Source organism: Anomaloglossus baeobatrachus, chromosome 4, assembly GCF_048569485.1.
Source record: "Anomaloglossus baeobatrachus isolate aAnoBae1 chromosome 4, aAnoBae1.hap1, whole genome shotgun sequence".
Classification (NCBI taxonomy): domain Eukaryota; kingdom Metazoa; phylum Chordata; class Amphibia; order Anura; family Aromobatidae; genus Anomaloglossus; species Anomaloglossus baeobatrachus.
In genome coordinates this window covers 693,355,712-693,427,800 of record NC_134356.1, presented here as the reverse complement: position 1 = coordinate 693,427,800, position 72,089 = coordinate 693,355,712, and the positions used below count along the sequence as shown (strand labels likewise).

Sequence of the window (72,089 nt, the reverse complement as noted above, 5' to 3'; positions counted from 1 at the left end):
GAGTGGATGTGGTTGCTAATAGTATTTGCAAATGTACAAAGACAGTATCAATGTGGGAAGCATCCGCACCTCTGTTATCGACAGGGAATTAGCCAGAATGTACTGTAGCACAGGGGAGGAGGCAATGGGGTCACCAAAGACAATAACTTTGATCCAGATATTCGGCCCACCTATTTCACCAGGAGACATGGCGCTACAGCCAGCAACAGATGAACAGAAGACATTCTGATTACAGATTTGGATCGATTTTGAAAAATCTTAATTCTTGACTCTGAAACAGGCAAAGGAGATGCAAACACTGCAAGGCCTAGTTAAAATGGGAAGGATGAATTGTAAAACAGGCAGCAACAGACTTTGACACGCATTTTCCAGTTTTGGATCAATTCTGGAAACACTGTTAATATCTGAGTCAAAAACTGGGCAAGGATATGCATTCACTAGCAAGGATAGCATTCTGACCATATAGATATAGTGGCAATATTACAGAAGAAAAAGGGTTAATTCCATGCTGCCTCAAAGAATCCAGTTATTTAATTTAAAAATGCATTGCTTATTCAGGCAACACTTTTCAGAAATCATGTCTCCTTCATCAGGACAAAAAAAATAAACAGGTTGCAACTGATAGGGATGACAATTTGGTGATGAAGGTGGAGAAAGAAGGGAATACAGGAACTAGCATAGGAGGTGGAGGAAACTCTGATGGAACTGTGGCCCAAAATTCTAGGTGTCAATAGCACATTTGCCAGCCCTGGATACAACTCATTTCTCACTTCCATGAGGTTCACCCAAGGTGCCCACAGATAAATGTTGCTGCCTGTTGTGATGCAGTGGATCTCTCCACCTCTGAGTTGCTGTCCTTGCTCTGCATGCTACCTTGCCATGTTGGTTCAGTGACTTCATCATCCACCACCTCATCTTCCACTTCTGTACTCTGTTTCATCTCATAATTTCTAGACTCATCTGACTTGGTGACAACTGTGTCTCATCCTCATCCACCTCTTGAAACAGTAATTGCCATCTCCTACCATTACTTTTTTCTGACCATGGCTGTTCAAATATTGGGCATCAATGCAGATTGCCTCTTGAAATGTGCACATTGAGAGGCCAGAAGAAGCCACGAATGGAAAGGTAAAGAGCTCCTCGGACTGTCCAATTGTGGTGTCACTTGTTTCCTTATATCCACCATGGTGTGAGAGGAAGGAGGTTCAATGTGAGGATTATGTAAGACACAATTCCTACTCCACCAGCTTGCTCTACAATAAATACAGCAAAAAAAAATGGTATTATTAGAGAATAAATGACATTTTTAGCAATAAGCAGCATGGTGTATAAGGCTAAAAATCCCTCTCTAAATGTCTGTAAGACACAATTCCTACTCCACTAGCTTGCCCTACAGTAAATGCAGCTAAGAGCAGCATTATTAGAGGATACATTCATTTTTTTACTGGTGAATTGATTAGTCAGTTATATCCATAGCCTGGACGTAGCAAAGGAGTGTGTAGATGAGGAAAAAGAGGAAAAGTCAATGGAAGTAACAGAAAGAAACATAAAAATATACAAAATGTTTTGATATCATTTAACGTGGCACAAGGCAGAAGCTGTGGGCCAGGTAGTCATCTGTCATGCCCCGACAAGTTACATGATGATGAAGTCTTGGCTGAGTGCATGAACTTGTACTGCAACGGTGCTATACCCTTGCAGGCCTCATGATGCCGATGACTTCAGCTAGCCAGGATCAAATGTTGTACAGCTTAGTGAGGAAGACCACCAATTTTTTAACCTGTTAACAGCCTTAGACATACTGCTGTGTCCTATTTGGTGAAGACTTCTCAACCTTGAAAGTACCGGTATATCCTGTCAATCACAAGTGAACAGGTTCTTAAATGATAGATAAACCCCTGCTTGCACAGACATGAGCTGTTTAACCCCCTAAATGTCAAATTCAGCATTTAGGAAGCTGGAAGAGGGAATGCGCTCCTTCTGCCATCCAATCGGTGAACCCCTTGACATCATTGTGAGCTCCTAATCTTTGCTATGGCAACCTGAGGTCGTCATGATGACCTCCGGGTAAGACAGCTATAGGAAGCCTTTTAGACCATGCTAGAAGCAGGGTCTAAAACGCTTCTGTCAGTGCAGCATAGACAGATGTAATGCTGGTAATACATTATATCAGCGATTACAGCAGTAAGAGTATACAGAAACTAAGTAAAAAAATAAAAACAAGTAAACAGAAATTGTATAAATATTATAATAATTAAATTATAAAAAAAAAACCACAAAAAATAAACAACGAAAAAAGGAAAAAAAAATAAATGTTCATTTATGTAAAAATTTAGAAATAAAATACACATATTTGATATTGCCTCATCTGGACCAAAACTATCTATTAAACTGACACAATAGTTAACCCCTTCAATGAACACTGAAAAAATAGCCAAAAAACATACCAAAAACTGGTTTTTCATGATACAACAGATAAAAACTGGAATAAAATGCAATAAAAAAAAGCACATATAAATAAAAATGGCATAGCTAAAAATGTCATCACTCAAAAAAGAAGCCACTACACTGTTCCATCAGCAAAAAAAAGCTACAGCTCTCATAATACAGCACTGCAAAGACTATTTTTTGTACAAGTGAGAAAACATAAAAAAAATATATGTTTGGTACTGCTGTAATCATACTGACCTTGAGAAAAACTCCAATTCATTCCAGTAAAAACAAGCCCTCACATGGCTCTGTAGGTTGAAAAATAAAGAAACTATAGTCTTTAAAACATGGTGATGTAAAAAACCTTTAGTTTAAAAAATATGTTTAAGTGTGATAGTAGCCAAACCTAAAAAAAACTATATAAATTGGGTATCGTTGTAATCGTACTGATCTGAGCAATAAAGCCGCCTAATCAATTATACTGCAAAGTGAACAACATAAAACATAGTAATAAAGCCAATTCTTCAACTGCTTTTGATTTGTTCATTCTGCCTCCCAAAGGTCGCAGTACAGCGGGGCTCACATTTATCTTGCTCTCTACGCTGATCGCTTACACCTTGGATTACATGTAGATCTCTGAAAAATGTGATTTAGACAAAATTCCCAATGGAATATTCACTGTAGTGAGGCAGAGGAAGTGACTTTGAACTCCCTTCTGGCCTGTGGTCTGGCCATGTCTATAATTTTAATTCTCGTTTTAGGAGCTCACAAAAGTGCGGTCAACAACAGTTTTGTGCACCTTTGAAAAAATAGACACCACTGAACAAAGGCCTCTTAATAGTGAATGTATTTGTCTGGGGTTTCACCAGTATCATTTATTTCAGAGATGTAGATGGAAACCTTAATATGATTGCGCTGCATGGAGTCCAAGATAAATCTGAACTGATCCAAAATGTTCTGTACCGTAAATTGCCACCAAATGGCATTCAAATCATCCCAAAAAAAACAAGAACCCATTCAGATTTGTCATCTGTTAGCAAATAGGGGGTTTGCATGTTAAGGGTGCTTTACACGAGACGATCTTTCGTGCAATGCATCGTCGGGGTCACAGTTTTCGTGACGCACATCCGCCATCGTTTACAATGTCGTCATGTGTGACACCTCCGAGCGAATCATGAGTCGTGTACTCGTTGTTCAGTTTTAAAAAATTGTTTAATTAAAATTGCGCTGGTTATTCATCGTACCCGGGTAGCACACATTGCTCCGTGTGACCCCCCCGGGAATGATGAACACAGCTTACCTGCATCCCACGGCTCCCGGCAGGTATGCGGAAGGAAGGAGGTGGGTGGGATGTTTACGTCCCGCTCATCTCCGACCCTCTGCTTCTATTGGCCGGCGGCTGTTTGACGTCGCTGTAATGCCGAACGTCCCTCCCCCTTTAGGAAGAGGATGTTCGCCACACACAGCGAAGTCGCTCAGCAGGTAAGTACGTGTGATGGGGGTTTCACGACTTTGTGCGACATGGGCAGCAATTTGCCAGTGACGCACAAACGACGGGGGCGGGTACGATCAATCGTGAAATCGCACATTCGGTTGTCTCGTGTAAAGCAGGCATTAGTGTCAGCACAAAGGCTTTGGAAAAATGCTATGGCTTCCCCCAAAATGAAATTCAGCAAAATATACACTCCCATATCAAAATTAACCCCTCCCTTCTAAGCTCCACAATGTATCGAAACCACATCTAACGTCATCATGTTTGATATTGTTGTAGCAAGGAAGGCCTTCTTAACTTACGAGATTTGTGTCTCCAGGAGCACAAGATGGGCACAATGCATAGGCACTACACTGTACTTGGCATTATAAGGGCTAAATTTTAGTGATGTGTGAACCTGAACTATAAAGTTCTGGGTCCATACTGGACTTGTAGTTTCTGTGCATGGACCCTGACACGGACTTCTCAGGGACGTTCTATCATCTCTGGGGTGGGTTCTTTATCTAGTCGACTATCTCATTACATAGATCTGCATCACCAGGAATCATTAAAAAAAATTACCATCATATCTGAGGGATTCCACGCAACTCCTTGAGGAACTCAGGGATATACGAGGGAAAGACACCTTTTTTATTACATTAGATGTATCTGCATTATATTCCAATATCGATCACATGTTAGTGATTAAATCTGTTGTCTATTATTTGTCTCTATTGCAAACATGGCAAAATCTCTTTTTCTAGAGGGTTTGCAGTTTATTCTTAAATGTAACCTCTTCACGTTTCATAATAAAATATACAAACAAGGACTTGGTACAGCGATGGGGACTCAGGTCACCCCAAGTTTAGCAAATCTCTTCATGAGGCGATTTGAGACCTCATAACCCCTTTTATTCATCCGTATATACTAACAATATAGTTTATCATTTTCTTTATATAAACGACTTGTTATATGGGATGGTACAGAGTCCGAAGCACTTTCATTCATTAAAGAGGGACTTTGCTATAGCACTGAGGTGCACATTATTCATTTTTTATGTTTTAATCTGAAGAAGGCTCTATAAATAGAGCCGAAACACATTTATATACCGAATGTAGATTTTATTATTAAAATAATCTATCAAGATCAATCCCATCAAGGCTGGATATGTTGGAAGCGCTGCATGCGATCTATTGTATCTTTCTAGACTCTATCTATGGTGTCTCCGATGGAGGGAATTATTCTCAGTCCATTGATCAGGCAGCAGAACAGAACTCCAGCAATAAGGATATATTTTACATGAGCCTTATGTGCTCATTATAGGCGAGAGCAATAATTACATACATTTCCAACATAGGTTTAACCCTGCTGTTCTGTTCGGCTCTATACACTTATAATGTTCTAGTCATTTTTGACCAGACCTCTTGATTTTTAGCTAATTTAAGTATTTTATTTGAATACCTGTTGCATTATTATAATTTATGGGAACATGGTTGTTCATAAACAAATGAATAATGAAATAAAAAACTTATTTTTTATTTTTTTGTTTCAAAAAATGTTTCATGGCCTTATTGCAATATTCATGCATATTGCACATTTGCACATAAAAAATATTCTTTATATAACTGTAAACTATAACTAATAAAATCAAACTATATGTAAATATATTTTTTTCCAAAAAAAGAACAAAAAAAATGAAAAGTTCATTTTTTTCTATATAAAATGGCAAATAAGATTCATGGTGCTAAATTTACTGTTTACATTCATCACAAGTATAATTTACATTGCATCTTTTGCATAAGTACTGTGCACAACTGCAACATATCCCATTTGTTTTGTGATTACTTGATTTTAGACAGAAGGCACATTGTTTCCGTTTTAGGCTGGTTGTGTTGCTGGTGAAGGTCTGTGGGCATCGTAGCAGTGCTAGTAGAGGCCGTGGGTATTGTAGCAATGCTGGTGGAGGATATGGGCATCGTAGCAGTGCTGGTGGAGGCCGTGGGTATCGTAGCAGTGATAGTGGAGGCCGTGGGTATCGTAGCAGAGATGGTGGAGGCCATGGGTATAGTAGCAATGCTGATATAGTAGCAATGCTGGTGGAAGCCGTGTGTATAGTAGCTGTGCTGGTGGAGGATGTGGGTATGGCAACAGTGCTGGTGGAGGATGTGGGTATGGCAACAGTGCTGGTGGAGGCTCCTGTGAGCTCCACGCAGCAACTGAAGTGAGTCACACTGTCAGCGGGGATGTCACTCAGGTTACTCATGGCCACAGCGCTCAAGTGGAGGGCTGTGGGTAACCTGAGTGACGGCACCACTGATTGAGTGGCTCACTTCAGTCACTCAGGGGATGAGTCCGATAAGTCCTTTACGTGTGATCACAAATCAGGCCGCAGCACACAGACAGAGCCGCGAGATGACAATGAAGTCGGGGGATGTTCATCCGAGTTTATTCTGATTCCGCAGCTCTGTCTCCCAGCCAGACATATTCTATGGGGATATAGCAGAGCTGAGTGGGATCGCAATTTCAAAAATGCATTTTGGATGCATTATGAATGCATTTGGATGCATTTTTGATGGTGCGGTCCCACTTGACTCTGCTACATCCCCATAGAACAGTCCCACTCGGACTGACCCGATGACGTCACTCAGGTTACCCACAGCCAGCTGCAGTCCTCCACCTGAGAGCTGTTGCCGTGGGTAACCTGAGTGACGTCATCGCTGATAGCGTGACTCACTTCAGTTGCTGCGTGGAGCTGACAGAGAGCGGCGGTGTTCTATGGCTGCTCCTGTCAACTTTATCTAGCAGAGCTGGATGCATCGTGGGACCTCGTGTGGATTACGCCGGACCTGGAGGGGTATTTGGGGATTTTAATAAAGTGGTGAAAGAGGGTGGGTTTTTTTCGTCTTTTATTCCAAATAAAGGATTATTTCGGGTGTATGTGTTTATTTACTTTCCCTTACAGGTTAATCACAAGGGGTGTCTCATTGACACCTGCCATGATTACCCTAGGACTTAGTGGCAGCTATAGGCTGCCATTAAGTCCTTATTTCTCCAATTGCCACCGCACCAGGGCAATTCTGAATGAGCCGGGTGGAGCCCTGGGACTGTCGCATCTAATGGACGCGGCAATTCTGTGCAGCTTCTGGCTGATATTTTTAGACTGGGGGGCTCCCCATAACCTGGGGCTCCCCATCCTAAGAATACCAGCCTGGAGCCGTGTGTCTTTACTTTGGCTGGTATCAAAATTGGGGGAGACCGCACGCTGTTTTTTTTAAGTATTTATTTATTTATTTTACTGCACTACATAGACCCTCCCACTAGCGGCTGTGAGACAACTGTCATTTAGTGTGGAGAGACAGCTGTCACTCAGCATCTGAATGCAACCAATCATAAGCACTGGTGGGCGGGGGAAGCAGGGAATACGAGATGGAATAATGAGCGGCCGGCATTTTCAAAAGCTGGGGAAGCCGCCGGAGCAGTGTGACAGCCGCGCAGCGCCGTGCCGGTTATCGGTCAGTGATCGGTGAGTATGAGAGACGAAGAGAAAGGGAAACATCAACAGACAGAGAGAGACCGACAGAGAGAGAGACCGACGGACGTACATAGAGAGACCGAAAGACCTGCGTTCTCAAAAAAGCGATTTATGGAGCTGCTATCAGCTACTGGACACTGTGTTCAGCCATTACAAGGACTATTTATGAGTTGGGTCTAAGAACGTTGTCCCGCACACAATACAGTCTATCATCATCACCGCCAGCTCCTTATCACTGCGTGTTCACAAAATGGTCTCCGGCTTATATAGCCCCTATGACGCTGTGCGGCCAAGCCAATCACAGTAACACCACAGCAAAGATGGCTGCGGCATTACTGTGAGGGCAAGCAACATCAGATGTGTTCTTTGGCTGGAAAACAGGCGCCAGGAAGCCAGAAATGAAAATGAAAGTATCGGAGCGGATGTTGTTTTATCCGTTGGATAGCGAATGGTGCGAATACCCCATTATCCGTCGGATACCGAATAGTGGTGAATACATTCTCTCATCCCTATTAATCATCTTATTGAATTTGGTTTGGAGCAGTTTGAGTGGTAAAGTGTTTAGGATACTGGCACTTTTTGGTATTTTCTGTCATATAAGTCCCTCAAAGTCACTTCAAGTATGATATGGTTCCCAAAAAATGGTTTTGTAAATTGTGGTTGAAAAATTAAGAAATTTCTGATAACATTTTAACCATTCTATCTTCCTAACAAATCAAAGGATGTTTAAAAATGTTTTGCTGATCTAAAGTAAACATATGTTAAATGTTATTTATTAACTGCTTTGTGTGACAAATCTATGGTTTAAATGAATAAAAATGCAAAGTTTGAAAATTGCTAAATTTCTTGGCAAATTTCACAAACAAAGCCTCAAAAGAATTGTCCTAAATTTACCACTTCCATGAAGTAGAATATGTCATGAAAAATCTTTCTCAGAATCACTGGGATCCGCTGAAGATGATCAAATCTAAAAATAATAACTGGGCCAGGAAGGTGAAAACAGGCTGGGGGTTAAAAACAATGTTTTACAACTGTGATGACAACTATCTGCAACTATGATAGTTGGCAAATAACTTTTCATATGTTTTTTCTTACAAACATGGCATTTCTATACACAGCTTCTTTGCTTCTTTAAATTCACTTAGTCCTGCCTCTACCAGCCTCACTTCTTTCACCACAACCAAGCTTAACACAAGAATCCAGTTAGTCAAAGTCATATCCTCAACCCAGGGTCAATCTGTCAATAATGCAATGATGCTTAGGAAACTCCTGCAAGGGACACTCACTTTGCTTATATTCTCTGGTCCATCTTGGCCCTTCACCTCTCTGACTTGTAAAATCAGGGCCATACCGCTAGGTGTTCTGTCCCAGGACCCGTCTCAAGTCACTCACTCTGTACCTCGATCAACTCTTTCTCTCGGTGCTCTGGATCATGCTATCTTCTCTTTGGTCTCTTCCTGCATCAGTGACACCCACGTCATGCAGCTCTGCTCACTACTCAGATCTTAGGGCCATCACTTCTTCACGCTGGGCCCTAACTGCTATCCTTACGAGAAACCATCACTGTCCTTTTAATCTAGTCCTGCCCACTCTGGACTAAATCCAATTATTAAGGCTATGTATGCACCTTGAATCTTTGTGGTGACCACAAAGATGCATGTTTTTGGTCCCAAAAAAAATGCACCCTCGGCATGCATTTTTACTGCGTTTTTTACCTTGTTTTTGCCGAGTGCATTTTTTAACTCAAATCTATTTACCCTAATGGCTCAAAAATGCTGGCAAAAATGCAGAAAGAATTGACATGCTGCATCTTTATGGTCACCACAAAGATGCAGGCAAAGAAAAGTTGCACTGTGCGGACAGAAAAAGGGAAATCTCATAGACTTTGCTGGTGAAGGAAATGCATGCAGTTTTAGGAACAAAACTGCACCAAAAAAACGTGCAAAAATGAGGCAAAAAACGCAGCGTGTACAGAAAGCCCAAGGGGCACTTTACACGCTGCAATATCGCTAGAGAGGGTACCTGCCCCCGTTGGTTGTGTGTCACGGGCAAATTGCTGCCAGTGGCGCACAACATCGCTTACACGCATCACACGAACTTACCTTCCCTGCGACGTCGCTGTGGCCGGAAAACCGCCTCCTTTCTAAGGGGGTGGTTCATGCGGCGTCACAGCAACGTCCCACGGCAGCAATCCAATAGAAGCGGAGGGGGCGAGATGAGCGGGTGGAATATCCCACCCACCTCCTTCCTTCCTCATTGCCGGTGGATGCAGGTAAGGAGATGTTCATCGTTCCTACGGTGTCACACATAGCGATGTGTCATGCCGCAGGAACGACGAACAACCAGCGGCATGCACCACCAATAATATTATGAAAAGGAGCACCGTGTCAACGATCAATAATTTTTGCCGTTTTTGTGATCGTTGATTGTCGCTCCTAGCTGTCACACACTGCGATGTCGCTAACGACGCCGGATGTGTGTCACAAACACCGTGACCCCCACGATATTTTGTTAGCGATGTCGCAGCGGGTAAAGCACCCTTTACTCCATCTTTCCTTGTTGTCGAGCAATACACACTTTAACATTATTAACACATTTCACATTCCAAATTACAATAAACCTGGTGTCTTCAAGTGGGAACCTGAGCAGTATGTCCGTCTTCTTACAATGACTTTCTCTGGTAGTTACCTTAATGATGATGTGTTACTAATCTCATCCTCTCCATTTATTACCAGATTTCTGCTTACACTGTGAATGGACAAAAACCCACCAATCAGTGTTGGGGATAGTAAGAGCATAGCATGAACTCATCATTGAGAGAACTAGACAAGCTGAAGAGGATTAAACAGTGTTTGATGAAAACTACAGCAAGATGCCTTGTAAGAGAAAAAGTGATGGAATCAGGGTCTCTGCTACTAATTTATTTTGCTCTCTAGTTTAAGATTCAGTTTAATTGTACATCAATACCAGGGACACTGCTTTCACATTCACAGTTTTTTTAAGATTTATGGTGTGCACTCAGACAAAAAATAGATTGTTTAGAGGTGCGAGTGAGGGGACCGTGGTCCTGTCCGTATATAACAATAATAGACACTGCACTCTCTTAGAATAGATGAAAAAAAATTTCTAAGAAGAAAAAAGAAGACGAAGTTGAAAGTTTCTTAGGCAAACACACTTGTATTTTTATTGATATGGTGACTAAGAAGACATGGGACGTTTCGGCCTTACTCGGCCTTTATCACGCCAAGTCACTGCACCAAGGAATTATAAAGTGAAACCTTGCATTGGTGGAGTGGAGTTTCTCCTTAAAGCCGCCTTCCCAGGGTTTGGCAGTGTGTGTTTCACTTTATAACTACTATACAGATGGAGGTTGGCATAACCATTATATAAATGAATTCATATACTTGTGTGATCACTCCCCCAAGTTATTTTCAGGTATAGCCCACCATAAAGACCCTCTGGCTCTCAAAATTAATGACACAGCCTACCATCCATACAAAGGACGGAACCTCGAAAAAATTAAAAAAGAAAAACTTGTGGATAACACTATCCAGAACTTACCTCCAGTGATACTTACTACTAAAAAGACCCTATGAGCGGATTCCTCCCACATCCTCTTTTCTTCTTTTGAAAAAATTCTCCTTTGAAAAATTATCCTGCGAAAAAATTCCTTGGTGCAGTGACTTGGCATGATAAAGGCCGAGTAAGGCCGAAACGTCCCATGTCTTCTTAGTCACCATATCAATTAAAAATACAAGTGTGTTTGCATAAGAAACTTTCAACTTCGTCTTCTTTTTTCTTCTTAGAAAATTTTTTTCTTCTATTCTAAGAGACTGCAGTGTCTATTATTGTTATTCACATTCACAGTGGCATATAAACATTTGGGTACAATTGGTCAAAATTATTGTTACTATGAACAGTTCAGCAAGTTGAAGATGAAATGATCTCTAAAAGGCATAAAGTAAAGACGACACATTTCCTTTATTTTTTAAGCCAAAAAAATTTTCATCTTTTATATTTGAATAATTACAAAAAGGAAAATGGGCTGCTACAAATATTTGGTCACCCTTGAACATTTGTGCTCAGATAAGTAACCAAGGCTTCAGACCTTAATTAGCCTTTTAGGGTTATGGCTTGTTCACGATCATCGTTAGGAAAGGCCAGGTGACTCAAATTTACAGCATTATAAAAACCCACCCTCCTCTAACTATGCAAAAAAACATCAGCCAGGGGTTGTTTTAAGTAGCTGCCTAGCACTCTGAAAATGAAAATGATGGTGCCCACAAAGAAGGAGAAAGAAATAAGAAGACAGTAAAGTGTTTTCAAGTTGTCTTTCCCTCAATTTCAAATGTAATTAAGAAATAGCAATTAATAGGAACTGTGGAGGTCAAGATAAGGTCTGGCAGACCAAGCAATCTGTGAGAGCTGCTCATAGGATTGCTAGATAGGCAAATCAGAACCTTTGCTTGACTGCCAAAAACCTCCAGGAAGATTTAACAGACTGTGGAGTTGTTATACATTGTTCTACTGCTCAGACACCTGCACAAATATGGCATTCATTGAAGAGTCATCAGAAAGAAAACTCTTATGCATCCTCCCCAAAAAGTTCAATTTCAGAAGTATGCAAAAAAAATTATCTACAAGGGTGATACACTTTGGAAACAAGTCCTGTGGACCAATGAAGTTAAAATAGAACTCTGTGGCCAAAATGATCAAATGTACGTGTGCAGAAAAAAGGGCACAGAATTTAAGGAAAATAATACCTCCCTAACCATTAAGCATGGGGGTGGATCAATCATGCTTTGGGGTTGTGTTGTAGTCAAATGCAGAGGGAATATTTCATGTGTAGATGGAAATATGAATTCCATGAAATTTCATGCAAACATAACACCATCTATAAAAAAGCTGAAGTTGTAAGACACATGGCTTGTTCAAATGGATAATGATCATAAACAAGTGTGAAAGTCCACAATAAACTACCTTAAAAGGTGCAAGTTTAAGGTTTTACAATGACCCTCAGAGTTCACTGATCTGATCATCATTGATTATCATTGGCATGCAAGATGAGCCAGGAATCTCACAGAAATTGAAGACTTTTCCAAGGAAGAATGTATAAGAAATACCCAAAACAAGAATTGAAAGACTCTTGGCTAGCTGCAAAAAATATTTACAAGCTGTGATACCTGCCAAAGAGGGTGCTACTAGGTACTAAATATAGATGGAGCCCAAACTTTTGCATTGGCACATTTTAATTTTTTGGGGTTATTTTAAAATGTAAACATTGAAAATATAGATATCTTTGCCTATAATTCAAAAGACATGTCTCTTCTTGAAATGTATGTCTTTTAAAGATCATTTAAGCTTCAACTTGCATAACTGTTCACAATAACACTAATTTAAGTTTTATATGCTACTGTAAAGGCCACGTCTTACTAAGCGACATCGCTGCTGAGTCACGTTTTGTATGACGCAAAAGCGATCTTGCTAGCGATGTCGCTGTGTGTGACATCTAACAACGACCTGGCCCCTGCTGTGAGGTCGCCGGTCGTTGCTGAATGTCCTGGACCATTTTTTGGTTGTTGCTCTCCTGCTGTGAAGCACACATCGCTGTGTTTGACAGCGAGTAAGCAAGGATCTGAATGCACAGGGAGAAGGGAGCCGGCTTCTGTGGACGCTGGTAACCAAGGTACACTTTGGTTACCAGCGTCCGCAGCTTCTAGAAGTCGGCTCCCTGCTCCCTACACACGTAGCCAAGGTACATATCGGGTAATTATAAGCAAAGCGCTTTGCTTAGTAACCCAATGTGTACTATGGTTACGAAGCACAGCACCATTACACAGGTCGCTGATGGCTGGTGGCTGATCTCTGATCACTGTGGAGATCTGCCTGATTGACAGCTCACCAGCGACCATGTAGCAACGCTCCAGCGATCCCTGCCAGGTGGGATCGCTGGAGCGTCGCTAAGTGTGACGGTATCTTAAGTCAGTGGCCGACAAGCTTTCAGCTATGCCTGTGGCTTTGGTTGATCCAGACACTTACAGAGTTAAATGCATACAAATCCCTACCTCATTCTTGTATTTTAGACACATTTTAGTTTGTGAAGAGCTTCTTTAAAGTCTTTGTTCCTCAGAGTGTATATAATGGGATTAAGCAGTGGAGTCAGCACAGTATAAATCAGAGATAAGACTTTGCTCATGGTCAGGGATTGTCCTCTTGATGGAAACATATAAACATTAATTAGTGTCCCATAAAGCATGGAAACCACAATGAGGTGGGAGCTGCAGGTGGAGAAGGCTTTATGTCTACCGGTGGTGGATGGGATCTTCAGAATGGTGATGACAATGTACACATAGGATATCACAATTATCATGAAGGGACAAAATCCATTTAAAACACCAATGATAAGAAACTGTATATGGAATATAGATATATCAGAGCAGGAGAGCTGCAGAATAGGTTCCAAGTCGCAGTAGAAATGGTCAATAACGTGTGGTCCACAGAAATACAAATAAAACATAGGAATTACATCAATTAAGGCTATAATAAAAACAATGAACCAAATTATAGTGACAGACAACACACAAAACATGGGATTCATGATGGTGTTATAACGAAGGGGGTTACAGATGGCCAGATATCGGTCATAGGACATCACCGACAGTAGAAGACATTCTGAGGTCTCTGACATAATAAAGAAAGACAGTTGGAGGATGCAACCGATGAGAGTCACCGAGCTTCCCTCATACAGTACAGTAAGGAGAAGGGTGGGGACAATGTCTGTAGTCAGCAGGATGTCACACAAGGACAGATGGGTAATGAAGAAGTACATGGGGGACTGGAGGGATTTACTCAGTAGATATAAAGCAATGATTAAAAAATTCCCGGAAATAGTTGCCCAGTAAATGAGGACCAGGAGACAGAAGAACGGGATTTTGAAATTTTGAAGATTTGAAAATCCTAGAAGAATGACCAAGGTGACATTATTTGCAAATGTCGTCTAGAAAAAATGGAAAGAAAAGTTAACAATGATGTAAAACAGTTACAATAGAAATCCAATTAAAAAAACAGAAAAAAATGTAAAAATAAAAATTAATTTCAGCACAATTAACTTAAATATCTTACAAGAAAGGCAAAATCTGCTAAATTCCTTTAATATTTTATCAAGATTGTGGTTTAAGTCTTTACAGTATATTTTATTTGTTATTTACATATAATGTCAGCAAAATTGTAATCGAGTACATGAAAATGAGGATAGGAAAACATCAAAGTAAAAAAATAAATACATAAAAGATTCATCTTAACAAACAAATGAAAAAAATAAATTTAGATTTTAAACAAATCGAAAAAAGTTTTCTTACCTGAGGTTTTTCTATTGTGTCCATGTGTGAAACTGTTTAATATAGTATTTAGAAAGTCTTATAATATTAGAATTAGGAAGTGAAAACACGAGAACATTTATATAACTGTAAACAGGTTCCGGAAGTGTAATTTTCATGTTTCATGTATCCAGTAACCTAGTCATTTACTTATCGCATTTATAGAGAGTCAGAAAGGAGCTCCTCACCTCTCCCCGGAGCTGCTGCACAATAATTGTCCACTGAGACTTAATCTCTCTGGATTCTGTTTATTTTTGTATCATATTTGGTAAATATTACAAAATAATATTAATATAATAAAATAGAGACACAGACATAAACATATTTTACACAAAAGGATCCTATTTTGAATTAAACTGAAAACTTATTTCTTATAAAAGTATTACAGAATGTCAATTGTAATCTTGAAAGAAAAAGAAATCTACAGTACATTCTAACTATCATATATATATATATACATATATATATATATATATATATATATATATATATATATATATATATATATATATATATATATATATATGTATATACCACATTTTGCGGACTATAAGAGGAATAGGACAATAAGACGCACCCTGGTTTTAGAGGAAGAAAGTAAAAAAATAACATTTTTAAGCAAACCCCCAGCTGCCTATTTGTACCCGGCTGGGAACAAAAAATATAGGGAAGCCCTTTTTTTTTATTATTTCACGAATTTCAGGAAATAATTAAAAAAAAAAATTACGTAGGCTTCGCCCAATTTTTGTGTCCAGCCAGGTACAACTAGGCAGCTGGGGATTGGAATCTGCAGCGCAGGGTGCTCAAGCTTTCTGGGCATCCATGCTGAGACTTGCAGTCCGCAGCTGCCCCAGAAAATGGCGCTTTAATAGAAGCGCCATCTTCTGGCGCTGTATCCAACTCTTCTAGCTGCCCTGGTAACGGGTGACTTGCTGGGTAATAATGGGGTTAAAGTTAACTGTATATTATCTACTGGCCCTAAGCCCAAAATTCAAGGTGTCACGCCAATATTAGACATGGCCACCATGAATTTCTAGTACAGATAAAACAAAAACACAACACACAGAAAAATATTTTTATTAGAAAGAAAAAACAATACAATTAGTGACTCCATCTTTATTGAAATAAAGAACCCCCCTCCACAGTAATCCTGGGTCAAGGGTGCCGCGCCGTCCAGTCCGGATCCAATTTCCTCTGATCGGTTTGCTGGAAGGCAAAGCGATCAGATGATGTGTCAGGTTCAAGGGCCTGAATCACATGACATAGCAGCTGATTGTATAAACGGCTTTTATACAATCAGCTGATACATCAGTGCAAAAAAACCAAACAAACTACACACTTCTGTACAGACTGCTGTCCGAAAGCATCAGCTGATAGTTTAACCGGCCGGGCGGTAAAAAGCCGGCCACACCGCTCGACTTATAGTGTTAGCTGATTCCGTCAGGTGACCGCATCAGCTGCTCATCGCCAGGTCTGAGAGAGAAGAGAGAGATAAGAGAGAAAAAGAAAGAGAGAAAAAAAGAGAGAAAAAGAGAAATAGAGAGAAAAAGAGAGAAAGAGAGAAAAAGAGAGTGAGAAAGAAAGAGAGAAAGAGAGGGAAAGAGAGAGAGAGAAAGAGAGAGGAAGAGAGAGAAAGAGAGAGAAATATAGAAAGAGGGAAAAAGAGAGAAAAAGAGAGAAAGAGAGAGAAAAAGAGAGAAAGATAAAAAGAAAAAGAGAGAAAAAGAGAGAAAAGAGAGAAAAGAGAGAAAGAGAGAGAAAAAGAGAGAGAAAGAGAGAGAAAAAGAAAGAAAAAGAGAGAAAAAGAGAGAGAAAGGAGCCTCATTCTGTTAACTGCTCGATTTTAAAGGTGTGTTCCGTGGCTCACAGCTGATGTCCGGCTCCTCCCCTCAGTGCATAATTAAATTATAATTATAAATAAATAATAATTATAATTTAAAATTATAAATAAATTAAATTAAATTCTTTATCAGGAGTGGACATCCGGGACTCAAACTCATGAACTAATTCTCCTTAGGTGGCACCTCTACCCATTGAGCCACTGCCTGCAATGAAAAGCATAGAAAGATTTTGTAATCCTGACCTCTGTATTACAGTAGAGAATCCAGAAGTGGATTATTCATCTACAAAGAGGAAAGAGAGAGGGAGAAAAAGAGAGAGAAAGAAAAAGAGAGAGAGAAAAAGAGAGTGAGAGAAAGAGAGAAAAAGAGAGAAAGAGAAAGAGAGAAAGAGAAAAAGAAGGAAAATGAGAGAAAGAGAGAGAAAAAGAGAGAAAGAGAGAAAAAGAAAGAGAAAGCAGCCTCATTCCGTTAACTGCTCCGATTTTAGAGGTGTGTCCCGCGGCTCATAGCTGATGTCCGACTTCTCCCCTCAGTGCATAATTAAATTAAATTATAATGATAAATAAATAATAATTATAATTTAAAATTATAAATAAATTAAATTCTTTACCGGGACGGCCGGAACTTGAACTCATGAACTAATTCTTCTTAGGCGGCAGCTCTACCCATTGAGCCACTGCCTGTAATGAAAAGCATGGGAAGATTTGGTAATCTTGACCTCTGTATTGCAGTAGAGAATTCAGACGTGGATTATTCATCTACACAGAGGAGAGAGAGACAGAGAAAGAGAGAAAGAGAGAGAGAAAGAGAGAGAAAAAGAGAGAGAGAGAAAAAGAGAGAGAGAGAAAACGAGAGCGAGAAAGAGAAAAAAAGAAAGAGAGAGGGAGAGAGAAAAAGAGAAAAAGAGAGAGAGATATCACACGCAGACAATGCCTGAGTGAAGTCTCCGGTGACAGCGCGGCTCACTTCAGTTTTTGCGTGGAGCTGATGCTCCTGTTCTATGGCACTCCCTGTCAGCTTTATGTAGCAGAGCTGAAAGCGTTGTGTGGATTACTTCGGACCTGGATGGTTGTTTGGGGATTAATAAAGAGGTAAATGAGGTTTTTTTTTGTCTTTTATTCCAAATAAAGGATTTTTCTGGTGTATGTGTTTATTTACTTTCACTTACAGGTTAATCAAGGAAGGTATCTTGGGGAGACGCCTGTTATGATTAACCTAACCTTATTACCCTGATTGCCACCGCACCAGGGCAATTCGGGATGAGCCAGGTAGACTCCCGGGACTGTCGCATCGAATGGATGCGGCAATTCCGGGTGGCTGCTGGCTGATATTGTTAGGGTGATGGGCTCCCCATAACGTGGCGCTCCCCATTCTGGCAATACCAGCCTCCGGCCGTGTGGCTTTATCTTGGCTGGTATCAAAATTGGGGAAACCGCAGGGTTTTTTTTTTTAATTATTGATTTATTTATTTTACTGCACGACATACACCCTCCCGCCAGTGGCTGTGATTGGTTGCAGTGAGACAGCTGTCACTCAGCGTGGAGGCGTTTCTTACTTCAACCAATCATGGGTGCCAGTGGGAGGGGAAAGCAGGGAATACCAGATTGACATACTCAACATCACTAGCTGTCAGTAATAAAATAATAAAGACGATAAAAACATTCTGAGGGAAAAAACACTCCCCAACACATTCCATCTTTCACCAATTTATTGAAAAAAAAAATCTGATCTGACTAAATTCATTTTGATGGTCCCATGATGACTCTGCCCCTTCCAGAATATGTGGGGCACAGTCAGGGAACACTTCTCCCATTTTCTAGAAGTGCAGTAACTCTAAATCAGGAGTGTGGCTTTAGTGAGCTGATAGTACTGCACTCACACTGTCCCGGTAAAGCCAAGGGAAGAGTGACCTGCAGTGGTGCACGCTCAGAGAACGTATCCCCCATTTTCTGGTAGTCCAGAAACTCCATGTGAGGAGTGTGGCTGCAGTGACACGGAGCTTATTGCACTCACACTCTCACACTCCCTAGGTCCACGGTACGGCAGTGTGATAGCAGTAAGCTCCGTTTCAATGAGTGCAAAGCCGGCTGAGAGCCGCTGTCTGAGCATGCAGCCAGCATTTCTTCCGATGAGGAGGGGTGGCCGGAGATTGATGCTGCTTGAGAGGTACTGATGGGACCGATGGGACCGGGGATGACCTGGCTGGACCTGGCATTGACTTTTCTGCCTCAAATGACATGTCAGATGAAGCAGAAATCAGAGGAGGAGGACGCGAGCAGCATGCGCGCCATACACATTGGGGCCATTTAAGGAGATCGGAAGGGGAGGAGGAGGTGGACCGGGGGTGGTGACACTTTGCCACACTGGGGGACTGATGGAGGAGATTTATCTCCCGTCTGACAAGTTTGATCATGCCAGATGGAAGAGAAATCATTTTTTACCGGCGCTTCCATTTTCTGCATCGTGATCACAATTCTCTGGTGTGTATCAGTGATCGTCTGTACGGGGACCAGAAAAAACAGCCTGATTGGTGATCTCCAGGGTCCCAGCTACCCCCAGTAGCTTAAACACCAGAGATTTTCTGACGCTGGGGGGCGCTATTTACTTTTTTATGTCTACCGTTTATAATTGGCGGATCAAAATACGCATCATTTTCTGCGGCAGTTTATTTCTGTAAGGCAATCGTAATGGGGTTAATAGTACAAAAAGTTAATAGCTGTTCCACAACAGTGTGGCTCCATTGTAAAAGGATTTCAACTGTTTTTGCAGCTTTTGGTCCCCTATACAGGTGTTGTCTATGCCTTTTTTTTTTGCCTCCCATTGAATTCAATGTGTTCGGAACATTTGTCCAACCATTTGGCAAACATAGGAGAAGTTGGCGAACACGAACCGAACCTCTGAAGATACGCTCATCTCTATTGAAGATGATTCCATGCAATCCACAGAATGGGTGAGATTGTTCCTTAGTTTACTTCTTAAAGCATATGTAAAAACTAATGTTACATCAGGTCCTTCAAGACACTGTAGAGTTTAGAATCTCTATTAAATTGACCACTGTCAATATTATATATTAATATCTACCCATTTTGTCTTGGATTTGAGAAACAGACCATTGTCAGCTCATCTTACCCAGACTGCGTAGGTTATTGTTGTTTGTATATATAGTGTGTTTACCTATATCCTGTCCACCGCCATTAACTTGAGAACGGTGGCAGCTATAGGCATAGAAGTGGTGTCTAGGTATAGTAAAGTAGCCATGCGCTACGCAATGAAACCACCTATAGTGCCACCTGGTGGAAAACAAAGTTATAATTTTTATTTCGAAAACGGAACGAGATAGAGAAAAAAAGTGAATTACAAAGTTGCAGGGCATTATCAATTCAATACAAATCGACACGTTTCATACAGAAATGCTATGATTAGACCGTGTAAAACTTACAAGGCTGCGGACGTGAAGCGATACCTCATGGAAACCTTCTTACAAGTCATTGGGTATGGTGGCTGTGTGGAGTGGCCTCCACGCTCACCTGACCTGACCCCATTGGACTTCTTTTTGTGAGGTCACATCAAAAAGCAGGTGTATGCGACCCCTCCACCAACATTGCAGGACCTAAAACGACGTATCACAGATGCTTGTGCAAACGTGTCACCTACCATATTGCACAACGTGCAGCAAGACACAGTATGCTGTGCAGAGGCCAGATGTGCATTGCAGCTGATGGTGGCCACTTTGAGCATCAAAGTTAAATGAGTGCCATATGTGTGACCAGCATTCAATGTTTTGGGGGGTCATGGGTTTAATATCACAGCATTTCTGTATGCAAGGTGTCGATTCGTATTGAATTGATGATGCCCTACAACTTTGTAATTCACTTTTTTTCTCTATCTCGTTTTGTTTTCGAGATAAAAATGCTAACTCCGTTATTTTTCACCAGGTGGCGCTATAAGTGGTTTCATTGTGTAGCACATCGCTACTTTACTATACCTAGACACCACTTCTATGCCTATAGCTGCCGCCATTCTCAAATTAATGGCGGTGGACAGGATATGGGTGGACACACTGTATATGTATGTTTGACCACTGACCACTGACCAATGACCACTGTAGGTGGCTCTTTTAGATAGCACATCCTTTTATCATATTATGAAAAGTTATGTTTTAATTGGAGATACTCAACTATTTTTTCCCATAATCTTACTAACTTCCTAAAAAAAAGTTTGTTTAAAAAATGATGCTGTTATAAAGTAAACATATAGTAATAATATTTATCATCGATTTTGTGTGGTATAACTATCTAGTTTAGGAGCATAGAAAAATTCAAAATTTAAAAATTGTTCAAACTTTTTGCCAAATTGTTTACAGTTTTAAAAGTAAACACAAATCGTTTTGACCAAATATTACCACTAACATAAAATACAATGTGCCTCAAAAAACTGCATCAGAATCACTTGGATATGTAGAAGTATTTTAAATAAAGGTCAGTATGAGCTTGTAGATACCAAATATATATAGTTTTACTTTTAGCTAAGTGGTGAAAAAAAATTCAGTAGTTAGCGAAAAAAAAAAAAAAGAATTGTGCTGTGGTTGCTATTTTCTATTATATTTAATGCAATGTTGCGGAGACCAAAAAAACACAATTTTGTCATTTTGAATTTTTTCTGAGTACACCCTTTACTGATTAGATTAATTGGTTTTATATTTTGACTAGCTGTAGTACCCGGCATTGTCCAAGATAGCAACTAAGTAATTTTCTCTCTCTCCCATTCTCCCTCACTCTCTGTCTCTCGCTTTCAAAGTAGGGAGGTAGAGAGGTGATGAGTAAGAAATGTGTTAATACTATTTAATGTCAGTTAGCAAATGCAAGAAATCTTGTAAACAAAATTAATAAGTTGGAGACTCTTATGTCAACAATGGATTATGATCTGGTGGCCATTATGCGAACTGATCTGGATGAGAGCATGACTGGGTGACAAATACAGAGGGTTATTCAGAATGGACCAGAAAGACAAAAAAGGTGGAGGGGTGTGTAAATTTATCAAATCTAACTTAAGACTTGTGCTCAGTGACAATATTGAGGGGAGCTGCAACAATGTAAAGACAGTATGAGCAACTTTACACAGAGACGACAATAATTAACAGCTGCTAATCGGAGTTTGCTATAAGCCTCCTAATATAGCTGAACAGGTAGAGGGTGAAATGCTGCAACAAGTTCAAAGAACATCAAATAATAATCAGGTCCTTATTATGGGGGATTTCAACTATCCAGACATTCAGTGGGACATAGAATCCTCAAGTTGTGCTAAAAGCTGTAAGTTCTTATCTATAATTCAAGATAATTACTGCTCTTAAGGTACCGTCACTCTAAGCAACATCGCTGCTGAGGCCCAACTTGCTAGCGATGTTGCTGTGTGTGACATCCAGCAACAACCTGGCCCCTGCTGTGAGGTCGCTGGTTGTTGCTGAATGTCCTGGACCATTTTTTAGTTGTTGCTCTCCCGCTGTGAAGTGCATATCGCTCTGTGTGGCAGCGAGAGAGCAACAACTGAATGTGCAGTGAGCAGGGAGCCGGCTTCTGCGGATGCTGGTAACCAATGTAAATATTGGGTAACCAAGAAGCCCTTTCCTTGGTTACCCGATATTTACCTTCGTTACCAGCGTCCACCGCTCTCAGCTGTCAGTGCCGGCTCCCTGCTCCCTGCACACGTAGCTGGAGTACACATCGGGTAATTAACCCGATGTGTACTGTGGCTAAGAGTGCAGGGAACATGGAGGCGGCACTGACAGTGTGAGAGCGGCGGACGCTGGTAACGAAGGTAAATATTGGCTAACCAAGGAAAGGGCTTCTTGGTTACCCGATGTTTACCGTGGTTACCAGCGTGCGAAGAAGCCGGCTCCCTGCTCCCTGCACACGTAGCAGAGTACACATCGGGTAATTAACCCGATGTATACTATGGCTAGGTGTGCAGGGAGCCAGCGCTAAGCGGTGTGCACTGGTAACCAAGGTAAATATCGGGTTGGTTACCCGATATTTACCTTAGTTACCAAGTGCAGCATGCTTCCACGTGTAGCGACGCTCCAGCGATCCCTGCCAGGTCAGGTTGCTGGTGGGATCGCTGGAGCGTCGCTTAGTGTGACATCTCACCAGCAACCTCCTAGCAACTTACCAGCGATCCCTATAAGGTTGTATTGTTTTTGGGATCGCTGGTAAGATGTTTAGTGTGACTGGGCCTTTAGGTGATCATGCAACCAACCAAGTTAGATAATTTGCTGGATTTGATCCTGTCAAATAGACCGGATACAATTTCAGATCTACAGGTCCGGGAGCACTTGGGCACCAGCGATCATAATATGGTAAGCTTCAACGTAATATTCAATAGAACATTTGAAAGAGGAAATGCTAAGACCTGGAATTTTAGGAAAGTTGATTTAAATAATTAAGGGAAGAGCTTAATTGCTTAAATTAGAACAATGTTATGGTAACTGGGGGCAAGTTTAAGGCTATACTCCTTGAGTCGTGTAAAAATTGTATACCCTCTGATAAAAAAAAGTTCAGGAGTAAAAAGAAACCACTATAGATAAATAAGACTGTACAAAGTATAATAAAACAAAAACAAAGGGCGTTTAAAATCTTGAAGGCTGAGAATACAGAAATAGCATTTCAGGAGTATAAATATATCAATAGGAAATGCAAAAAAGAAATCAAACAAGCAAAATTAGCTACTGAAACAAAAATCGCCAATGACATTAAAATAAATCCCAAATTGTTTATAAATACATTTCAATGCTCAAAGATAAAAAAAAGATGGTATCTGCCCGTTAAAAGATCAGAACAGAATAATTAGAGAGGATAAAGGAAAGGCTGAGATATTAGCCTCTAAATGATCGTGAGCTGTAAAATTATGTCCTAGCGGCCATAGTGTTATTCCCACATGGCTACCGTGGGTAGCCGGGAGATACGCGCACATACTAGCTGATTTGTACAGCTGCCATGTGTTCCTAGGAGGCACAAGCAGATCCACAATCTACAAGTTCCTATTAACCCCTTAAATGGCTCTGTCAAAATGTGACAGCGCCATTAGAATAGCAGTTTCGGTAGAAGTTTACTCATCGCCCGACACCGAAAGTCACATAACATGATCACGTGAATCCGATGGTTGTCATGGTAGCACAGGGTCATGGGATGATTCTTATAGCCCACATGACTCAGGTCCTGTAACCAGAAGCTAAGTACTGCAGGTTACAAAAAATGAGCTTTTCTCCCAATCTGAGCGGTAGAGTTGAGCGCGGTTCGTGGTTCTCCAGTTCGCAGTTCGAGTGATTTTGGGGGGTGTTCTAGATTGAACTAGAACTCGAGCTTTTTGCTCAAAGTTCGGCAGCTCGACTTACGTTCGAGAACGGTTCTATCAGCAAAAGTGTGGCTTTTTACAGCTACAGTGTGCAGGGAGCTATCGCTGGCAGCCTGCGGTAAGCTGGTAACCAAGATAAATATCGGGTATCCAAGCAAAGTGCTTGGGTTAGTAACCCGATATTTACCCTAGTTACGTGTGCAGGGAGCCGACACTTCCCCGCTCGGCTCCGCCCCCTCTTGCACTCGGCATGTACACACACACACACCCTCACACTCATCTGTCCCCAGCCATGCAGTCCCTGGCACTGACGTCCTCAGCGCCACATGGCCCCGCTAGGCTCCACCCACTTTGCACTCCGCCGCCCGCACACATGGCCCCGCTAGGCTCCACCCAGCTCGCACTCCGAACACATTAACCCGCTTAGCTCCACCCACCTGACACTCCGCAAACCTTACCCCGCTTAGCTCCACCCACCTCGCACTCCGCACACATTACCCCACTTGGCTCCACCCATCTGGCACTCTGCACACATTACCCGCTTGGCTCCACCCACCTGGCACTCTGCACACATTACACCGCTTGGCTCCACCCACCTGGCACTCCGCACACATTTTCCCGCTTAGCTCCACTCACCTGGCACTCTGCACACATTATCCTGCTTAGCTCCACCCACCGTGCACTCCGCACACATTACCCCGCTTGGCTCCACCCACCTGGCACTCTGCAAACATTACCCCGCTTAGCTCCACCCACTTTACACTCTGCATACATTGCCCCACTTCGCTCCACCCACCTCGCACTTCGCACACATTACCCCACTTGGCTCCACCCACCTGGCACTCAGCACACATTACCCCGCTTAGCTCCACCCACCTCGCACTCTGCACAAATTACCCTGCTCAGCTGACCTGCGGTGATGAAGTCCCGCCCTCCCGACCTCAGTGCTGTCACTGTCCTCCATGGCCGCCGCTTGTCACATTTCCTCCTCTCGCTGACAACCCTAGACTGTGACTAGTGGTGACGTCACAGGCTCCCGCGATACTTGGCTGTGAAGGCAGTGGTCATTGAAGTCAGTGACAGGTCTGCTGTCAGCACTGCAGGAGATTGTCACCGCAGGTAATGTACCTCGCTCCTGACAGCAGCGATCGTCATGCCCTTCAGTGACCTGGGCTGACCTATTGATGTTAGTTCAGGTCACTGCATTGCTCTCCCAGCCAATGGGGAACATTCTGTTCTTCATTGACTGGGACATTGACTATGGTATGGATTGTCATGGGAACCCCTTGGATTACAGCAGACCTGGATTTGGTTTTTTTTCTAAATAATTGGTGAAAGAGGAAATGCTTTGGAGAGTGTTTTTTCAAATAAAAATGTGTTTGTCGTCTATTTTTTTTTATTACTGACTGGGTTGGTGATGTCGGGTATCTGATAGACGCCTGACCTCACGAACCCCAGGGCTTGATGCCAGGTGACATTACACATCTGGATCTGGTATTAACCCCATATATTACCCCATTTGCCACCGCACCAAGGCACGGGATCAGCTGGGGCAAAGCACCAGGATTGGCGCATCTAATGGATGCGCCACTTCTGGGGCAGCTGCGGCCTGCTATTTTTAGGCTGGGGAGAGTCCAATAACCATGGACCTCCCTAGCCTGAGAATATCAGACCCCAGCTGTCCGCTTTACCTTGGCTGGTGATCCAATTTTGGGGGAATCCCCACGTGTTTTTTTTTTTTTAATTATTTATTTAATTTAAAATAACAGCATGGGGTGCCCTCAGTTTTGGATTACCAGCCAAGGTGAAGCTGCCAGCTGTGGTCTGCAGGCTGCAGCCGTCTGCTTTACCCTAGCTGGCTACAAAAATAGAGGAAACCCCACATCATTTTTTTTAAATTTATTTTTTTTTTTGGTAACTACAAGGCTAAGCACCTGTTAGTGCCACATGAAAGGCACCTAAGGGTGCAAAAGTACAAAATGCAGGAGAGTGGGACATTATGTGCCTTTCTGCCATTATAATGACAGAAAAGACTGATATGAAGTGTACAAGCACAGGAGAATCACCAGAGCGCTCTACGCTGTAAAAAGCAGTAGAAAATGGCACTGGAGTGAACATGTGACCGCCTCATGTAGGTTGAAGCTATGGATCCTGGGTAAATTTATGTATTTTCCCTCCTTCAGTTTTTTTGCAGTACGCAAAAAAAACGGAAGGCGCACGGATGACAAACGGATGACATGCGAACCGTACATGGAACGGAAGCGGATGCCACATGGATGCACCCGTGAAAAGAAGGACTGTTTTTTGCGGACAGCAAAAACGGATCGGTCGTGTGAATGTAGCCTTATTCTGATCTGCCGTTTATAAATAGCAGGCAGAAATAAGTAAATAGCGCCCCCCAGGGTCCGAAAATCTCAGGGGATTTCAGGGGGTAGCTGAGACCCTGGAGATCATGATTCAGGCCGGTTTTTCTGGTCCCCGCTCTTGTGATCACCAGTATACACCGTATACCGATGATCAGGTTACAGTAAATGACAGCACCAGTAAAAAATTATTTATCTCACATCTGGCAAGAAGAAACATGTCAGATGGGAGATAAATCTCCTCCCAGGTCCCCTCCGTTCCCCTGGTGTCGCCAAAGTGCCCCCCCGACCCCCTCCCGGAAATCCAAGATGGCCACGTGCACAGCAGCGCGCCGGCCGCAGTCACCCTACTCCTCTGATTTCTGTCGCATGTACAATGACACATGCGACAGAAAACTCCTACCCAGGCCCTGCCAGGTTACCCCCTATAACTCCACCGGTGTTCCCCGGTGTCCCACGATACCTGTGCAGCGTTGATCCCCTGCGGCCCCCTCCTTCACAATAGACGCTGCCGCATGCACAGAGTGGCTGTCAGCTCAGCTTCCTGTGTTCAGACACAGTGAGTGGCAGTAACCATGCATCTGTAAGCAACTACAATGCCCTGCTCATGAGGTAAGGAACATAGTTAATCAGGAGAGCTATACTACATTTCCAAACGGAGGTATTTGATTTTATAGTTGCCCTGCTAAACGACTACCAAACATGAGAGTCCGTTATACGCCACAAGTAAACAAGTCTAAATAGCAAGCTCTGTTGTTTAGTATTCATTCAGCTGGATAACTGGACTTAAAGGGGCATTCCATCTCCAAGATCCTATCCCCAATATATAGTAGGTGGAATAGCAATAATATCAGCTAATACCAATATTTGGAAATGTAGAATAGTTCTCCTGATTAGGCATGCCCTTACCTCATAAGCAGGGCATTGCAGCTTTGGTAGCAACACTTACAACATGGACTCTGCTGCTGTGGACCCGGGGAGAGTGGGTGCAGATTCATTGCACCCACACTCCTCACATGGAGGGTCTGCACTCCTAGAAAATGGGGGATACGTTCCCTGAGCGTGTCCCCCCATATTCTAGACAGTCCAGAGTCATCATGTGACCCCCTTAATTTTTTTCCCTACAATAAATTGGTGAAAGAGGGAATGTTTTGGGGACTTTTTTTAAAATACATTTTTTTTGTCTATTTTTTTTGTTAGTACTGACAGTTTGTGATGTCGGGTATCTGATAGACGCCATGACATCACAAACTGCTGGGCTTGATGTCAGGTGACCTTACAGCTAGTATCAACCCCATTTATTACCCCGTTTGCCACTACACCAGGGCACGGGATGAGCTGGGGTGTAGCACCAGGATTGGGGTCCAATAACTATGGACCTTCCAACCCTGAGAATACCAGACCACAGCTGTCCGCTTTACCTTGGCTAGTAATCTAATTTGGGGGGGACCCTACTATTTTTTAATTATTATTAGTTCTAAAATAATTATAAAAAAGAGCCTGGGGTGACCTCCACATTGGATCCCCAGCCACAGTAAAGCTGCCAGCTGTGGTTTTCAGGCTACAGCAGTCTGCTTTACTCTAGCTGGCTATCAAAAATGGGGGGACCCCACGTCATTTTTTTTTAACTATTTTTTAAATAAAAAAAATGAATGGGCTTCCCTGTATTTTGATTGCCAGCCACAGTAACGCCAGGCAGATAGGGGTGGCAACCCATAGCTGTCTGCTTTATCTCTGCTAAGAATCAAAAATACCGTGGAGTGCTACGTCTTTTTTTTAATGATTTCTTTTTACAGCACTGTCATGTTAGGCAATCAAAATACAGGGAAGCCCATTTTGTTAGTTATTTAAATAAATAATAAAATATATATTATATATATATGGGCTCCCGCTGCATTTTTTGTATTGCTAGATAAGGGTAATCCAAGCAGCTACTGGCTGCTAACCCCCACTGCTTGGTGTTACCTTCACTGGCAATGGAAAATCCAGGGAAGCATTTTTTATTGTTTTTTCCCAACAAACTAAAAAAAAAAAATGACGGGAGCTTCGCCATATTTTTGTATGCTAGCCAGGTACAGCAGGCAGCTACGGGCTTCCCCCAACCCCCAGCTGCCTATTTGTACCCGGCTGGGAACTAAAAATATAGGGAAGCCCTTTTTTTAATTATTTCATGAATTTCATGAAATATTTAAAAAATAAAAAATATTTAAAAAAAAAAAAACAAACACGTGAGCTTCGCCCCATTTTTGTGTCCAGCTGGGTACAACTAGGCAGCTGGGGATTGGAATTCGCAGCATAGGTTAGCCCGAGGTTTCTGGGCCCTTCTGCTGCAAATTGCAGTCCGCAGCCGCCCCAGAAAATGGCGCTCTCATAGATGCGCTAGCATCTGGCGCTGTATCCAACTCTTCCAGCTGCACTGAAGACGGGTGGCTTGCTGGGTAATAATGGGTTAATACTAGCTTTGTTTTATTAGCTAGTATTAAGCCAGAGATTCTTAATGTCATGCACGTTTGACCCAGCCATTAAGAATCTCCAATAAAGGGTTAAAAAAAGACACCACACAGAGAAAAAATACTTTAATAGAAATAAATACATAGACACACTTAGAGACTCCATGTGTATTACTCCCTCTCACCCCTCCACGATTCATGGTCTTCTGTTTTTTTCTCTCCTTCAGCCCATGGAGCTCTGCTACATCAGGCTTCACTGCATGGGAGAAAGACGCTGCTGCCCCGTGCAGAAATCACTCAGTGAGAGTGACCACAGGCTGCCGGCTGTTAGCGGTCACTTCACAGCCGGGTTGCCATAGCAACGGTGCTCCGATCACGTGATTCCCGGTGCCGCTATTCACCGGCTGTGACAGCCAGTCCTTGCATGTGGGCTGACTCTGTAAAGAGAGCCCCATGCAGGAACGGGGAGTCGTCCGTGTGCCAGAGCATCTCGCCAGTACACAGAGATGCACAAACGATCAGGACAGGACAGGACATGACGTCTAGCCATGTGACCAGTCTGTAGCCAATGAGATAATAGACACGTGACTGGTCACTTAGCTATTTTAACGTCTCGATAGGCCCTGCATCACTGCTGGTTACCGGGAAGACGCAGCGATTTCCGATGGAAAAGCGGCGGGAGACAGAGTGCAGGACGGATCGCGGGCACCGGTAAGTGTTATGGCAATGTTTATTAACTGTATGTGTACATTTATAATGTTTTTTTATGTGTTTGTGATTGCCTCCTATTGTTTCCTATGGGGTTCGAGTGGTTCGCCGAACCGAACTCGAACGGGGCCTCCGTTCAGCGAACGAAGCACGAGCCGAACTGCGACCGGTTCGCTCATCTCTACTGAGCGGTGCTCCTGTTATCGGGAGAAAACAATGAGCGATCAGACTGCTGATCCTTATATTGCCCTAGGAGGAGTAGTAAAATAAAAAAAGTAAAAAACAAGTTTTGAAAAATTAAAAAAAAGAAAACCTAAAAGTTAAAATCACGACCCTTTCGCCCCATTAAAAATCAAAGGGTTAAAAAAAAATGAAAATATACACATATTTTGTATAAAAAAAACTGAAAAGAGCAAGTTCGGCCAGTCGTGAAGGGGTTAAACAGGCACTTTTCATTGGTGGTCACCAAGGAACTGGCTGTTTCAGGGATCATTCAAGAAGGCAAAAATCAATTTCCCCCAATATAACTAATTTACTACAAGAAGAAGTATGCCTGTGTCTGCGTAAATTAAACATTGATAAATCCTTTGGGCCAAATGGCATTCATCCACGAACATTGAGGGAATTTAGCTCAGTACTTGATATAACGCTGTATCTCATCTTGTATTAGGGTTGGTGCCTCAGGATTGGAGAATGGCTAGCATGGTACTGATTTTTAAGAAAGGTAAGAGGGTGAATTCAGGCAACTACCTTGGACTTTGCAAAAGCATTTGATACTTTGATACTGTACCACATAATAGCCTTATACTGAAGCTCCAGAAGCAAGGACTAGGGGAAACTATAAGCAGATGGGTAAGAAATTGGCTAAAAGATAGGAAACAAAGAATAGTCATAAATGGTACATTCTCTAAATTGGCTATAGTCAGCAGTGGGGGTCGCAGGGATCTGTGCTAGGACCGATTTCTTTTAATCTCTTTATTAATGACCTTGTGGATGGGATTAATAGTAAAGTGTCAGTCTTTGCTGATGACACCAAATTATGTAGGATATTAAAAACTGACGTTGATAGTATAATATTACAAAAAGATCTGGATAAAGCCTGCTTTACACTTTATGATCCAGCATACGATATCGTATGAGATCGTAACCGCCCCCATCGTAAGTGTGGCACGTTGAATTTGTTGAATGTGCCGCACAAATGATTAACCCCCGTCACACGTACTTACCATCCATACGACCTCGCTGTGGGCAGCGAAGTCCACTTCCTGGAGTGGGAGGGACATTCGGCGTCACAGCGACGTCACGCGACAGCCGACCAATAGAAGCGGAGGGGCGGAGCTGAGCGGGACGTAAACATCCCGCCCACCTCCTTCCTTCCGCATTGCTGGCTGGGAGCCGCAGGACGCAGGTAAGATCTGTTCATCGTTCCCGGGGTGTCGCACACTGCGATGTGTGCTACCCCGGGTACAATGAATAATCTGACGTTCAATTCTAGAGAAAGGAATGATGTGCGTGCGATGAACGTTTCACCGTTCAATCGCAATCACACGTACCTGTCACACACTGCAATGTACCTTACGATGCCGGATGTGCGTCACTTACAACATGACCCCGCCGACACATTGTAAGATACATTGCAGCGTGTAAAGCGGGCTTAAGATGTCAGAATGGGCAGATACTTGGCAAATGAGATTTAATGTTGATAAATGTAAAGTAATGCACCTAGGACGGAGTAATCCTATAACTGTGTATACATTAAATGGAAGTAAACTTGGGACTACAGAACAGGAGAAGGACTTGGGTATTCTTTTTATAAATAAGCTGAGCAGCAGCACTCAATGTCAAGCAGCAGCTGCTAAAGCAAACAAGATTTTAGGGTGAATAAAAAGATATTAGATTCTGTGATCCCAACGTATTGTTACCCCTCTATAAATCACTTGTAAGGCCACATCTGGAATATGGGATCCAGTTTTGAGCTCAACTTTTTAAAAAGGACATTCAGAAGTTAAAGTCAGTTCAAAGGCAGGCAACTAGACTACTACAAGGAATGGAGGCCTCACATATGATGACAGGTTGAAAAAGTCGGATTTGTTTAGCTCAGAAAAAAGACGTCTCAGAGGAGATCTCATTTCTATGTATAAATACATGTGTGGTCAATATAAAGGACTGGCACATGACTTATTTCTTCCAAAGACAGTACTAAGGACCAGGGGGCACTCACTGCGAGTGGAAGAAAAGCGATTCCGACAGCTAAATAGGAAAGCGTTCTTTACAGTTAGAGCGGTCAGACTGTGGAATGCCGACCACAAGAGGTAGTAATGGCAGATACTATAACAGCTTTATATCAGGGCCGGATGATTTCCTCAGTACACAACATTGTTTGTTATAAGTGACTTAGTGACAAAATGTAGAACTGGTGGAGGAAGGTTGAACCAGATGGACCTAGGTCTTTTTACAACCTATGTAAATATGTAACTATGACGTTTTCAAAATTTTACTCAAGTTTCACAAATAAATGCAAAAAATAATCTCCTAAATTTATCACTATTATGAAGCACAATCATTCTCGAAAATACATTCTCAGAATCACTGGTATCCGTTGAATCATTTCTGTGTTATTACCTCATAAAGTAACACTGGTCAGAATTGAAAAATTTTGCCTTGTCAGGAAGATGAAAATAGGCTGGGGGGTCAAGTTGTTCAAAACAATGTTTTACTGAACAGTCACTTGACGATATCTATGTACAGTAGATAGGGTTTCATAACTTTTCTGACGGTTCTTCTTCTACACAGAACATTGCTATACAAAGTCATTTTGCTTCCCCAAACTCACTTAGGCATTACTCTACCAATCTTGCTTCCACTTTCACAACTCAGCTTTACTCAACAGGCCAGTAAGTGAGTCATATGGTCAACCTATGGTTGATGTGCCAATATTGCCGAACTTAGCTTCTAGCTTGCTGACACTTAGGAAACTCCTGCCCGGGGCACTTACTTTGGCTCATATTCCCTGGTCCTTCTTGGCCCATCACCCTTTTGAATTGTAAACTCAGGGCCTTATCGCTTTGTGTCACTCACTCTGTCAATCAGTTGTGGGGATAGTAAGAGTTTGTGATTATTGAGGACTTCAAAGCAGGAACTCATCATTGTGAGAACTAGACAAGCTGCAAGAGATTAAAGCAATGTTTGACCAAAACTACAGCAAGATGTCTTGTAAAAGATCACTGACTCACCGCTGGAAGGGTGCCAGATCCCACCTACGCATGTTTCAGTGAAGGCTGACGAAGGCTAGTGCCGAAACATGCGTAGGTGGGATCTGGCGCCATTCCAGCGGTGAGTCAGTGATTTTTGGTTTATTTACCTTTATTCAATTGTGCCACCTTAGTTTATCTATTCATCACAGGGTTTTCTATGATTGCCTGACACGCTATATTTGATCTGTGACTGGGTGTTTTCTTTGGTGTTTGGCATGTATTATGTTTTTTATAAACTGGACACTTTTTCTCTCCTCTGTTCTGGTACGCCACCTTGTGTACCTCCATTGTTACTACACCTCATCTTGCATTTTAATTTTTCACAATAAAAATTACTTTTTTTACGTTTGTTCTCTGATTCTTCTTTGTGTGAATTGGTTTCAGAAGGAAACAATTATACATTTATTAGTACAATATAATATGAGTTTCTCAAGAAGAAAATTTAGATCAGTGGCCCATAAGGTTTCAGCTATGCCTGTGGACTTGGTTGATCTGCAAACTTACAGAGTTCAATACACGCAAATCCCTACCTCATTCTTGTATTTTAGACACATTTTAGTTTGTGAAGAGCTTCTTTAAAGTCCTTGTTCTTCAGAGTGTATATAATAGGGTTAAGCAGTGGGGTCAGCACAGTATAAATGAGAGATAAGACTTTGCTAATGGTTAGGGCTTGTCCTCTTGTTGGAAACATATAAACAATAATAAGTGTTCCATAAAGCATGGAAACCACAATGAGGTGGGAGCTGCAGGTGGAGAAGGCTTTATGTCTTCCGGTGGTGGATGAGATTTTCAGAATGGTGATAACAATACACATATAGGACACCACAATTATTATGAAAGGACAAAAACCACTGAAGACACCAATGATAAGTACCTGTATATGAAATATGGATATATCAGAGCAGGAGAGCTTCAAAATAGGTTCCAAGTCGCAGTAGAAATGGTCAATATTATGTGGTCCACAGTAATACAAATAAAACATAGGAATTACATCAATTAAGGCTATAATAAAAGCAATGAACCAAATTATACTCACAGACAACACACAAAACATGGGATTCATTATGGAGTTATATCGGAGGGGGTTACAGATGGCCAGATATCGGTCATAGGACATCACTGACAATAGAAGACATTCTGAGGTCTCCGACATAACAAAGAAAGAAAACTGGAGAAAGCAACCGATGAGAGTCACCGAGCTTCCCCCATACAGTACAGTAAGGAGAAGGGTGGGGACAATGTCTGTAGTCAGCAAGATGTCACACAACGACAGCTGGGTAATGAAGAAGTACATGGGGGACTGGAGGGATTTACTCAGTAGATATAAAGCAATGATCAGAAAGTTCCCGGAAATAGTTGCACAGTAAATGAGGACTACTAATAAGAAGAACGGGATGTTGACATTTTGAAGATTTGAAAATCCTAGAAGAATAACTGAGGTGACGTTATTTGCAAGTTTGGTCTACAATAAAAGGAAAAAAGAAGTTAGCAATGGTGAAAAACAGTTTTATTGGAAATCCAATTGAAGAAATTGTAAAAATAAAAATTGCAGAACAAATTACTAATGATCATACATATGAGTATCAGGCTCCTTATTTTTGCTCCTCCTGTCTTACAATAAAGGCAAAATCTACTTAAATTCTTCAATCTATTATTAGTATTGTGACTTGTCTTTACAGTTTTTTTTTAGGTTATTTACATATACTGTCAACAAAATAATAGCTCAGGTATGCAAAATTTGGGTTTATGAAAATTGTTTCCAATCCAAAGACTGAATCTTATGTTTTCTTACACCCTGATTTAAAAGAATAACCCTCTATTTTGTCCGTGAAGTTAAGCAAAGTTAGATGAACAAGAAAAATATTTATTGTAGCCAAAAATGGGCAAAATATTATATAAAAAAAATTGAGCATTCATTCTGCAACTTTATTGGAATAAATTCTTGTGCCCTTTCCTTTTCTATTCAAAACTTCTCTTCTCTTACAGAAGGTCTGCAAATCTCTGAAGCATCCGACAGTCATCCACCATCATTTTCACCTTCCATCCACCTTGGTATTGTTGTTCCATCTGTTTGACATCCTGATGAAATCTTTCTCTCTGATCTTCATTGACAGCACCAAGGTCGTCAGGAAAGTTGTCCAAATGATTATGCAAAAAATTAACCTTCAAATTTTTCAGCCAACCCACAGTTTTGAAGTGTTTCAGCATGCTCTTAATGATGAAGTTAAATAATCCCGCGCCCTCTTCGCAACTGCTTCCATTTTTTTTCAAACACATTATCCTTCATGAGTTTGTGAATATCCATACCAACAAAAATGCCTTCCATCAGCTGTGCTTCGTATAGTCCCTGAAAATTGGTACACAGATACTTAAAAGTCTCTCCTTTTAACTGTCTACATTAATAACCAAATTAACTCATTCCATTATGGACATTATTGGATCTCTAGGTGACCTGGCTGCATTAGGCCTGTTTCACACATCCGGCTTTTCACCGTTTTGCTGGATTAGGTGCATGCCAGTACCGTGTATGGTAATAGCATACAATGGCAGCGCTGCAACTTCCAGGTCACATGCTCCGTTCACATGAAAGCATGTGACCAGTGCTTGTCGCACTGCCATTGTACTGTATACACTGTACTGGCATACGCTGAATCCGGCAAATAGTCGGATGTGTGAAACTAGCCTTAGGAAACTAGAAATGCTAAGAAACAGCTTCTCCCTTTTTCATCATCTCTCAGACGTCCATTGCACTGAATCTGGCAAACCGGCAAACAGCAGGATGTATGAAACTAGCCTTGGGAAACTAGAAATGCTAGGAAACAGCTTCTTCCCTTTTCATCATCTCTCAGACATCCATTGCGTCGAATCCGGCAAACCGGCAAAAAGCCGGATGTGTGAAACTAGCCTTAGGAAACTAGAAATGATATGAAACAGCTTTTCCCCTTTTTACCATCTCTCAGACATCCCTTGTTTATCTCCTTGTCTTCTTTTCCTCATGTGTCTTCCCCATATTATCTATCTTATCTTGTTTAGCTCCAATAATAAGTTCTATCTCGGCTGTCTCATTCACACAACAAGCATGGGTACTTCATGTATCCTCCTCGCTGCCCATCACTGTAATGCATCAGAGCACCGCCTTGAGAAAAATTTGGAAGAATCTTTAATTGGAATCATAAGGAATTCTACTCTATAAGAAGCAAGTCAACGTCTGTGAAAAAAATTTATATTATGAAATTTTTTCGATAATTTAACTGAGTTTAGATTGAACATATTTAAAAGTCACCTCTTTCTTTAAAAAAAAAATACCACTGCAGACCTGTGTAATTGAGGATAGGAAAATATCAATATAAAACAAAATTAAATATAAGCTTCATCTTAACAAACAAGTTAAAAAATACGGTTAACTTTAACCAAATGTAAAAACCTTTCATACACGAGGTTCTTCGGTTTTGTCCATGTGTAAGACTGTTTGATATAGTATTTAGATAATCTTCTAATATTAGAATTAGGAAGTAAGAAGGTGAGAACATTAATAAAACTATAACCAAGTTCACGCAGTGTAACAGTCATTTTTCATGTATCCAGTAATAAGTCATTTACTAACCTCATTTATAGTGTTTTGCAGCTGCTCAGTCCAGAGGGAGCTCCACGACTCTCCCCGGAGCTGCTGCACAAGACTTCTCCACTGAGACTTAATATGTCTAGATTCATTTTATTTTTGATATCATATTTTGTAATTGATACAAAATAATATTAATCAAATAAAAATAGAGAAACGGACATAGGCATAGTTTACACAAATTGATCCAATTTTGAGTTAATCTCAAAATTCTAATTTTTTTTAGAAAAGTAATGCATAATTTTAATTACAATCTTGATATAAAAATAATTCTAAATATCAAATCAATTTTTTTAAATATATGTTTGGACCATACACTAAGCTTTATTAAAATATTTATTTTAGAATTAGAGAGATAATTAAAAGCAGCCAATCCTGGGCTAAAGCTGCAGAACAACATATTGCTATCACACAGCTGAGTTGTAAAAAGAGATGAGCGGACTCGCAGGTAACCAGGATCGGCGGGTCTGTGTTAATTTTTTTTAAAGTCCGATTGTGGTCCGGAATCCAGTTCCCATATAAGTCTATGGGGACCAGAATCCAGCAAATATAAAGGGTAGTTTAAGGGATAGGGGGGTAGGAGTTTACTCACCAAGGCTCTGTGTCATGGCAGCAAGCTGTTTCCAGGTCGTGCATTCACTTCCGTAGCTAATAATTGAATATGCTATCACACAGCTGAGTTGTAAAAAGAGATAGCGGACTCGCAGATAACCAGGACCGGCGGGTCTGTGTTAATTTTTTTTAAAGTCCGATTGTGGTCCGGAATCCAGTTCCCATATAAGTACATGGGGACCAGAATCCAGCAAATATAAAGGGTAGTGGAAGGGATAGGGGGGTAGGAGTTTACTCACCGAGGCTCTGTGTCATGGCAGCAAGCTGTTTCCAGGTCGTACATTCACTTCCGTAGCTGATAATTGAATATGCACTGCTTTCTCCGCCCACCAGCAACTGTGATTGGTTGCAGAAAGACGCGCCTCAAGCCTGTGTGACAGCATGTCTTATGCTTCCACTCACAGGTGCATCTAGATCATCTAGTAAAAATAAATAAGTAAAGCTATTGGCATATTATGGTACCCTGCACAGATAAAGCATATGGCTACAAGCTGAAGCTCCCAGCCATGCATTTATTTTGGCTGTGTATCAAGATAAAAGAAACAACATGCGGATTTTTTTTTAACAATTTAAAGAAATAATTTAAAAACTGGAGTGTGGTCTGTTATACCTCATGGCTCTCCTGTTGCAAGGAATGAGGCAGTTTTCCATTCCTTGCCTGCCACGAGCCCTCCTGCTCAGCAGCACCAAAGGTCTGGCAGACTGCGCAGTGTGCAAGAGATACCTGCTCAGAGAGACAGCAGAAGGGTGACACCTAGTGGTTTTCTTGTTGCAAGGAGTGAAGCAGTCTCCTATTCCTTGCCTGCCGCGGGTCCTCCTGCTCAGCGGCCCCGAAGGTCTGAGAGGTTGCACAATGTGCAGAGGTTTGCTGCTCAGGGAAGAAATGAGACTCCCGTTATCTCTGTACATTGTGAGACCGAGGATCCCGCCTCTATATCCCAGAGGCAGGAGGGTGAGCACGTGCAATGCGTGGCGTGTCCTGATTCGCCCACTGACGTCACACGGCTTTATGACAAGGCTGCTGACGTGGTGAATCCTCACTGGCCGGGCTGGGACGTCGTGGACCCTGATTGGGTCAGGTCCGTCATCTCCGCCTCACGCCCGCCCTTGGGTGGAGCTACACTCCCTTAAAAGCTCCCCCTGCTATCATGGCAGTGCGCGACCATCCTTTATTGTTGGATGACTGGCAGCGTGCTGCTACGTCACTGTACAGTCATTTGTTGTCTTCTTGTGGTCTTTGCCCTTGCTGCTCCGGCAGTACCTGTTCTGCAGGCCGAGTTCCTGCCTTGCTGCTCCGGCAGTATTTCGTTTAACAGGCCATGTTCCTGTCCCAGGTGAGCTCCTCGAGTCTCCGCCGGACTCACCTGGTTCTTGAAGCACACGTGCATGGGCACCTCTGTGCTTCCCCCATGCAACAGGTACACCAAGCTGTGAGCCCCGTGCCATACAACCCTTACGGGTTAGGGCAGGCTGGTGTACGCAGATTGTCTATGACCTCAACAGACGATCGCTAGCAGCAACCCGCTCACTCTTCACCCACCATAGCAGCGGTTCCCTACACCGCACAGTGGATTTTGACCGGCGGAAGCTGTCCATGTACCATCTTGGCACGCTTCCCCGGGTCCTCCTCGTAACAGTGGTCCCCCCAATTTTCATACGCAGCCATCATAAAGCCTGACATCTGGGGCTTATATTCTCAGACTAGGGAAGCCTATGGTTATTAGGCCACCCCCGCAGCCTAAAAATAGCAACCTGTCGCTGCCCAAGATTGTTACATGCATGAGATGCGACAAGCTCGGTGCTTTATCCGGCTCTTCCTGGTTGCCCTGATATGGTGGCAATTGGGGTAATGAGGGGTTAGTAACGGCCCACAGCTGTCACTAAGACCTGGATTAGTAATGGCAATGTCTACAAGACATCCCCATCACTAATCTGTAAGTGAAAGTAAATAAACCACAAACCATGAAAAAAACCTTTTTTTGGAATAAAATACAAAAAAACACTTTCTTAACTACTTTATTAACCCCAAAACACCCCTGTAAGTCCAGCATAATCCACACAAGGTCCCACGACAATCCTAGGTCTGCTTCGTCTTGGTCACAGAGAGGGTTATAAGGCATGACTGTCTGCTGTGACTGCAGACAGAGACTGAGCCGCTCAATCAGCGGTGATGTCACTCAGGTGAGTTGCAGTCACAGCTGGATGTTTCCACAGTCCTCCACCTGTTACAGCTGGTAACCTAACCTCAGGAGACCTCAGTAAAGTCAGTGAACTCACCTGCATCTCCTGGCAGAAAATCATGTTTTTTTGCCAAAAAATGCAGATTTAGTGCTGAAATTTTCACACTATTAATGCACCCAAATTACACCTTTTGGCAGAAAACTGTATCAGTACCTTGGCAAAAATCACATAAAAAATATGCGTAATAAACAGGATTTTTTGCCAGGAGATGTAGATTGCATACAGGAATATGGTGTAAAAATGCCATCAACAATTTTGCATCTTTTAGCCCAAAAATGCAAAAAAAATATTTATTTTTTTTGTCTGCCAGGAGGTGCAAAGTTGGTGCTGAAATCTGGAGCAGAACATTTCAGCACCAAATGTGCATCTACTGGCAGAAGAATGCAGCAGAATCTGAAACAAAAACCGTGGCAAAAAGTGCATCAAAAACCTGTGGGTTTTTTTTTCCAGGAGGTGTAGATTGGGAGCAGGAATATGGTGTAAAAATGGCATCACCAAATTTGCATCTCTTGGCCCAAAAATGGAAAAAAAGGGTTTTTATAGCCAGGAGGTGCAAATTTGGTGCTGAAATATGGTGCAGAACATTTAAGCAGCAAATGTGCACCTCCTGGCAGAAAACCGTTGCAAAAAAACACGGCAAAAACTGCGGCAAAACAATGCGTCAAAAGTCTACATGTTTTGCCAGGAGTTGTAGATTGGGTGCAGGAATATGGTGTAAAAATGCCATCACCAAATTTGCATCTCTTGGCCAAAAAATGCAAAAAAAAATTCTTTCTGCCAGGTGGTGCAAATTTGATGCTGAAATCTGTGACAGACCATTTCAGCACCAAATATACACCTCCTGGCAGAAAACTGTGGCAATTCACCTAACTGATGTTACTGCTGCGACAAAAAACATTCCACAAAATGTGGCAAAACTGTGGCAAAAAATGCGCCAAATATGCGCAGTTATTGCCAGAGGTGTGGATTAGGTGCAGGAGTATGGTGTAAAAATGTCATCACCAAATTTGCATTCAAACCCGCAACAAAAAACAGCGGCAAAAACCATGGCAAAACCCACTTTTTTGCCATGAGGTTAGATTGGGTGCAGGGATATGGTATAAAAATATCATCACTAGTGATGAGCGAGTATGCTTGTTACTACTCGGTACTCGCACGAGTATCACTGTACTCGGGCTACTCGGCGGGTACCGAGTAATTTCACGATACTCGTGCTGTACTCGTGGTCTTCATCCCTGCATGTTGGCGCTCTTTTGAGAGCCAGCCCTCATGCAGGGATTGGCTGGCAGACCATTGCAATGCCACAGCCCTGTTAGTTGTGGAATTGCAGTGATTGGCCGGCCTGCACAGCGTGACCGAGCCTTTATACCGGCGGGCGCGCTGTGCTCTGTACACAGCCATCTCATATTCCCTGCTTTCCACGCCCACAGGCGCCTATGATTGGTTGCAGTGAGACACGCCCCCACGCTGAGTGACAGGTGTTACACTGCACCCAATCAAAGCTACAGGAAGCGACTAGAGGCTGTGATTTTTGCAAAAGGAGGATCTACAAAATATTAATGTCACTTTTATGTTGAGGTGCCCATACTTTTGTACCAGTCAAATTTTGATAAAATGCGGATTGCACATTTTCTATTAGTACAATAAACCTCATTTCAATCCAGAAATATTACTGAGTCCATCAATTATTAGATATATGAAACTGAAATAGCTGCTGCAAAAACCCAAATTGTTATAAAGAAAAAAGGTTAACATTAATAGGGGTGCCCAAACTTTATCATATGACTGTAACTACAGAGTCACCGCAATGCAGAGCAGTTCAGACTTGAATGTTTTCATAGTTTTTTAATTGTCAACTAATACTTTATATCAATTATGATTTTTGAATCTATTTTTGCTTTGTTTTCTTTTTTTTATTTATTTCACACACTGTGTCTCCTTAAAAGAGCAATTGAGCATTGCATTATACTTTGCAGAATCACACATCCAGAATATTTTTATTCCATACTTGGCTGGTTTACTACTCATATATTGAATGAACTTGTAATGTTCCCTATAGGCTACAAGCTGCTCATCCACTGTTACATTAGAACTTGGATTTTAGAACTTGGTACAATCATTGAAAAAAATATTCCAGATGTAACTGATAGGGGCTGATAAATCCATTTCCAATCTCTCAGGACAAGATTGCTTATCATCAAATCAAAGGTGTCTCCAAATTTCTTCATCTACTGACATTGTTGCTTTAAAGTGTGGATCAGTAAGTGGTTCCAGAAATAATTCTCCGATAGGAACAACATAAGATTTTGTACACCCTGCCAGAAGTGTTAGTCAAATATTAGCATACAATTTCTCTTTTGGGATATTTTTCCATGGTATTTTACCCCAGAAGCAATATGTCTTACTTCTAGGTTTGTACATAAAAGCACCTCGTCTGTAATATCTTAAGAAAAAAAGTACAGAAAGCATTTTTCAAGACACAGGCATGATCCATCCTTTTCCCCAGCAACCCTGACTACAATAACACAGCAACTTGAGACACAAACCCTGATGAGCACATGATAAATATTTTATGGGCCTTAAAGACCCGGGTTCCGTGAATATGGGGTTTCCCCCAAAAAGCATTGTTATATCAAAATACCTATCACATAAAATTACAACAATAACAACTGGATATTACCAACAACGACATACTTGAGGAATACCTAGAGTTTCAAAATTCTAACTAACATAATCTTGCAGAAAATAGCAAAAAGATATGCCGCCAGGCCCGTCATTCTAGGGATAATCATCTTGAATCAGAGCCTTAGTTCTCAAAACACATAGGCATAGTGAGTGTCTTTCTATTTTTTCACTATAGTATTTCAATAATTAATAAATAATGTTTTTACACTCCTTACATGGGGGTTGCTGGATGTTTATCTACCTTGACTTGATCCTTTATAGTGAGTAAAATAGAATAACTTATACAAAAGTTTACAGCTGGCTAAAATTATTAGTGGCATAAATGAAAGATATCACATATATAGAGCAGCCGGCACAGAGATGATTCCACAGTAAATGGACTTGTGCTCCTTATGAGCTTTGGTACAAAACAACCAAAGTAAAGTGTATCGTGTCTTTGATATCTCACTGTTGGGGATAATATACAGTATAATGCCCTATATTATTTTGGTACTATACTTTTATCTCTTTTGAATTAATCAACACCCCCGCTTCTACTTTAGAAAACGTAGCGCACAACCATAAACCACGAGTGTTAGTGACATTACCACTTCACATCCTTTCATCACCAGGGGAGTTTTAATATTAACATATATATTAATATATAGATTATATTACCATATATATTACAATATTAACATTTAGAAACTATGTTTTGTTTTTCCTCTTTTCAGTTGCCCAATCCTGGTTGCACCTTGTAGTCTGAAAGATTCAGAAATTTATTGTCTTTTTTTTACTTTCTGAGAAATCCTTTCTTTTACAGACGTAATGGAGCTGCTCATTACATTTATTAAAGACAATTTTCTTTATCTATTCTGCGATGACCAGAAATAAATGAGACACAAGAGAAAATTAATAACAGTCTCCATGGAATCACTTTACACAATATCCCAGCTTTGGATTGTGTATATATACTGTATACTCTTCATATGCTTTACACATTACATTATCTGTGTGTAATGATGGAGTCCGTGTCATCTACGCCTCATAATTAATCACACTGGTTAATTTCCTCCGGTCTGGCAGAATTTTCCTAATTGGACAGAAAAAAATATTTTGAATTTTTTTTCCAGAACATGAAAGTATCTAATGTAAGTAATGTCACCGGAAATGCATCTAAACAGTCTTATATGGTGTTTGGGGCTTTATGTCAAAAGATACATTTCACAATTGAGACTCCTATCCTGTGAAGGATATTTTTTTGGTTGTTGACCCTTTCCATTCCCTTTGGTTTTGCAAGACACATTAGACATTTTATTGTTTACAACTGGAGCTGATATAAAATCTAATGTTAAAATTGTGAATAATGTGCCATATTTTGTTCAATTAATACTAACCTTGAAAGGAATTCTGAAATTCCTTCATGTACAGTGATGCCTAATATGTGTGCAAGGTCTAAAATAGGGCTCAACAATATCATGGAGAACAAATAATAATAAATTGGATAATATTTTTTTTCTATAGCTCCGACATATTTTGCAGCATTTCATAATTACTTGGGGACAAGTAAAGACAATGTCAAGTACCGCATGGTTCAGCAGTTACAGGCGGAGCGAGGAAAAAGGAGCAAACTACAATCTATAAGAAATATATGAGGGAGACAAAATAGGTAACAAGTGCTTTCATGAACAGTCCCACCATCTATATCATAATTAAGTCCTTTATTAATTGCAGTTCTACAAATGTTGACTATCTTCCTAGCTGTAATACATGCAGAGTCCAATACATCGGTAGTACCGTACGCAAATAAAAGTCATGTATATCAGAACAAATCAGGGATTCAATTTATAACCGAGACTTACCTAAAATATCATTGTCTGTCTTGTCATATCATACGTATTATATTTTTAAAAAAAATGTAACATGCACTAATAAAGATTTTGGAATTTTAAGAAGAGACTGCTTCACATTTGTCTTGCTGGACTCTCTCTCTTTTCTGCTTGGAAATATTGGTTGGAAACTGGTCCTTGAATCTGTCCGAGCATCACTGAACACTTAGTATGGACACAAATCCACTGGTTGTGGTGAGCTAAAAATCAAAAACTTTTTTCCTTGTGTTTACATATGAAGTCATGGCCAAAAGTGTTGTCACCCTTAAAATTGTTGCAGAAAATGATGTTTTTATCCCAAAAATGATTGCAATTACACTATTACACTATTACATTATGCACATGTTTATTTCCTTTGTGTGTATTGCAACAACACAAAAAAAGTGAGGAAAAACAGGCAAATTGGACATAATTTCACACAAAACGTCAAAATGGGCTGGACAAAATTGTCACCCTCAACCTAATATTTGGTTGTGCATTCTTTGTCATAAATAACTGCAATCGATTGTTTCCTGTATCCATCCAGAAGCTTCTTACTCCTTTCACCTGAATTCTGGACTCTTCTTTTATACTGCTCCAGGTCTATCATATTTGAAGGCGTCTTCTCCCAACCAACAGCAATTTTAAGATCTCTCTACAGTTGTCAATTGGATTTAAACCTGGACTCATTGCTACCTCTTTACAACGTTACATTTATTTCTGGGGGCTTCTTGAAATATGTATGGGGTCATTGTCCTGCTGCAAGACTCATAACCTAGGACACAAACTTAGTTTTCTAACTTTGGTCACTACATTGCCCCCAAAATCGTATGGTAATCTTCAGATTTCAGGATGCCTTGTACAAAGTGAAGGCCGCCAGTGCCAGAAGCAACAAAACAACCCCAAAACATCTTTGAACCTCCACCATATTTTACTGTAGGTGATGGGTTCTTTTCTATGAAGGCCTTTTATTGTTTTTTGTAAACAGTAGAATGATGTACTTTACCAAAAAGCTTTATCTTGGTCCCATCTGTTCATTTCATTCAGATGTGGATGGACAGTTTGATCTGACACTGATGCACCCTGAGCTTACAAGACAGCTTGAATTTCTTTGGAACTTGATTGAGGATTATTTACCATCTGAACTATCCTGCAATGCAACCGTTCATTAATTTCTCTTTACAGTCCACATCCAGGCATATTACCTTAAATGCCATGGGTTGAAAACTTCTTGATTAAAATGAGCACTGTGAATAAATTTTAATCGATTTTGAGATGAGCTTGGTAACCTTGAGATTGCTAATACTCTTCAAAAATATTATTTCTTACGAGGGGCGTTCATTAAAGATTTCCAATGACCAACTTCTATTTATCACAGGATGCTGAAACTCCACATTTGTAATTCCAGGGCAACATCTTTCTGCTATTGATGAACACACCATTCAACAATTGGATGCTTCCATTTTTGAAAATCACAGAGAAACCATTCGTCACCTGGCCCAAAATGTCAAAATTATGGTGGGATAAATGGAAAAAAATCATCCACGACCATCTTCACATGCATGAAGTATCTGCTCGTTCATTTCCACAGCTGCTCACACCTCTCCAGGTGATGACTGCTCTTCATTCCATTGGCTCCATTATCATAGCTTACACCACTTCAGTACCTGTAAAAAAAAGACTGTTATCAGTGCAGAGTTGCAAATGGACATGTAACGTAAAGAGACATTTATCATTACACGTGAAATTTCAGCGTCCTGCGATAAACAGAAGTGAGTCAATGGGAAATCTGTAATGAACGTCCTTTAAAAGTCCTCAGATGGTTCTCTTCTCTTCTTTCTGTACTTCATACTAAGGCCCAGTGCCATCGCTGTGTAGTTTTGACATGTATTTTCAGAAATCTGCATGTTCATTTTGAAGCCAGAAAAATCTTGTGAGAATTCAGAAGTGCTGTGCCTACATTGCTTATTTATCCCTGGCATATTTGGTGCAGATTTGGGGCAGAAAAAAAGGAAATTTGCACCAAATACGCAAGGGAAATATACTCAACGTCGGCACAGCACTGCTGAATTTCATAGACTTTGCTGGCTTCACAATAGACATGCAGATTTTGCTGCAGATTTCTGAAAATCTGCATCAAAATCCACGTCAAAATACGTAGCGTGGGCACAGGGCCTTAAAGTGGCAAATTAAAATTTGCTATTTCCAATACCAGCCAAAGCTGGGAGATTTGTGATATCTCATGTATATTCTTGATTTTATTTTCCAGACTGAATTTGAATTCGGAATCTTGTCAATTCTCTAATGTTTTTGAAGCATTTATTGACCAATAGAAAGCAATGAGAAAGTGACAAAAATTCTGTGAAAATGCAATGAAAATCCCACAAAACGGGTGTTTAAAATAAAGTGTTTTTACTGTTAAAAGAACAGGATTTCACTTCTGCGTATGCACAGAGCCTTAAAGTGATTATTCAAGGATAGATAGTGTTGAAGTAAAACAAACAAAACTTTTTGCATGGAGATAGGTTTTCATGTTTTGCTTAAGATGTATTTTGCATGATACAAGTGAATGAGAACCCAGAGAACAAGTACAGTGCCTTGTGAAAGTATTCGCCGCCCTTTAATTTTTCAGCCTTTTCCCACATTTCAGGCTTCAAACATAAAGATAAAAATGTTAATGTTCTGGTGAAGAATCAACAACAAGTGACACAATTGTGAAGAGGAAGGAAATTTATTGCTTGTTTTAAACTTTTTTAAAAAATAAATAACTGAAAATTGGTGCGTGCAATATTATTCATCCCCTGTAAGTTAAAACTTTGCAGCTCCCCCGTTTGCTGCAATTACAGCACAAGTGGCTTGGGTATGTGTCTATAAGTTTTGCACATGGAGAGGCTGAAATTCTCGCCCATTATTCCTTTGTAAACAGCTGGAGCTGAGTGAGGTTGGATGGAGAGCTTTTGTGAACAGCAGTTTTCAGCTCTTTCCACAGATTCTCGATTGGGTTCACGTCTGGACTGTGACTTGGCCATTCTAATACCTGGATACATTTATTTGTGAACCATTCCATCGAAGATTTTGCTTTAAGTTTGGGATCATTGTCTTGTTGGAAGACAAATCTCCGTCCCTGTCTCAGGTCTTTTGCAGACTCCAACAAGTTTTCTTCAAGAATGGTCCTGTATTTGGCTCCATCCATCTTCCCATCAATTTTAACCATCTTCCCTGTCCCTGATGAAGCAAAGCAGGCCCAAACCATTAATCTGCCACCACCATGTTTTACAGTGTGGATGGTGTGTTCCAGGTGATGAGCTGTGTTGCTTTTAAACCAAAAATATCATTTGTCATTGTGCCCAATTAGTTTGATTTTTGTTTCATCTGACCAGAGCACCTTCTTTTATCCTCAAAAGCTACCTCAATTACTATAATAAAAACCCCTTTATTTAATCTTATTAAAAAATTTTAACCATCCTACACTGTGGATAATGACAAAGAATCCCAGGACCATGAGACAGCCATAATAGATTATTCCTGTCAAGAGAAATTTTTCTACACCTTCAGAGTATCAATTTGATATTATTATTAAAGGGGCAGATTCTAGATGACTCTCAATCTTTCTAACTCCTACCTACCAATGGAGATATAATTTACATAACATGCACCCTAAAGGTAAAGTAGTGCCCCATTCCTCAGTGGATTTCCCTCATATGATATCCCTTACAGGGTCATGTCATTTGATATCAGAGGAAACCAAAAAAGATTCCCTTATCTGAGATCTATTCGGAGCAAATGTCTTTCAGTAATAGTCTCTCTCTCTTATGGTAATACCCAAGCTCTCCATAGTCTTTAACCAAGAAAGAAGTAACAAAGCCTCGATGCATTTTCCCCTATTTATTGGTTGGGGTTCATCAGGAGATGAGATTAAATTACAGCAGAATTGCCAAAAGCTGTCAGAAAGCTGCATATATTGCAGCACACGCCTCTCCGTATCGATGCATATGATAGACCTTCTTCCACATGTTTGGTGTCTATCAGGTGGCTTGTGGCAAACTTAAACAACACTTTTTATGGATATTTTTGAGAAATGGCTTTCTCCTTGCCACTCTTGCATCTAGGCCAGATTTGTGCAGTATACGACTGATTGTTGTCCTATGGACAGACTCTCCCACCTCAGCTGTAGATCTCTGCAGATCATCCAGAGTTATCATGGGCCTCTTGGCTGCATCTCTGATCAGTCTTCTCCTTGTTTGAGATGAAAGTTTGGATGGATGGCCGGGTCTTGGTAGATTTGCAGTGGTATGATTCTCCTTCCATTTCAATATGATCGCTTGCACAGTGCTCCTTGGGATGTTTAAAGTTTTGGAAATCTTTTTGTAACCAAATAAGGCTTTAAACTTCTCCACAACAAACAGTATCACGGACCTGCCTGTTGTGTTCCTTGGTCTTCATGATGCTCTCTTTGCTTTACACAGAACACTGAGACTATCACAGAGCAGGTGCATTTATACGGAGACTTGATTACACACAGGGGCTTATATTTATCATCATCAGTCATTTAGGACAACATTGGATCATTCACAGATCCTCAATGAACTTATGGAGTGAGTTTGCTGCACTGAAAGTAAAGGGGATGAATAATATTGCACACCCCACTTTTCAGTTATTTAATTTTTAAACAACTTTTAAATAAGCACTAAATTTGGTTCAAATTCACAATTGTGTCTCACATGTTGTTGTTTCTTCACCATAAAATTTAAATTTTTATGTTTGAAGCCTGAAATGTGTGAAAAGGTTGAAAAATTGAAAGGGGCCAAAAACTTTTGCAAGTCACTGTAAAACTGGTTTATGCTTTTTTTTCCGATGGAATAGTTATTTTTTTTTTTTTTACTTTATTCTACATAGTTGGAAGTAAGAGGAACACAGGTCACTCAATAATAGTATGTAAGACATTTGTTTGATAGAAAATCTAGACATTTCAATCGTAATTAATTTAAAAATTATATAAAATACATAATCATTTATAACGTCATTTGAACTTCAAAAGAGACATAGTTTCTAAAGGTTGGATAAGAAAGATTTAATAAAGCAGTAGCCTGATACAGTCTGTAAAAAGAAAGCGTTTACCCACATTGGAGACTAAATTAAATTCACTAGTGAATTGTGCTTTTCTCTAGATGCCGGAGAAGAATCTAACAGCAGTGAAGGATTTTTTTCTCTTAGGCTTTCAAGGCAGCAAGAATCTGAGAATAATTTTGTTCTTTTTGCTCCTTGTGGTTTACAATGTGACAATATGTGGGAACCTCCTGATCATCGCCCTGGTGTCCACCACCAAGAACCTCCACACTCCGATGTACTTCTTCATCTCACAACTGTCCATCACTGACATCTTGTTGCCCACAAATATTGTCCCCAACTTGCTCCATGTCCTACTGAATAATGGAGCGACCATAACATTTATCGGCTGTATGGCCCAGTTGTTTTTCTTCTGTATTGCTGAAGGTTCTGAATCTCTTCTTCTCACAGCGATGTCCTATGACCGATATGTGGCCGTCTGTAATCCCCTCCATTATGTCTCTATCATGACAGGCACATTGTGTGTGAAGTTGGTGATCATGTTCTCATTACTCAGTTTTTCTAATTCATTAATTTACATCATAGTAATATCCGGGCTAAAATTCTGTGGTCTGAACATCATTGACCATCTGTTCTGTGATCTTGTTCCCTTACAGGACATTGCCTGTTCTGATACATTTCCTATAAAAGTGCAGATATATTTATTAAGCATACCACTTGTGGGTATTCCTAACCTAATTATTATTATTTCTTATGGTAAGATTGTCCGCGCCATCTTAAAAATTCAATCTAATGTCAGTAGACAGAAAGCCTTCTCCACCTGCAGCTCCCACCTCACTGTGGTCTTGGTATTTTACATGAGCCTATTCAGTGTGTATATTTTTCCAAAAAGTGGACAAACATCCAACATTAATAAATTCCTATCACTATTATATACTGTATTTACTCCATTGATAAATCCCATAATATACAGTTTTAGAAACAGAGACATTAAGAAAGCCGTGCAAGAAATAATTCCAAAATATCAGTAACCGATTTTACTTGTTCATAAACTAAGATGAAAACAGAATGAGAATAATTATTTTAGCTAAAATCTGATTATATATAAAATCCAGCTACCTAGATACAAGGATTTATGTGGAGATTAGTGATGAGTGAGCACTACCATGCTCAGGTGCTCCGTTCGCAAAAAGAATAGCTTGGATGCTCAGACGGATGTGAGTTGAATCTTGAGCAGAGATGAGCGAACCTCTCAAGGTTCGGTTCACAGAGCCCAATCAAACAAGTGGTTCGTTCATCAAACCTTTATTGAACCAAACTGAAAACTTTTAGCGAACGTTTCCAAATCCCACTGCATTCAATGAAAGGAAAAAATGTAAGGCAGAGAAAACACCTTTGAGGGGGGGCAAAAAGCTTACAAAACAGCAAAAATACATTTTATAGTGCAGCACCACTTTTTTAGCATAGCCATTAGCTTCCTAGACTATTGACATAAGAAATATAGAGGTGGGTGATGGCCAGGTGAAGGCCTCTTGCTCACAGAATCCTGGCAGTACACTATCACCTAGTCTGAACAGTCTGAGATTGGGGTGGCAAAGTCACTTGACATCCACAACTTGTTTATCTTTATGAATGTTAGGCGGTCTATGCTTTCAGGGGACAGCTGGATGCGCTTATTTGTCAATACACTACCAACAGCGCTGAAGACATGTGCAGAGATAATGCTGGCTGCCAGAAAGGCCAAAACGTCCAAGGCATGACTAGCAAGCTCAGGCCACTTTTCCATTTTTGAAGACTAAAATGCAAAAAAGTCCAAGACCTCCCCTTTGACATCGATGTTGAGCTCTAGATTCTCTTGCGCCATACTCTTTAGTCATTCACTTTGTGTCAGACTTCTACTCTGTTCTGCTGGAGCATGCAATGATGTAAAAAATGTGTGCCGCAAATCACAGAAATTGCTTCTGGCACTTGAACTGCTGCTGCTTCTAATGTTTCTGCATTGATGACGCAATGTCCCCGTGGTTGGAGTTCTTGAACTGCCATGCATGCTGTGTGCCTCACTGCTGTCTTATGAAAAAGTACTGTTAAGATGGTCTACAAGCTTTTTTCAATACTCCAGTATGCGCATATTCCTTTCCAGGGGTGGAAGCATGTTGATAAATTAACTCTTGTACTGTGGATCTAACAGAGTGGCAACCCAGTAGTCTGGACTGTATCTAATACTAACGGTATGTTACAAATAGTAAAGCAAGAAGGTACTCATGTGTTGGACATGTTGTGTTGGTGATGGGGTTAACACTCAAGTTTGCCTCATCCATCCGCTCCTACCAACCATGGACAAAAGAGATGGGATCAATATCTTCTTCACCTCCAGAGTTTTCTCTGCCATCAATGTTTGGGCTCCATTTGTTCCTTGGCTTTTGCACCTTCACTACCACTTTGTCTGTTACCATGAGGCCACCTCGATTCATGGACTCTACCCTCCCGTGACACTCACATGTGCAACAACTGTCTGGATCTTACAGGAAATGATATCCCTTCCCCATCTTCCTCTGCTTCCTCCTCCTCTGTGACCCCCACCTCCTCCTGCAGACTATTCAAAGTGTACTCCAACATGTAGATGAGTGATATAGTGATGATGATGTCATCATCAGAGTTAACAATCTTTTTAGCCATTTCAAATGCTGCTCAGGTGGGTACAGAGGTTTTTCATCTGTGCCCACTCTAAAATTGTAATTTGCTCCACATCCATACTGCTTTGTCCAAGGTTATGCAGGGTGCGAACGGCAGAAGACTGACCAAGCCTTCTGCGGCAGTGCATCCAGCGCGAAATAGTGGGCTAGAAATTTCTGTACAACCAGGTTCAGGAAATGAACAATGCAAGGCACATGTGAGATGTTGCCCAGGCATAGAGCCACTAACTGGTTAGCACCATTGTCGCACGCAGCCTTTCCTTAGCTCCAGGTTCAGTGGAGTCAGCCATTGATCAAACTCGGCACAGATAGCGGACCCCAACTCTGCAGATGTGTGACTGCGTTCTCTGATGCAAATAAATTTCAGCACTGGCTGGTTGCATTGAGCACTGGCTGAGCTCTATGAAGTTGGGGGATTCTCTCTGCACTCTTGGAACATGTGGTACATGAAAGGAGAGGTTGAGGGTGCAGGTGGAGGCCCTAGAGAAGTTGAAGAATTATAAGAAGCATTAGATCCAGAAGCCTTTTTGATTTTTAACACTTGGGTAGAAGCCCCTTCTCCACCTGCCTCTGCAGCCACCAGAGTAACCCAGTGCCCAGTCAGCGAGATGTAATGCCCCTGCCCATGCTTTCTCATCCCGGTGTCAGTGGTCAAATGCACCCTGGGAGAGACAGAGATTTTCTAGGAAAAGGTAATCAGGGCTGTGACATGATGGTGTAGCGCAGGCACAGCTTTATTAGAGAAGTAGTGGCAACTGGTACTGGAGGACTGCAATAGCCATCAGGTTTCATAAACCCTCTGCATTAGCGAGGCAGAAAGGCAGCATATCCATGGCCAACAGTTTTGATATGGTGAAGTTTAAGCAATTTTCTTTTGCCATGTGTGGGAGGAAATGGTGTTTTATTGAACCAAAACTGCAGGACTGAGGGCTGGCTCTTGTGTTACGAGAGGGCAGAGTAAGGTATGAGGGTAGCCTGGGCTATAGGTCGTTTGTTCAGATGTAATAAGATTGTCTGTCTGTGTGTTTGCAAATAATCCATGCATAGATGTCATTGCATATATATCTGTGCCTATATAACAATAACAATAGTTTTGATTTATAACATAGTTTATAGTTCCAAGTTATATTGTCAAGGACAAGAATTGAGTATACAAAAATACTTAATTCAGCCATTTCATAGACTCAGGTATATAGTTTAGCAGATGTGAACTAATACACATATTTGTGAATGCTTTTGTGTCTTACTAACATGTATATATGTATATTACATATTCAGAGTATTTTCCTTAGACACAGTATATATATATATATATATATATATATATATATATATATATATCAGCACATGTAATTATAAAGATGGCTGCCGTATCCTGTCTACACCCAAAGGAGATGATATACAAAAGAAATTCCTGGAGCCTAGACTGACCAATCAGGAAGAGAATATGCAGATCTATATGTTTTGAAGCTCAGACCCACGATATTTGATTGGATTGTATTTTGTCCACACCCTTCACTTCTCAAGAGTTGTGAAAAGTTTCAAATAATAAAGACCACTTGGTCAGTGCCAGTCATGGAGATAGCTATAACTGACTTGCTGTCCGTTATTATTTAATCTCACGTGCACACATGACATTTTAATTTAAAACAGCAGTCAGATCCCGAGAGATCCTTTGAGTCTCATCATCATCATCGTCATTTTAACCCTGACAGTTGGCGCACCAAGCGTGGAGCCACCGAAAAGAGTGAGTCAGAGCTTCCACTTTCCGGACATCTGGGGGCTGCTCCACAAATATCCAGGTGTTGCTCGATATCGAGGACTTGATCACCCTCCGTTCCGCGGTAAGCATCATATACATTGCGTGTGCTGTTTTACCTGTGGTTCGAGAGACACCTAGCGAAAGGGGGTGGTCACTAGTCCGGAGAATGGCAGTGCACCAGAGACCTAACGGTGTGACTGTCACTCGCCGGTGACCTAGAGAAGGATCCAGCCCCCATAGGAGCTAGGCGTAGGTTTTAAAGGATCTAACTATCTGTATTTATGAGTTGTAAACGGGGTAGAAGCTTGTAAATTCCTCTGACTTAGTTCTCAAAAAGTTAAATTGTTTGCTGCTGGACACAGAGCGGAAGTGCAATTACGCAGCTGTGCCTGCAGTCTCTTACACAAAGGAAGCAAGGGGTGTTAGTGAATTACCCATCGCTGTTTGGAGCGAAGAGGCAGACAGCGGGGGTCTCGTAGAGCCCAGGGACATCCCTAACAGTCTTTCTATTGAGAACAAAGAATGCGAGAAGGGGGGGTCAGTCCCCCACTGGCTGCTTGAGACAGAGACAGAGCGGAGTTTGAATTACGCAGCCTACGTCCCTGTAGTTTTTTTTACTGAGAGCAAAGGAAGCAGCATTAAGGGGGGTCAGTGTGTGTTAGCAATCCCCCACTGCCGTGGTCCTTGCATTGAAATGGAGAAAGGAGGGGTCATATACCCATAGTTGCTCGGAGTGAGGAGGAATGGGGGCCACTTACCCACGCAGCTGCGAGGAGGGAGACAGAGGGGGCTACTCTGTTTGCAGACATGACAGTCTATTTTGGAGTCTAGAAAAGAAACTAACTGGTTTATGCTCTTCAGTAGTTTGTAATTGTTGGTTTGCTTTTTGGAACAGAGAGATAAGGGAACCGGCATTTCCCCCAGTGTAGTATCACATCTATTGCCGTGTAAAAAGCCGGGAATAGGAACACGTGGAAAGCGATATTAGTATCCACGTGTTGGACGCTGAAAAAGTGCATCCTCTTTATATGGTAAAAAGAGGGGGAGGGGTTCAAGTGGAAGATAAGTGTTTTGAATCAGCGTATTCCCCTGAGTATAAACTCATGCACTGCTATGTAAGATGCCAGAGGAAATAGGGACGTGTGAGGAACGGTATTGTATTCACACGTTGGACGCCTAAGTGTGTCCTTATTACATAGCAGGGGACGAAGGAAAAGTGTTCAGTTGGATTTGGCCAATCCAATCAGAACACTATACACTCTCTGTTCAGAAAAAGAAATGTGTTTTTTAGTAGGAGCTGAGAATTGCAAGAGGTTGTATAAATTGGTGGGTTATGATGGACATGGGTAGTGCAAAGAATCTATGATGAGATTGTGAAGTTATCACTCCTTAGTTTAGTTTCAAAGACTCTCGCCTAACAGGATCTTTTTTTTTCCCAAGGAAAGATGGGGAAAATATGAGCAGCACGCCCCCTCCCTTCCCGAGCTGGAATACACACTGCCTTCGTATTTGTAAAGGGGGGCTAGACAGCTCTCAGGACGAAAAAAAAAAAATGGGAAAATATATAAAAGATTGTAAAAAGTTGTGTAAAATCGTTGGACTACCACTAGATGGCAGGCTGCAACCCATGTACTGAAGCTCAGATTAATCTCCAGTGAGGGTATACTGGAGGACAAAGACCCTATTCACTGTGTGTTGCTGTTTGTAGAATCACTAAATGTTTTTCTCTAGCTGTACCTCATTGTTCTCCTTTAGAAGTCATTCATATCTGGTACTAATCAAATCTCTCCTTTGTATGCTGGAATGCAAATTGGTTTACAGGCACTAAAAGTAACACCCCTGGTTTACTACATAGTTCCAGCCACTCCCAGTACACCCAGGGAGTCACAACATGGATGCTACACCCGGAAGTCAGGTGCCTGGAACTTCCTGTGGCAGCCGTCTTGCTACACCCACTGATGGCAGTACACCTCATAAGCCACACCCCTCTCAATGGCTCTTTGTTCAAAGCTCTCCACCCATCCCCGGTGAGAGGTGTTCTCTGGTATATATGACTAACACATTTGAATAAGTATACAATAGTATATTTGTTTACTCAGTTATCCCATAAATGCAAGTCAAAGATAAGTAAGTGAAATTTTTACAGAATTGATGAATAGAAAGATATCTGTTCACATAAAATCAATTGGTATTTTAGAAGTCCTGCAGCATTATATCATAAAATAGACTAGAGGAAGGTAAATATATATATATCTTTGTACTGTGTTAGCTAATTTAAAACAAAAATTGTAAACGATTTACCCTCACTGATGTCAAAATGTATCAAATCCATTTGTACAAAGAAATAAGGAAAAATGTTTAAAGCATACAATCTAGATGTGGGGAATGAATGTGTTCACTGCTACGTCTTTGTTATAACAAAGGATGAGGTTTTTTTTTCTTTTCTCTGCTTTCTATTTAGAGATAAGAATGGAATGTGTCTTTCCCCAATAGTGGTGTAAGTTTGGTTTAACCCTTAGAGTTTAGGATTTCACATTTCTAGTTTCCTATTTATACCTGAATGTTTAAATTACTTTTGTAGGGTAAATTAGATTTCATGAGATATGCAAATTAGTTTTTGTTGTTTTGTTTTTTAATGGCGATTTATTTGAACAATATATTTTTATTTTCTGACCCTATCCCTTTTTGTTTGTACGATTCTTTTTAAACAATTTATATTTCTTTTTGCAGGTTAGCCACCTAGTCACAGCTGTTAGCTAACCATGTTTCAGTTATTTTTTACTGTCAAAGGTTTTCCTTTCTTTATGGATACTCTGTTGTTTATTGTAAGGTTTTAAAGTTCCCCAGCAATGTATATTGTTGTAAGATATACGTTATCTTCAGTGTTTGTGCAATTTTAGTTTTTAGTATGTAGCTAATTTATTACCTGCTGTCTTGTTTTTTTTTCCTTTTAGGGAATACCAGCATAAAAAACTCTGAATTTTGCCACATTGGTAAATAAACAATTAAACAAGGGGGGAATGTATTAATTATATTCTCCAACAGTAGAGGGCGCAGCAGGCATATTAGATAGGTTTTGAAGCTGACCCTTCCCCCGCAAGTTGTTTACTAGATTATTATGAGGTATATCTGTTAACTGAAAAGGAAAGTCTTGTCTTATATGTTTATTTGTTTATTTATTTAGTTTTTTTAGTCATGTGAAGTATAGATAACCACTAACTGTATTATGGTCAGAGTTAATGTTATAAGAATGATCTAATGTATATTTTTTAGATTTTGTTTTTATAGATGGAACAAAATGTTGGTCGATTCTACACTGGATATGCTGCGATTTGCACAACATGAGGTAGTCTAAATTCGACCACTCCCTCCAATGCTATGGGTACAGGAGGCAGTGCATTAAATGCCTCTATAGATGGGTAGAACAGGAGTGGGTAAGAGTCTTTAGAGGTGTATGTAGGTTGTAGATTTTTTCCTGTTGTCAAATAAGCTAGGTACGCCAGAAAGAAAGTCTAGATCTGAGCTGATGGAATCGGATGGAGATCCCCGCACAGGTGCAGCTGACCAAGAAGCAGTGAACGGGCCTAGAGTTGAGGAGTCCTTTACAATGCATAAAGACCATGCCTCGGTGACACCGGTCACGTCAGTGACTTCTGTCACTCCTTGTGTTCTTAAATCCCTACAGGAACAAGCAAAACAACAAGGAATGGAGTGTGACATGCAGGGAGCCAGCTGACTGAGGAAGGTCTGTGGACAAAGAGTGGTAAGCTTTCTCTGCCATGAGAGCTCTTCTTAATGATGGCCCAGGTCACATCTGTGAAAGACAATTGTCAGTGTGTGCTTTGGTGACGCCAGGGTTCAGTACCCAGGTGGGCAGATTCAAACAGTCTTGTAAGACCGAAGTAAGAAACAAGAACTGTAAAAAATCCGTAGAAGCACCCTGCACTTGCTCTACCCATTTTTAGAGACTGCAGACTGATTCTAGATGTATATCATGAGCACGTTGTATGCAAGTTTGTGCGTGTTGTGTAAAATTCTCTCCAGGTTTGGTCAGAGGCATTCCAGTGCAGAAAACGACATTATTGTTGAGAAGCCCATGAAGGTGGTATGTAAAAAAAAAAAAATGTGTTTACAAAACGTGTATATTTTATAGAAAAGTGGAAATTAGTAAATCGTTTATAAAATGTATATGTTTTGTTTTCTTTTCGTAATAAACAGGTCTTTATGTAAGATGTTTTTTGGTTTAACACAGGCATGTACAATTGTTATATAATTGACTGAATAGTGTGATAAACAGGTGTATTTTCCAATTCCAGATCTTAAATCATAGCTATTAGCATATGGTCTCCAGTCAGGAGACTGATTGATCCTAAACGACAAGCGAGAAAGAGCCATGAGTCAACACTAGAGGAGCCGATCCAACCGCAAAAAAATCTATGAATCCACACCTCGCATTGCAGAAGGGTTGATCAACCAGAGCTGCACTGAGCGTTCTGCTCATACTTATCCTTTTCAGAAAACCCTGTACAGTCTCAGACCAGCATTGCCAGAACAGTTAGAAGAGAGGACTTAGACAACCTTGAGACATGGGAAAGTCCAACTACAAAGGGTGAGGACTCGCCTAGGAGTCCTTGGTCTCAAACCGGTGAAGAAAACCCCTTTCGCCTTTCCGCCCATGTTTCAACGTTCAGTTAGGCAGGTTTTTCAACAGATCTTTCTACCTCTCTTCCTAAGGGACCACAGTACCCTTAGAATTCAGAAATGGCAGAAATAAGTCTTTAGGGGGGAATGTTGAGGACAAGAATTGAGTATACAAAAATACTTAATTTAGCCATTTCATAGACTCAGGTATATAGTTTAGCAGATGTGAACTAACACACACATATTTGTGAATGCTTTTGTTTCTTACTAACATGTATATATGTATATTACATATTCAGTGTATTTGCCTTAGACACAGTATATATATATATCAGCACATGTAATTTTAAAGATGGCTGCCGTATCCTGTCTACACCCAAAGGAGATGATATACAAAAGAAATTCCTGGAGCCTAGACTGACCAATCAGGAAGAGACTATGCAGATCTATATGTCTTGAAGCTCCGACCCACGATATTTGATTGGACTGTATTTTGTCCACACCCTTCACTTCTCAAGAGTTGTGGAAAGTTTCAAATAATAAAGACCACTTGGTCAGTGCCAGTCACGGAGATAGCTATAACTGACTTGCTATCTGTTATTATTTAATCTCACGTGCACACATGACATTTTAATTTGAAACAGCAGTCAGATCCCGAGAGATCCTATGAGTCTCATCATCATCATCATTTTAACCCTGACAATATGTTCAAGGGTTATTTAAAGATAATGAAGCTAATGAACAAATGTACAAACAATGAACAGGGAAGGTATTCACAATGATGAGTAAAAGTCTTATCAGTGGTTTCACACATTGAAGGAATGTGTTATCTGTGGGATGAAATGTGTGTTTCTATGTTCCTAGGAACCTTTCCAAACCTCCCTATACGGCTTTGATGTATAGGAAAAAACAGATTTTGATACTTTATACATGACTGAAGGTTTAAATGTTATACTAATATCTGAACTATTCATTACACGGGTCAGTCGCCTATGCTGCCTCAAAGAGTGAGCACAGTCTCTGTGGTCATTGTTTCTGAGTCATTTATTATATCTGCGCAGATAGCTAATTTGGCCCCGTGCCTCTGGACCTGCCCTGAACAAAGACTTCATTAGCAATCTTACCTAATATTTCTCCCTTCACAGTTGGCGCCTCAACGTGGAGCCCCTCAAAGGAAGCACTGCCAACCTGGAGAGTCCGATGGTTTGGACGTCATGGACTGAGACTTCACTCCACTCCAATTAGGCTGATCACCTCAGACCCTGGTAAGTGTTACATACTGTGTATTCACTGCTGTTGTGGTTGGTCTTGGAGAGGAGAGGGTGATGGGCTGTGTGTCCTTATATGTGTTAAAGGTACCTGATTGTGACTCCGGGGTGGTGCCCGCTTGGGCTCAGTAGCACAATCCCAACTCTGAGGTATGGATCGAGAGTGTCACACGGGATCCAGAGGATGGTTGTTAGGGCAGGAAAGATGGTGGTGGCCGGATATAGCTAGTTAGACTAACCCGGTCTATAATTAAAGACGCGGGGGGTTCCCGTGACCAAAGATAGATAGCTAGGACATTTAAATTTGGTACAGTTGACCAAGTCTGGAGGCCGGAACTTATTTGTATGTGCACATACATTTTTGTACCCCTCCTCCGTGACACGGGACCCTTATAACTATATAGCTGAGAAGTTGCCAGCTAGTATAGAGGTGTGGCCTTAAGTGCCAGACAGACTATAACGCACACCGCATAGTCATAAATTAGTGTAATCCGAACACCACCAAGATAGCAAAAATGTTCAGACGGAGGAGACGGAAAGCTGAAAAGCCTGAAGGTTACAAGAGATTGTTGGTTGATGCAGAGTTGTTTGGCAAAGTAGTGCAGATATTGCTATAGAAGGATACATTGAGGTCGAAGATGAAGATGGGCAAGGGTATGTTGTATTTTACTATATGTTACCCAAGTCTGAGGATGGATTTGGGGGCACTCTGGAAGGTTGTTTTGTTGCTACTTCGCAGCCTGATCCTGGACAAGCCCTAGAGCTACTCACAGATGTTGCGGTCCCACCCACTGGCCAGAATCCCTTAACTCTTTCTGTGCTGCCCACACCGGCCTTAGTTTCCTCTTTCCCAGTACCCACCTCACAGTTAGTAGAGCCACCCCCCACAACTCTCACATTGACCCCGCCCACTCCTGCCTCTATCTATCCAGAAGTACCAATTGAGAAACCACCCCCATATTACACAGGCAGCTGCACATGTTACCAGTGTGGCTACCAAAACACAGACTGGAGTGATGGTTGTAATAATTGTGCAGCTCACCTCCCACACCTGAGCCATGGCCATAAGCCTGTCCCAATGCTCCCTGTTTTAACTCCGGAAGGAGGTTACTATGTGCCTTCTCTACATCAGAGAACAACCGAACAGACTCAGGAGCTATTATCCACACCCATATCCCTGGTCCCTCCCATGACTGCAAAGCCGTTTCTCCTCCCCACCAGCCAGTCTGATGCCACTCTCCCCAGTTACCAATCCCTTCCCCTTGGATCCCCCTCCTTTTTCTAGGACACACAGTGAGCCTTACTCCGAACGATCCCGGACCCGTCCAGAGTTGTTTAAACCACGATATGTTCAGTTGCTTGCTACACCTGGAGGGGCTCAGATTTTGTTCAGGATAGGGAAGGGAGATTTGTTGACACAGGAGACATGGGTGTTTGGTAATCCGGCTAATTTAAATGTGCATCATGCTGGGGGTGTGGCCTGGCAAATAGTTTTGCAGGGTGGTCAGATAATCCAGGAAGAATCGGATGAATATGTCAGACCGCATGGTTGTGTTGAACCTGGTCATATTGGTGTAACTTGAGGAGGTGCCCTTCTGGCAGCCTATATTGTTCATACTGTAGGCCCCGGGTTTGATCCCATGCATGTTGAAAACATAATGCCTACAGTCAGAGGTTATAATTTGCATTTGGAGGAGGTCAGGTTAGTGTTGGATGGAGAACTTGCTATCTATCATGCACACCAAATTAATGGCCCAATCACAATAGTGCTAACTCTAGAATCCAGAAATACCAATGAAGTAACCAGAGTAGATAGCAAAAGACAAAATCAATTTATTTTATTGAAAACATTAAAAAGACATTTTTTAAAAAAAAAAAAAACATTTTTGTGAGAAAATAGAACAAATGAAGGGGATATCTGTCAATAAACAGACCTTCCAAACACCACTTCACTTCACGTATGTGTGTACAACAGAAAACCACTGATATTCACTTTAGATTATAGTTTGTAAATGTGCAGAAAAAAGGGGGGGATTAAATAGCATGCTAAAAGCAAGAAAGTCTCCCATAGAGTATTGCACAATCCCAGGGGAAAATATTTCACAGCCCCAGGGAAGAAAAAAGAACAAAAAGTGGTTTATAGAGCCTCAGGATAACAAATAAATATTGCACTCTCCCAAAGATGTACATAGAAAAACCACTTCCAGATTTTCATTATTTAGAACTTATATTGCAGACTCAAACAATAACATTGAACACAAAGAAAAAAGTGGGGAGTCTTGAATGCAACCATGTATTTTTTGCAAATATCAAAAAGTATGTTTTTATTAAGAGTAAAAAGAGCAATTTACAACCATCATAAAAAAGCACATGTAAGATCTCAAACAATGAGTCATGGTCCAAGAAAAGACAGGTTCACACATTATGCTGCAGAAAAAAATCCCATTGAATCAAACAAATCCCATAATTTTTAATTTAATTCTCAACATGTATTGTGAATTTCCAGGCTTCCAGTTATGTTAATTACAATAAAGGCTATTTAGATCATTAATGTGCAACAAGGATAACTGGTATATTTAATGTTTCACTACTTTTGCACACAAGGGGTTAATCCACCATTTTGTTTTAGACCCATTCGCACTAGTTCGTGGATCAGTGAACACCTGTGCTTGCCAACAGCACTTGGCAGTTGAACAGCAGTAGTATTCTATATAAATTGGTGATTTTAGATCATGATGGTTACTGCGCTTTTATTTAACTGCTGCCGCTCAAACACCAGTGCAAAGCAAAGGGTTGCTCCTTCATTACCATAACACTAGTTCATAGAGAATGCGCTAACAACCCTTAGCAGTTTAGACAGTGAGAGTATAATCAGCTAGCAGATTTGCATCTTAGTAGTTACTGCGATTTTATTTATCTACTGTCCTTCAGGCACCTGAGCGAAGCAAACAGTTAACTTCATACATTATACTCAAGTGACAGTCCTGCTAACAAGCAACAGTTACTCCATGCATTATACTCCAGTGACAGTCCTGCTAACAAGCAACAGTTACTCCATGCATTATACTCCAGTGACAGTCCTGCTAACAAGCAACAGTTACTCCATACATTATACTCCAGTGACAGTCCTGCTAACAAGCAACAGTTACTCCATGCATTATACTCCAGTGACAGTCCTGCTAACAAGCAACAGTTACTTCATACATTATACTCAAGTGACAGTCCTGATAACAAGCAACAGTTACTCTATGCATTATACTCCAGTGACAGTCCTGCTAACAAGCAACAGTTACTCCATGCATTATACTCCAGTGACAGTCCTGCTAACAAGCAGCAGTTACTCCATGCATTATACTCCAGTGACAGTCCTGCTAACAAGCAACAGTTACTCCATGCATTATACTCCAGTGACAGTCCTGCTAACAAGCAACAGTTACTCCATGCATTATACTCCAGTGACAGTCCTGCTAACAAGCAACAGTTACTCCATGCATTATACTCCAGTGACAGTCCTGCTAACAAGCAACAGTTACTCCATACATTATACTCCAGTGACAGTCCTGCTAACAAGCAACAGTTACTCCATGCATTATACTCCAGTGACAGTCCTGCTAACAAGCAACAGTTACTCCATGCATTATACTCCAGTGACAGTCCTGCTAACAAGCAACAGTTACTCCATGCATTATACTCCAGTGACAGTCCTGCTAACAAGCAACAGGTACTCCATGCATTATACTCCAGTGACAGTCCTGCTAACAAGCAACAGTTACTCCATGCATTATACTCCAGTGACAGTCCTGCTAACAAGCAACAGTTACTCCATGCATTATACTCCAGTGACAGTCCTGCTAACAAGCAACAGTTACTCCATGCATTATACTCCAGTGACAGTCCTGCTAACAAGCAACAGTTACTCCATGCATTATACTCCAGTGACAGTCCTGCTAACAAGCAACAGTTACTCCATGCATTATACTCCAGTGACAGTCCTGCTAACAAGCAACAGTTACTCCATGCATTATACTCCAGTGACAGTCCTGCTAACAAGCAGTTACTCCATGCATTATACTCCAGTGACAGTCCTGCTAACAAGCAACAGTTACTCCATGCATTATACTCCAGTGACAGTCCTGCTAACAAGCAACAGGTGCTCCATGCATTATACTCCAGTGACAGTCCTGCTAACAAGCAACAGTTACTCCATGCATTATACTCCAGTGACAGTCCTGCTAACAAGCAGTTACTCCATGCATTATACTCCAGTGACAGTCCTGCTAACAAGCAACAGTTACTCCATGCATTATACTCCAGTGACAGTCCTGCTAACAAGCAACAGTTACTCCATGCATTATACTCCAGTGACAGTCCTGCTAACAAGCAACAGTTACTCCATGCATTATACTCCAGTGACAGTCCTGCTAACAAGCAGTTACTCCATGCATTATACTCCAGTGACAGTCCTGCTAACAAGCAACAGTTACTCCATGCATTATACTCCAGTGACAGTCCTGCTAACAAGCAACAGTTACTCCATGCATTATACTCCAGTGACAGTCCTGCTAACAAGCAACAGTTACTCCATGCATTATACTCCAGTGACAGTCCTGCTAACAAGCAACAGTTACTCCATGCATTATACTCCAGTGACAGTCCTGCTAACAAGCAACAGTTACTCCATGCATTATACTCCAGTGACAGTCCTGCTAACAAGCAACAGTTACTCCATGCATTATACTCCAGTGACAGTCCTGCTAACAAGCAACAGTTACTCCATGCATTATACTCCAGTGACAGTCCTGCTAACAAGCAACAGTTACTCCATGCATTATACTCCAGTGACAGTCCTGCTAACAAGCAGTTACTCCATGCATTATACTCCAGTGACAGTCCTGCTAACAAGCAACAGTTACTCCATGCATTATACTCCAGTGACAGTCCTGCTAACAAGCAACAGTTACTCCATGCATTATACTCCAGTGACAGTCCTGCTAACAAGCAACAGTTACTCCATGCATTATACTCCAGTGACAGTCCTGCTAACAAGCAACAGTTACTCCATGCATTATACTCCAGTGACAGTCCTGCTAACAAGCAACAGTTACTCCATGCATTATACTCCAGTGACAGTCCTGCTAACAAGCAACAGTTACTCCATGCATTATACTCCAGTGACAGTCCTGCTAACAAGCAACAGTTACTCCATGCATTATACTCCAGTGACAGTCCTGCTAACAAGCAACAGGTACTCCATGTATTATACTCCAGTGACAGTCCTGCTAACAAGCAACAGTTACTCCATGCATTATACTCCAGTGACAGTCCTGCTAACAAGCAACAGTTACTCCATGCATTATACTCCAGTGACAGTCCTGCTAACAAGCAACAGTTACTCCATGCATTATACTCCAGTGACAGTCCTGCTAACAAGCAACAGTTACTCCATGCATTATACTCCAGTGACAGTCCTGCTAACAAGCAACAGTTACTCCATGCATTATACTCCAGTGACAGTCCTGCTAACAAGCAGTTACTCCATGCATTATACTCCAGTGACAGTCCTGCTAACAAGCAACAGTTACTCCATGCATTATACTCCAGTGACAGTCCTGCTAACAAGCAACAGTTACTCCATGCATTATACTCCAGTGACAGTCCTGCTAACAAGCAACAGGTACTCCATGTATTATACTCCAGTGACAGTCCTGCTAACAAGCAACAGGTACTCCATGCATTATACTCCAGTGACAGTCCTGCTAACAAGCAACAGTTACTCCATGCATTATACTCCAGTGACAGTCCTGCTAACAAGCAACAGTTACTCCATGCATTATACTCCAGTGACAGTCCTGCTAACAAGCAACAGTTACTCCATGCATTATACTCCAGTGACAGTCCTGCTAACAAGCAACAGGTGCTCCACTGAAACAATCTAAATGCACTGTGGATGGAATTCTAACATCTCCCATGAGGACTTGTGGATCACCGATCCGTATCTAGCCAAATCTCATAGCCTGCAAATTTCCATGACTTGATTCTTATTTACCCATGTCATGTATGCAGCAATTCAGTGCGACCTCATATGCCTCCAATGCGCATTTCGCATTCACAGCTTCATCAGGGAATGGCACAGAAGCTGATTCCACTGCCGTCATTCATATAGCCCGCCTCAGGTGTTATAACCAATGGTGGTGCGTTGTTAGACGCATGCGTGGTGATGTCCCCGTGGGCCGCAGCTCCTCTCCTGACGCCGCACAGGCGCTGTGACTCCTGATGTGTCCAGCACGCATGCGACGCCGCCAGACAGCAGCAGCATCCACAGGGGGCAGGGGAGAGCGCCGGGCACGCGTGCAGCGCCACCAGGGTTTGCGGTAATTAACCCTTCATTGCAAAATTCAAATACATTACCAGTACATAAGTCATCTGAAGCCTATATGGAGTATGCGTTCTTTGCTATCATGCACTTATCTTCACTTATTCATTAGAAACATTATAATGCATTAAAGTACATATATACACACTCATACACGTACATACATGCATACACACACACACATATATACATATATACATATACACATACATACATATATACATATATACATATATATATATATATATACATACACACATACATATACACACAAATACACATGCACATACACACATACACACCTATATATACCTGCTCCCATATGCCAATGTGTGCCCATGGATGTACTGTATATAAATAATCATGTATCACCATCAATGCATTAAGAGCATATATAAAAAAGTATTTTTACAAACATGTAAACACAAATACATATGAATAAATATATGGCCCTATATTACCATATAGCATGATGTTCAATATATTCATGTTGTTTGCTGCTTGTGGTTTCAAATGCTACAAACAAATCTAATTTTGTCCATAGGCATGAGGGGAAAGGGTTTGTATTTTTCAGTGATGTTACGTCATATATATATTTCCAGAATCCGCCCTTTCCTCAATTTGCAATCTACTAAAATGCTAGTGCATGCCCTCATAATCTCCCGCCTCGACTACTGTAACATCCTCCTCTGTGGCCTCCCTGCCAACACGCTTGCCCCTCTCCAGTCCATCCTTAACTCTGCTGCCCGACTTATCCACCTCTCTCCTCAATACCACCCCGCTTCTCCTCTCTGCATGTCCCTCCACTGGCTTCCAATCTTCCACCGTATCCAATTCAAACTTCTAACACTGACCTACAAAGCTGTGCATAATCTTTCCCCTCCGTACATCTCCGAACTACTCTCCCACTACACTCCAACACGTCACCTCCGGTCCTCCCAAGATCTCCTCCTCTCCTCCTCTCTCATTCGCTCCTCACACAACCGACTCCAAGACTTCTCCCGAGCATCCCCAGTCTCCTGGAACTCGCTGCCTCAACACGTCAGACTATCCCCTACTCTTGCAAACTTGAAACGGAACCTGAAAACGCACCTGTTCAGAAATGCCTACAATCTACAATGAACTCGCTGCCGCCCGACCACCGTGCGCAGCTGCCGCCCGACCACCGTGCGCAGCTGCCGCCCGACCACCGTGCGCAGCTGCCGCCCGACCACCGTGCGCAGCTGCCGCCCGACCACCGTGCGGAGCTGCCGCCCGACCACCGTGCGGAGCTGCCGCCCGACCACCGTGCGGAGCTGCCGCCTGACCTACACCCCACCTATTGTCTCCTCCCCATAATCCTATAGAATGTAAGCCCGCAAGGGTAGGGCCCTCTTCCCTCTGTACTAGTCTGTCTACTGTAACTTGTATACGTATTTTGTATGTAACCCCCTTCTCATGTACAGCACCATGGAATTAATGGTGCTCTATAAATAAATAATAATAATAATAATAATATATGATGCGGCAGATGATGGAAAATTATTTTCATTAGATCATATTGCTGTAAGAAAAAATATGTTAAAAAATATGATTAAAATCAAAAAAGAAATAAATAACACCAGACACTGTCAAATAATTTTGGCTGAGAGCAGTGGGGGCAAACAAAGCCTCCCCAGAGATAATATGTGGCGCCCCTGACCTGGTCAGGCACCACTGAGTACTGCACCCATGCTGGGGACAGTACAATACAGGTAATCCAGAAGGCTGACCGAGGTGTGACTACACAGGCGCATAGTGATCAGGTCTCACACATGTACCTTTGAGAGGACCCCTGGGGATCCCAGGAGGGGGAAAAGCCTTCACCTCCACTGGAATAGTGGAGGGGGCCAAAAGCCTCCATCTCCTCTCAAGGGGTGTGGTAAGAGAGTCTGGTTGCTAGGTGGCATAGGCAGGCACAAAAGGGAAAAGAGAAGGAGGAGTAAACAGTCTGCAGCAGAGTGTGGAGGAGTGAGGAGCAGGAAAGTGGAGCTCAGACAGGAGCAGCAGTGAAGGTCCCAGATGTGAGCCGGTTCAGAGCAGAGTCCAGGGAGCTCCGAGGAGAGCTGACCCCTTCCCCTGGGCTGCTGTAGTCTGACAGCGTCCGCGCAGTGGCTACCGACGGGGGAGAACGGTCAACTAGGAGTGCTACCCGAAACCCATCTCCAGCTAGAGAGAGAGCACAGAGTGGGAAGTAAGGAGACTGCTAGGGAGTACCAGGCCCAAACGGGCGGCAGATCCCGGAGCGGGGATAGATCCATCTTTCCTTGCTAAACCTGCCGGTGTGGGGCCCTCAAAGCCCACACCACAACACCACAAAAGCCGCAGCCACGTAGCCACAGTTAGGGCCCATAGTTCACAGGAGGCAAGCAGCTGGAGTGAGCTGGTCCAGGCCACAAGCAAACGGCAAACGAAGGGGAGTGAGGCTTCAGCAACTTCCCTGGGTGACCCCCATAGGGACTAAAAGTCGGGGTTACCCCAAACCACCAAGGGCTAAGGAAGGCGAGTTGGTAGTCACCATCAAAAGTCAGCCTGAAGGATACCTGGTTCCAGCCTGGTTCATCCCAGCTACGCCCGGGTTACTCACCCTGCCACCTGAAGTGAGTAAAAACCCTGAAAGACATTCTGCCTGTGTGGAGTTATTCTGCGCCTTGTGGTTCTACGCACCTACACAGGGCCCTGGGGCTTGCCTCACTCTCAGGAGGCTATTCCAACTAACTGCACTCACCATCAGCCCCAGGCGTCCCTCAACCTGCAGTGGCGGTCCCCACTGACCGCAATACTGAGAGTGGCGTCACGACAAGAAGAAGATCTCCTACCTGTGACAAGATCCAGCCGAGTGGAGTCCCTGAAGGTAATGCACCGACACAACACCTGTGGGGCTTCACAAATACATCATCCAATAACAGAAGCATAACTTTGCTCAAATCCGTCACATAGAGGGATCCCACCATGAATCAATGCCATATTAATCTATCACAGAAAAGAGGAGAAGCTGTTAGACTCATTGAGTCCCCTCGGTGCGAGGGTGCCCAGCATAGTGATCCACTTACATTCTTTTTGCGCTAGTATGCGCTTGACATCCCCTCCTCTAATACCAACCTGGACGTGCTCAATCCCCCTCACTTGGAAACTTTTTGGGTTACTTGCGTGTTCTAATTTAAAGTGACGGGGTATCGTCTTTAGCTCCTCCAGGTTGGTAATGGTTTGAGAAGCCAGGATGTCCCGGACATGCTCCCGTGTTCTCACCTTAAGCTGCCTGGACGTATTTTGGCAAACAAAAATAAATGAGGTTTTTGGCGATGATTCAGGTCCGAGTTTGGCTGGGGGTAGTGGAGGCATGCAGAGCAACATTCAGAGAATGAGGGATCTATTACAGAAGAGGATGAGATTGTGGTGGAACAGGGCTTTTTTGGAAAAATACCTGGAAAAAAATCTGATCCCTAGGGGACTCAGAATCCAAATATTCCCCTCATTTGAGGTGACAGATGAAACGGTTAAAACACGGTGGGAAGAACTAGCAACAGCATGTTCTCGAGGCTTCATTGAGATACTGATCCAACTAAATACCAAAAGCATTACGGATTTGGACAGTGAAATTGAGTCTATTCAGAGGGAGTTACTGGAGAAGTTGACGTCTGAAGAGATCGGTCACTTCAATGGTGAATTGGAGGATGATTTTAAAAAATGGGAGAACACTATATGTGATGTTAAACATAAGAAATTTCAAAGAGATGTAGGTGACCGCAATTCTAACCGCATATATAGATGGCAAAACAGGCGGTCAAAGGGCATGAGAACAGGATCTAGGTACAGTTCCATGACCTCGGTCTCCTCTATGGAAGAGAATCCACCTGGGGAACGGGGCATTGCGACATCAATGGTGCTACGGTCAATGGAGAAAAACCAAAGTAAAAAAGGAACTACATCTAGTAACAACCAACAATGGAAAGGGTATAAAAATAAAAACCGCCTCCAGGTAATAAATTTATCTACGCACCTATTAACCGAAACCCAGATAGATCTCTTGGAAAGAGGTTTAACATTTTCTCCCTCCAATTCCCTTGATTTATTTACAGTGATCAAAGACGTCAACTTATTTGCCAGGAAGCTCCTTCTGAAGAAGCTGCATGATAGCAAGAGTAACCAACATCTTGAACACATTCCCACCACTGAGTCTGAGAGACAAGCCCTTAGGGATCTGGAGGACCTCTTGGAGGAGCAACATACAGAGTCGAAAGGTAAATTTCCATCTTGCATTTTGCCTAAATCCACGAGATTTCCCCCCTTGTCACTATGTCCTGCGGTGGAGATTTTCACTAATTTAGTAATACAGGATCTAAAAGGGATCTCCACACGCAAAAAATCGGACAATTTGACGAGAGCGGAGCGTTTGGCTTTAAACCAGCTCCAGGCTCTTGATGACATAGTGATTAAAGCAGCTGACAAGGGGGGAAATGTCGTATTGTGGCCTAAGACTCTGTATGAGAAAGAAGCGATGAGGCAGCTAAGGGATAAGAAGATATATGAGAAACTACCATGTAGTCCTTTGGCAAAATTCTCAATGGAATTGGATACCATTCTCCATGAGGCATTTACGCAAGGTGTTATACCCAAGAATGTCTATGATGGTCTATTAAATAAAAGGGCAAGGGTTCCCACTATATATTTCATTCCCAAAGTGCACAAGAGCCTTTCAGAGCCACCTGGTCGCCCAATAGTCTCGGGACTGGAGTGCCTGTGTGATTCCGTCTGCAAGTTCATAGACTACTATTTGAAACCAATGGCGGAGGCACTTCCGTCATATGTGAGGGATACGATGGAGGTGCTTACCCGAATAGATGGCATATATTTAGATCCTGACATGTGTATGGTGACTGCGGACGTGGAGTCGCTGTACACATGCATTGACCATAAGCAGGGTTTGGAGGCGGTCCGCTTCTACCTCGGAGGTAGCAACTGGGATAGCAATATTTGTGAACTGATCCTTGAGCTGCTGGAGTTCGTTCTTACGCACAATTTTTTTATTTTTAATGACCGATATTATCTACAGCGGAGGGGCACAGCAATGGGGGCGGCCTGCACGCCTTCATTCGCAAACCTCTTCCTAGGTTACTGGGAAAGGGGTTTGCAGATGGGTGAGGGCGGGCAGTCCTTGAACCATGTGCCCCTCTGGCTGAGATATATTGATGACATTTTGTTCATTTGGCAAGGCGATGTGAACGGGCTCCAGCGGTTCATTGAAGGACTAAATATAAACAACTACAATATTAAATTGACTTACACATGCAGTAGGGAGAGTGTGGACTTCCTGGACATCAAAATTGAGATAGATGGAAACCGGCGTGTCCAGTCGGATGTGTTTAGGAAGCCCACATCTGTTAACTCCCTTCTGCATGCTACATCTAGTCACCATCACTCTACCATTCAAGCTATCCCAGTTGGTCAGTTTCTGAGGGAGAAGCGGATCTGCTCCACATCATCTAAATTTGAACAGCAGGCGGATGATCTTAGGGAGAGGTTCCAGTCCCGAGGCTACAGTAACCGTTGTATTAAAAAAGCTTACATAAGGGCTAGGAAGACACCTAGAGAGGAACTCTTGCAAAAATCTCAAGGAGGGGTGAAGAAACTAGAAGAGACGGTAAGGTTTATATCGACCTTCAATGCTCAGTGGGGAGAATTAAGGGAAATTCTGCAGAAGCACTGGTCGATATTGAAAACCAAACCAGCCCTGGCAAAACATCTTGCAGAATATCCACAAATGACATTGCGAAGAAGCAAAAACCTCAAGGATCTATTGGTCAGAAGCCACTATATCCCGGAGAAAAAGATATATTTTGGATTGAGATTACCAATTTGGGGATGCTACCCGTGTGGAGAATGTGTGGCGTGCCCCAGCATATGCAGAGCAAAGAATTTCAGCTCAATGGATGGCACCCGCATGTTTGAAATTCGCCAATATATCACTTGCAACACAACGCAGGTGATATACTATGCGACGTGCGGATGCAACAAGGCATATGTTGGACTTACGTCCAGGCAGCTTAAGGTGAGAACACGGGAGCATGTCCGGGACATCCTGGCTTATCAAACCATTACCAACCTGGAGGAGCTAAAGACGATACCCCGTCACTTTAAATTAGAACACGCAAGTAACCCAAAAAGTTTCCAAGTGAGGGGGATTGAGCACGTCCAGGTTGGTATTAGAGGAGGGGATGTCAAGCGCATACTAGCGCAAAAAGAATGTAATTGGATCACTATGCTGGGCACCCTCGCACCGAGGGGACTCAATGAGTCTAACAGCTTCTCCTCTTTTCTGTGATAGATTAATATGGCATTGATTCATGGTGGGATCCCTCTATGTGACGGATTTGAGCAAAGTTATGCTTCTGTTATTGGATGATGTATTTGTGAAGCCCCACAGGTGTTGTGTCGGTGCATTACCTTCAGGGACTCCACTCGGCTGGATCTTGTCACAGGTAGGAGATCTT

At 41.8% G+C, this 72,089-nt stretch overlaps 3 protein-coding genes across 3 annotated transcripts; 1 reads left to right on the top strand and 2 right to left on the bottom strand.

Moving 5' to 3' along the window:
* Positions 1–13,512: 13,512 nt before the first annotated feature.
* On the bottom strand, positions 13,513–32,547 carry LOC142302989 (olfactory receptor 10AG1-like). The gene is made up of 3 exons (XM_075344090.1): positions 32,514–32,547; positions 14,792–14,823; positions 13,513–14,430 (listed from the first exon to the last, which is right to left on the bottom strand). The coding sequence occupies exons 1-3, from the start codon at positions 32,545–32,547 to the stop codon at positions 13,513–13,515; spliced, it is 984 nt and encodes a 327-aa protein (XP_075200205.1).
* A 769-nt stretch (positions 32,548–33,316) lies between these two features.
* Positions 33,317–44,993, bottom strand: LOC142302988 (olfactory receptor 5V1-like). The gene is made up of 3 exons (XM_075344089.1): positions 44,982–44,993; positions 40,751–40,790; positions 33,317–34,206 (listed from the first exon to the last, which is right to left on the bottom strand). The coding sequence occupies exons 1-3, from the start codon at positions 44,991–44,993 to the stop codon at positions 33,317–33,319; spliced, it is 942 nt and encodes a 313-aa protein (XP_075200204.1).
* A 3,951-nt stretch (positions 44,994–48,944) lies between these two features.
* LOC142302987 (olfactory receptor-like protein I9) lies at positions 48,945–49,874 on the top strand. Its single transcript, XM_075344088.1, has one exon. The coding sequence runs from the start codon at positions 48,945–48,947 to the stop codon at positions 49,872–49,874; it is 930 nt and encodes a 309-aa protein (XP_075200203.1).
* Positions 49,875–72,089: the final 22,215 nt, after the last annotated feature.

Bases quoted from the DNA above. Each gene is read 5' to 3' on its own strand.
- LOC142302987 (XM_075344088.1), top strand. From the start codon at position 48,945: ATGCCGGAGAAGAATCTAACAGCAGTGAAGGATTTTTTTCTCTTAGGC.
- LOC142302988 (XM_075344089.1), bottom strand. The intron at 34,207-40,750 runs GTAGCTTTGATT...ACGTCACCTCAG, and splicing joins ACAGCCTCTAGTCGCTTCCT to TTATTCTTCTAGGATTTTCA.
- LOC142302989 (XM_075344090.1), bottom strand. From the start codon at position 32,547: ATGGGCCAAGAAGGACCAGGGAATATGAGCCAAA. The intron at 14,824-32,513 runs GTAAGTGCCCCG...TATATTAAACAG, and splicing joins ACCAGGGAATATGAGCCAAA to TTTCACACATGGACACAATA. The intron at 14,431-14,791 runs GTAAGAAAACTT...CATTTTTTCTAG, and splicing joins ACACAATAGAAAAACCTCAG to ACGACATTTGCAAATAATGT.